The sequence below is a fragment of the Osmerus eperlanus genome, chromosome 21, assembly GCF_963692335.1.
Source record: "Osmerus eperlanus chromosome 21, fOsmEpe2.1, whole genome shotgun sequence".
NCBI classification, from domain to species: domain Eukaryota; kingdom Metazoa; phylum Chordata; class Actinopteri; order Osmeriformes; family Osmeridae; genus Osmerus; species Osmerus eperlanus.
The window spans coordinates 3,671,197-3,741,694 of NC_085038.1; the positions used below are offsets into that span (position 1 = coordinate 3,671,197).

Sequence of the window (70,498 nt, forward strand, 5' to 3'; positions counted from 1 at the left end):
TAGCCAGCGGAGCTTCAGAAGGCCACGCAGAACAAAGACCAGTCCTTTGTCCCTCTCCGTCCCATTCAGTGGTCTCAGGGCCGCGCCCAGAAATCTGTACCCCAACACTGTAACCCCAAATCTGTCTGTGCCCCAATGCTGTCTGTAACCCGGATACAGGAAGCCAAACCATGTCTGTAACCTCAACACTGTAATTCAAACATCTTCTGTACCCCAACACTTTATGCCCAACATGGTAAAAAAAAATACAAATGCATCACTGTGCCATCTAATTGTGGACATAAACCTCTTTTTGAATAGATCTCATCAGTCAGTATTGTGTGTGTGTGTGCTTGAACTGGCTGTATTTGTTATTTAAATATCATGCTGAGCACTGGTGTGGTCATGCTGGGTGTGGTGCAGCATTCACCACAGAGGAAGTCCTTCAAACATCCCCTGCATCACCGCCAGTCCTCTGAGCTGCCGGGAACCAAACTCTCCCGGTGGCTGTGTTTGTTCATGCTCTTATTAAGCACGCACAGCTTTTCTGCTCTGGTGTTCATTTGGCTGCAGGTGTCCAAGAAGAGATGGGGCGAGAGAGATTGAGAGAGAGAGAGAGAGAGAGAGAGAGAGAGAGAGAGAGAGAGAGAGAGAGAGAGAGAGAGAGAGAGAGAAAGAGAGAGAGAGAGAGAGAGAGAGAGAGAGAGAGAGAGAGAGAGAGAGAGAAAGAAAGAAAGAGAGAGAGAGAGACAGACCAGCACATCCAGTGTGGATGAGTCTTAAACACAGATTGATGGAGCAATATCACAGCAGCCTGAGGTCTAGGTTTGTCAAGGCCGGCAGCGAATAAGGCAGCCAGGCTGTGTGTCTCAGCCATCCCTCCAGCATTCACTCAGGAGAGAGGAGAGGAAGGAGGAGAAGGTTGATGAGGATCCAGGGGAAGATGGGGGGGCGAGGGAGGGGGGGGGGGTGACTGCCCCTGTTTCACTCAGCCATCTTGATATCCGACGTCTGAAAGTTCACTTTGGAGGAGTGTTGATGTGAGACGGGTGCGGTGGGGGGGGGGGGGGGGTCGTCCACGCATTGACACGAAAGTGATCAAGAACCAGCTGTTAGAGTCAGGTTGCCATGTCCACAAACATCTGTGACTCATCTCAGCCCGTTTGAAGGAAATATAAGATTTTACCCCTCTGTTTTTCTTCTGTTTTTCCTTACGTCCTCAGACGTTTATTTTGCTCACAGCTCCTCTGCCCATCTGTTCTTTGTAACACGTCGAAACTACATAGAAACTGCAGACGGGTAACAGATAGGGGAATATCCCAACAACTGTGTACTGATGTGCAAAATAATGGCCCCTTTGTTGCATGATATCCAGGAAACACCAGCTGTATATCTAAATAGATCTGATCATTAAACAAGTATTAAATCATAAATAAAAGACATAGGGTATGCAGGATTAAGAACCGGATCTACACGTTGCTTGGGATGAAAACGTCTGTTAAAATAATAAATTCATTGTGTCAAATATCTTTGTGCATTTATTGGGCGCGCCGTGTTATGAAAACTTATATTAGTTAATATTCCAAGCATTGAAACCCACATTGTTATAATGGGTAGCGTTGTGTTTGTCAGTGCACAGTACCAACTACTGTGAGGGGAGATTTCCATTCTGTTTTTGGATAAGTCTTGACAAAGAAGCCCATCGTCCAGTTTCACACATTTTGTCTGTGACCGCGTTGCGCAGGAGACCATCCAGCTGCAGTGTGCTTCCCTCAACGAGTTTATTCAAAACTGAGATGGCACTCTTTTCACGGTCCACGCTTGAGCTCCCCCTTGCTTGAGCGTTCACAAGCCTGGCTGACCAGGTGTCCCTGCCTGGCACACCTGTCTCGCTGGGGCAGAGAGGCATGGTCGCCCCTCACCCCGCTCCCACATTCCTACAGAAATAACACGCTACGTATTTACCATCAGAACCTTTTGAATAACATTATGCTTTCTAAACCAGATCCCTACAGCGACTCTGAAGGCGTGCCGAACTGAACGCGGACACACACACACACTCGCGCACACACACTCACACGCATACAGATACACACACACAGAGGGGCTTTCAGATGGCATTCCACAGACCACACATTGAGAAGGGTGTGTGTTAAAACAGTTATTCACGGTCTACATGGTCCTCAATTCCAGAGATGTCTCCCAGTTGTAACTTGAACTTTTGGCCAGTGTATCTGGGATGAGTGCTGTTTGCACACTTGAATCAGTTAGTGTGTTCAACCTGCTGTTCCACTGCATTTGAGTTTTGTATGGGTGCCCCGCCTAAAGGTTCTGTCTAGAAAAATAACTTTAATAAAAATATCAACAGAGTCCTCTTCTAATTTAGTGTGTCCACAGTGCCTTGAATTTTATGAAATTAACTTTGATTCCCTGTTGTCAATCTGTTGTCTTATTTTGTGATACACTTTCTGATGCACTTGTCTGTTTAAACGTCACAGCGTGAATTGAATTGAACGTAATTTAATTTGATTCAAGAAGCACATCATTTAATCATGCCGTTCAGCATTTTTTCACGTCAAAATACTGATTGTTCATTGGCCAGCTTACTTAAATTCGCAAATGAGTAACAGATCATACAAAAAACAACATAAACAACACAAAAAGAAAAAAAGAATCCGACCAATCAGAGGTCCACCTCTCCCTGAAGCTTCTTTCTACTACTACTACTTGACTTATGTACCGAAGCAAGGTGAAAAAGAGACTGCAGGCTCCTGACCCTTCTCCCAGTTCAGAGCCAGATTTGAGGTACTGTTTCCATGGGTGAGAGCTAAACCAGAGACCACCCCTTCAGTCCAGTACTCCATCTAGCTCTGGTACATATTAATGTTATTTTCGGGTCATTTAACTTCCCTAGGCGCGAGGCTACGGATGACACATGGCAGTAAATCACAGGCCAGCAGAATGGATTGGTGCCGAGACAGATTATTATGGGGGTTTTAGCCCAGCTATGAAGGGAGAGGCTGCTTCCTCTGACCTGCAGACACACAACACACACACACACACAGAAACAGACACATATACAAATGCGTACACATGCAAACAAATAGACAGAAACACACAAACACAAGTACAAACACACACAAACACACACATACACACGTAAACACACAAACACACACGAATACTACGCCAAAAGCTATGTTGGGAAACACCCTCTTCCTGCATGTAGATGCAAACACAGATTCCAACTGTCTATGGCTGGTCCAGATCCAGGATGTTACTCACCTACTGGCCTCTGCCTCAGTCTCTCCTCGGGCATGCCTCTGTGTCAGTGTTCATGGCTTCATACGTTCTTATTCATCTATTCAAATGCTTTTAATACATTTGAATAGATGAATTCCCAGATGTGCAGGGAGGTGAGCCAGAGGTGAGGCAAATGTTTTTAATACATTCGAACAATTACGAATTATGTATCTCATGTATTTTATGCATGTATTTTTGGTAAGTTTTTTGTATAAAGAGAACTGTACATAACAAACCACTTGTTTCATTCATTACTTCAGTCTTCCTCCCAGGCTGCTACTCTTGACCCAGGGACACCCAGCTTCCAGACCCCAGGGCTGTTTCTCCAACATGGAGAGAACACAGATCAGAGGCAGGTTCTCTGAACGAGCCCTCCAGAACTCTCTCACACGCCCCGGCCGCAAAGGGACGATTCTAAGATGACATCACTGCTCAGCGAAGGGGATCCCGTGACAGGCGTATGTAAATTGAATATGACTAATCGCTCTCTGGCTCACCTCCCTGCACCTCTGGGCTGAGGCGATGAGCGAAGGAGAAGGAGAGAGAGGGAGGAGGGAGGAAAGGGTGGATTTACCCAGCAGCTCATGGCTTTTGAAGTGAGAGGCATGGTTAGAAAGGTAGTCATTCGCCCACGCCTCCAGTCTCCATGAAGAGCCTCACTATCTCACACACGGCGAAGCCTTGCTGTTCTGGGAGGGTAAAGTGAATCCACATGTGAAGAGGTTGAAGAGAGAGGTGCATGTGACCACCCATAGTATACGATGATCCCAGGTGTCTTCTCTTTGTTCTCTCTGTCTGTGTGTGTGTGTGTGTGTGTGTGTGTGTGTGTGTGCGTGTGTGTGCGTGTGCGTGTGTGCGTGTGTGTGTGTGTGTGCGTGCGTGTGTGCGTGTGTGCTGTGCCTTCATTAAACAGCCTCGACTAGGATGAGCCTGGAAAATGTGCACCACAGATGTCATTGTGAAAGCACCCAGAGTGTTCTGACAGCATGTGACGCATGTGATCTTATTTTCGATCAGGATTATTGTATTATTGTTACCTCCGTCTAAGCGACAGATGCCTCCATTTTAGAGTATCAGAGAAAGACGCAATGATTGGTATGTTAGAAATGCCATCCCTGTCTTTTCTTTGGTAGAGGATACTGAACAGGAACTAAATTCGGGTTAGTGCATATTATTGTGTGGTGTAACTACTGAATAAGTTTGTGGTTTTGTTAACAAACTTTATAGGTTGTGCTGTCTCATAAAAATATAATCTGGAAGTCTACAATTATTGTATTATATATGAGGAATATTTTGTTACAGTGTATGCCATTTTATTTATACTCATTAATCATTTAAAACAAAGATCAAATTAAACGTTTTTAAATGTACAATTTTCATTATCTGTGTTATTATTTTTCTTCTTTTTATTCTTCAACATTTATGATTTGTCAATCATCACCCAACCAATTGGCAATTACTGTAAAATTGTACACAGTATAGAGTATTTTGTTCTGTACCGATGCAATAATGTGGAGCACTCGTTGAAATGTGATGGATTTTAAAAGAATAGATACACTTTTGTGAAAACTATCTGAGGAACCAGATCAAGCAAAAAATGTCTCTTTAGATTTTAATGTAGTCTCGCCTTTAAAAAAGAAGGCAAAATGCATTTCACATAGCTGTGGCCAGACACGCTGTAATTTCAAGTTGCTTGCTTATTAATTAAATCTGAAACAGTACATAGCCTACTGTCTCGAAAGTACATAGTCTTCCAAGTAGGAAATGATATCCTTTGCCTTGAATTCCTTTCGTTTTAAAATAAACTGCATCCAGCTATAGTTTACAGAGAGAACACTTGTACACAGTCCCTCCAAGCTAAGTCATGTTCTGAGACCTACTTGACAACACTGGTGACACAGGCAGTGACTCAACAAATCAAGGTAACTTGATCGCATGATAAATGATCACTTATTTTATTTACTCGACATAAATATATTTTTGTACACATTGATCAATTATATCACTACAAAAAATTTTTTTTGCAAGAAATGTGACAAAAGACAGAAAGATGACGTGAATCAGAATACCTCTATAGAAACTATAACTGTCCTTCAGAACACACAGCAACACCCCCTCTCTCTCTCTCTGTCTCTCCCCTTCCCTCTCTCTCTCTACCTGTCTCTCCCTCTCTCTCTTCCTCTCTCTCCGAGAGTGGGACTTGCTTTTCTCTGACCCTGATCCCACCATGAACACAACTGCACTTCCCTGGCTGCGCTGACATGTCTGTGTGTCTGGTGGCACAGTCTAGGGTCTGACTAGCAGAGCACACAAGAGGCGGCTGCATATATCCGCCATGTAATCTGTGCTTATCTGTGTGATGCTGCGGCTGTTCGGCCAGACCCCCAGACCTCCCTGGAACCCCTGGACCCCCCTGGACCCCCCTGGACCCTCCCAGACCCTCAGCTGTGCAGTGGGAGGTTCCTGCTCAATGCCACCTCTGTTATGTTGCCCCTTTCGAATAGAGCAGTGCAGTTGACAGGCCATAAAATGATATGAGTCATCTTCCCCTGTTCTTACATGGAGATCATGGCACATGCATGCTCCTGTGAGCCTGGTCGCTCACACCCGCACTCGCCCAACCAAACGCACTCACACACAGATGCACACACACACAGATGCAGACACACACAGATGCACACACACACAGATGCAGACACACACTGATGCACACACACACAGATGCACACACACACAGATGCACACACACACAGATGCACACACACACACCGATGCACACACACACTGTGCCACTATGTGGTTTTATGTTGTTGCAGGCACACATGAACAGACATGAATTTACATGCACGCACAAACTATTTTCTCTTTACCTACCTATCTCTCTCTCCCTCTCTCCCTCTGCCTCTCTCTCCCTGTTTTTATCTTTCACTCCCTATATCTCTCTCTCTCTCGCTCTCTCTTTCTGACAGAAACCCTTTCCCTGAGGGAATGCAGCTAAGTAGCAAAGCCCCTCAGATAGTTAGGTAGCCTGCAATCCATCCTGATCTGCTCTGGAATAAGTGAAGGTCAACCCCCCCCCCTCCCCCCCTCCAACACCACCAGCACACACAAACACACTTACACGCATACATTTCCAAACCTTGCACCCCAAAGCTTGATATGTAAAACAAACAAAAAACACTGCAAAAAAGTACATTTATGAATTTGAGGGAATTTCAGGCAGGTTTGAATTTGATATTGGATCATTGCTGGGCCAAAGCGATTTGTTCAAATTTCAAATACGAATATTGTAAACAGGACACGTAGAGACGTTTACTTTGAAATTAATCAGGAACTGTCTGAGGAGGGTATAGTGCTACTGTGGGTTGGGAGAGAGAGGATGTTCAGAATGCTTCCTGTGTTTCTCCAAGCAACCCAGTCCCTCTCCCCATAGAAAGAGAATCAGACATAATTCAGACAGCAGCTGGGAAGGGATTAGCCTAAAGTTCTGTACTTAGCAGTGGGATGGTCACACAGTAGTGATCTAAGCGCCTCTTTTAAACTGTCTCTGTGTGTGTCTTGTGTGTGTGTGTGTGTGTGTGTTTGTGTGTGTGTGTTTGTGTCAGTGTGTGTGTGGCTGTCTGTGTGCACCATTGTATCAGCCATATCTCTGCCTGGCAATTTGTACATGTTCTAAGCAACACACTTTCATCATGGTCTGGCATAGAGAATGTCTTTATCTGACTGTGAATTACAAAAAAATTGTGATAAATGTGTGTTGTTTTTCGCTCTTGTCACCGCCTGGTTGTGGAGGATGAGAAGAGCTCAAGTCAACTGGGAATATGGGAGAAAACAAGACCATGGCGTCCTTAGCTTCCATTCACCTTGTATTCTAACGGGATTAAACCTCCGTTAGCTCCGGTATTTGCATACTTTTGTTCTATTTGGGGTCACTTGACGTTTTAGCCTCTCTTTGATCAACCTAGCGTGATCGTGCTGGTCAGTGAGAACACAAAGCAACGGGGCGCCATGCGAAACTGTGAAAATTATACTGGTGACGCTGCACCCCCTGACTCCCTCTTTGCCACTGAAGCTATGCTTTTCGCTAAATATAAATGCTTTAATCTGCTCTTTATGGTAGGCCTAAATGACGGATAACACGTTTCATTGTATTTTCACATTCAGTGTGAGAGCTCTTCTACCTGCAGAAACATCTCGTGCAGCACCAGCTTCGAAAACCGAACGATTTCCAGGGTGTCTTCTTTTATTGCTCTCATTTGCATATAAATTAAAGTCATATTGTAGCTGTAAGGCAGACTATGCTAAGTGTGCACAGAAGCCCACGATTCCTTTGTTTTAGATAAACCCCTCTGTATCCGCTAAATGACTGAGGTGGGAAACGGCCTCTTGTTCTTCGGTAATTGTCGGAATTAGTTACAAATATTTTATGATTCTGTATGATGAGACGTCATTGAATTTATAGGGTCCACAAAGTCCACACATCTTTAGATTTGACAAGTTTCAAACACTTTTTGGGACGCTGTTTGTAGGCTTCCAGACTGAATGAATGCCAAATTTCTACTAAAAACTGTTGTTGATACATGTCTAAATAATCTAAAAGCTTTATTTTTGTATCTTGGGTGAAATACATTTGGATTGTTTTTACATTCTTAAAAGTAAACTATTTAATTATTTCTCGAACAATCATTTTTATCTTAGAAAAAGCATATTAACCAGGATTTACAATGGCCATTCACCGCAGGCCATTCTCCTCTCGCATAGAAATAAAATAATTCACAAAAGTGCAAAAACATATTTTATCATAATTTAACAATCTAGGAAATTGTTTACTTTCTTGAAACATTTGCGATGGTTTTATATAGGCTATTTAATCCCATCCTATAGGAGTGTAACACGTCGATGAAGAGTGAATAGTGTATCTTTCACAACTAACCCGCCAATTTGATATCACTGGACTATAGCCTATGTTTAATATAGCCTATACCCTACTGTATGTCGTGCAGATTGCTACTGTTGCTGATATGTGTATAACTACCCACGCTGTTCAAATACATTATTTATAGATGTGTTTATTAAATCTCGTGGAGGTAATTGAACATTGCAACCAAGAGCAATTCGAACAACATAGAAAATAATTAAAAGCAATTATGAGGTGGCCACGGGCGCTTAAATTGTTGTTTTGTCCTCTCGAGAGAAGTGGGCAATTGTTGATTAAATCCAAACTAATCATTAGATACAGAACAGACAGAGTAGATTATGACCACTGACAGAAAAACGTAGGCTACATGGCGTTCATTTCAATTGCAATAACCTAAGCGTGTGAATTCAGGATCTCCCCATAGCCTGTTAGTGAGAAATGCATGGCTCTTGTCAATAAGCCTTTAGCTTAATTATGTGTGAGAGGAGAGAATAATGATCATGTTGACAAAAATGCCTGTACTCTGTTCATTATTTGAAGGTCAGGGGTTAGCATGCAGCTCCGCATTACATATACCTATTTAGCCTATCATTAATAAATCTAATAATAATGATTAAACGCAGGTAGATTGCAGCGCATTTTACATATATAAAGATTAAAAGAAAATCTTTCTCTCGGGACAGGAGTTCCTGCTGTTGCACGAACTAATTTAAATATAATTAAAAAAATAATTGTATTTAAAAGTTTAAAATGATAGTGAATAATTTGGCATGTTTGGAATGATATTGCTTCCACGGAATAGCCTAGTTGAGAAACTCTAGGTCTAAGATTTGAAAATAGCAGGTGTGCTCAAAGTCTTGCTCTCAAAAAGTCAAAAAGCCATAATTACTTCACAAAAATGTACAGGTGTTTTGTGTACACGACTGCATCAATACCTGCCTTTCTGGTGGGGCGTAGTATAACCTACTTTAAATTACTTTTTGAAAATGTTACAAAACCAGGCCTTATGTCATTGGTATGTTAAATTGGCTCAATAAAAATCATACAACATAATGAAAAATATAATTTTGATTACGATGTTTTTTTTGGTGCGTTGCTTAGAACCATCTATCTAACTCACACTTTGATAGGTCCTACTTCTGTTTACAATTGTTGAGACGTTGGTCGCGCGAGGGTCAGACCAAGACCCCGAACGACCGGCTTTCTGCACCGTGAAGAAGGATGGAGAAACTTCACATACGCCATCAAAATATAATATTTTTTAAGGAGATGTCAACGATGTGGTAAAATATTTCATATATGCTTTGTCATTCAGTAGCCTAGTAGATATCATACAATAGCCAGTAGACAGTTGATAGCCCTTACTTTTGCATGTGACGAATGAGTAGGCTACCTGAACACTTTACTTTCCAACCTGACTGTTGTGGTTATTAGTTTGGTGAACCAAGCATTTAAATTAAACATTCATTTTTGAATATCTTTCCATTTTGAATATATTTTAGACGTAATGAATAAGATAATGGAGAAGTTCAGCTCTCTGTCAATTTGTAAATACATTCAACTTAAAAAGCCCATTTCCCCCAGAGGTGTGTTTAAGGACATTTCAGTATTAATGGCGCATTTTCTATTTGAATTTTCTTCAGCCGTGTTGTATCCAGAATTAAGAGTTAATTTAATAATGTAGGCTATATGCTATTACAATTTAAAACTTAAAATGGCTATTTTAAGTTTTGTTAAGTATTGAGGTTTGGTGCAAACATAAATGCTTTAAAGCGCAATCAACTGTTTCTACTATGTTGGCTATGCCTAGCTCCATCTTTGTGAGAAAGACTTTGAATTTCCAACTTTAATCTCTATGGTGTGATTTAACTTTGTTTTCACAGCATGGAAAGCAAAAATATAAAGACAGATGTGCGAGTACTAATCGCTAATCTTTTACTTATTTTGAACATAAACTCTATTCAGTTTGGAAACATGATGACATATAACCTATATGATCTGTCAGTGCCAGAATTATCTTTCAGTTAACTTTGAATCTTTACTCTATATTCAGATTGCTATAAATAGGTGTGGTTTGTTTTGACTGTTCTGGCTGACCTGTGATTGGGCAGTGGTAGGCCAATACGCGCTTTGATTCCGACAGACACAAAGGCTCGTGCTGTGGGCATTACCCAGAAGAGCGGGCATTGAGGGCAGCGCGTGTCAAGTCACAGAGTTCACGGGGAGGCTTATTAAGCATAGCTAAAGGTCACGTAGGCCGAACTCGCTAAATGACTAAAGTTTTGGTAAACCACGGTAGTAAAGCATAGGGTAAAATGACTGTTCATCTAGCTCAATGCAACCTTTTGACGCGGTTGAGTTTGATCTAGCCTACTGGTTGGTTCCCTTAGACATCATTTTTTTCCGGTAGGCCTACTAATCTGCTCCAACATCTCCTCGTTCTTTCGGCGTTCCTCCATACCAACTACATGTAACCAAATCTTGTAAATGCTGAAAATAGTTGAATACGCTTAATAATATGTATTACGGTATGCTGTTTGTCTGACCAGGCCTACTCATTATAAGTTCTCCAAAGGATATACATGCAGCAAATATATTGAAAATCCTTAACCCTTAAAAATATGCTGTGTGTGTGTTTTTGTATGAGAGAGAGAGAGAGAGGGATATAGAGAGAAAGAAAGAGAGAGAGAGAGGCGCCACAACCGACTTTTCCCTCGTGGGATCATATAATTTGACTTGACTTTGATCATGTAGAGGCTTTATGTATATCGCATAGGTACAGAGTTGTGCATCTTGAACTAACACATTGACAAATATTGACCGATGTGACTCTAGGAAAACTTGATATAGCCTATTCAACATGTACGTTTACCTCTAAATTGTTTAATATACTTGCAGTCAACCCCATAATAGTGTCTGTCGATTTTATTATCCTTGTATATTTCAAGAGGACGTTGAAAGTGCTATTTAAAGCACAACATAGACTTATCACACAGATGACGATGTTCAGAAAGCGGACACGGGTTATGTCGACTTGAAGAAGGTTACAAGCCGGCCTTTCACCATGAGATATTGGCCTAGCACTGCTTTGCAAACGTGATTTGTAAATTATTAAATAACTGTAATTAAAAGAAGAACCAAAATAATTAAAAGATGAATACTAAGAGATAAACTTGTAGGCAATAGTCTTGTGGTTACTATTTTGTTGTTATTATATGTAGATAGGCTATCATTCTCATTGTTGTACTGCAAGTATAATAATAATATCCGTAGCCCAATTGTTATACAAAGGTAAAAGTAAATATATGGCCTACTAAATCTAAGAATTAAAGGCCTACCTATGAAAGCTTGTTTTTACGATAGAACACTATGTGCTTTCTATGCCTTTTAATAACTACAATATAGCCTACTACAAAGACGGCAGAGAATCTAAAGCACATTCTACATCTTTTTTTATTTCAGACTACATTCTCTGAACATAATAAAATCTTTGGCTTGAAGCGTCGATTCAGTAACGCAGTCTGTAGAATAGTTTTTAGGGACAGGATAGACAGAAATCACAAAATTCTAGTGAGTCAGACACTTACTAAAACAATGAGCAAACAACATTATAAAGAAAAGATATAAATCTCCAGCAAGAAGGGACTGATAGAGATATACCCCTTACCTGAAATTAAATATATACAACGTCATATTGTTTGGCTATATATAAACTTTAATAATGCTCGTATTTTTATAGAATTATGTCCATATACTGTACCATAAACAGAAATCTGTTTTAAATAGCATCTGTCGCTGTCCAGTCGTATTTACCTCTTAATTCTTTAGTTCTTAAGAAAGAGTTCAATTCTTCAATAGGCTACGCGGTCTTTCTGTGGCCCGGGGAAATAGGAGTCTACTCGCTTTCTTCTTTATCTTCCTGTATGGTGGTAGTGGAATGGTTGTACAGTCCTTGAGCCATGAGTTGGAGAGCCAGGCCATTTTTGTACCCATTGGCCTTTTTAATTTTAGCCCTCTTATTCTGAAACCAGATTTTGATTTGGGATTCATTGAGGTTCAGTTCTTGGGCTAGTGACTGTCTCCGTTGTTCCGTTATGTACCGATTAGCCTGGAACTCGGTTTTGAGTCTCTGCAGCTGTTCAGCTGTGAACGCGGTTCTGGGTCGCTTGTCCTCTTTTTCGTTTTTCTTCTTTTTCAATTTCCGTGTCCTTGGGCCTGATGTAGAAACAACAATGAAACGAACACATAAATATCAGTAAGTCCTGTGGTGGGCAAAATGGGTTTTTAAACCAACATATTGTCATTCCAGGCTATAGACAACGTGTAGTTTTGCCATTTGTTTGACCTGTAAAATACTCAAGTTTCGTTTATTGCCTAACTTTCTTGTTTGTTTTGCATTCAGTTAAGTAGGATACAATCTTAATTACACCAACAGGACAAATAGGCCAATTTGATTTCATGTAGCCTATTATTGCCTACGTTTAGGCTGAGTAGGACTGTGGCAGTATTTAAATCAAACTATTTACTAACGTGAATAAGCATGAACTCGTGTGCTTTCAAATATGAGTTCAGCAATGTTTTTATAACGCCTACGTAAAAAAATATAGCATTTTAAGTGGGCCTAACTTAACCTATAACCGTATAAATATTGCATTTAAATTTTGCACACGTTTACGTCATCATGCAAGGTGCATGCGTCACTTATAGCTCAAGCAGGCCTCAGTCCTATTTTGACAGTTTAACTGTGTATTTTTACATTTTTATGAAATGTAGCAATGTATGGGAAGAAAGAACATAGGCTATACGTCATGGTGAAAGAAAGACAGATATTTACATCTTATTTGGGATTGTAATATGAAAAACAATGGACATATTATCAGGATTCAAGCGTCACTAGTCTATCACGGTCCGGTGAATGTTTTAGTACAAAGGGTTGTGGCTTTGTTTGATTCCAACTCACGAAACACATCTGACTCCATTTCTACGTAGGCTAAACTGTCTTCAAAGTGGCCTGGTTTGAGCGGGGTACAACCCATAGCCATAGCATTCAGAGAAACCGGCACAATCAGGACAAAATGCACAGTTCCTCGATTATCATGGCACCGGAGTTATTCTTAGTCAATTCTTTAAAAACATGACATCGCACTAAACAATAACATCTCGAAGCTAAGAAGTGTTGTTTGGTTAATTGTCGATCAAAAGTCTACGTTTGAAAACATTGAGTAGGCTAGTCTGTGTGTGCGTGTTATAGACGTGTTATTATCATTCTGTGATCTTCTTTATGCTGCCCTTTAAAAAACTAAAGTTATAAAGACTCCACGCATAAACAGACAATAAGACCTACATTCATGGTTAACGTAACAAAAGGTCAACTGGTGTCAATACATTTGCAGTAGCTATTGCTCCTTTCAAAAATAGATTCAGTCGATGCATTGACGAATTATATCACATGTTTTGTTAAAATCCTTATTCTGATAGCTCAATCACACAACCAATCGTCCTTGTCAATCAATAAATATTTCCTTAGACGATATACTGTCAAGTTCAAGGGGATCGAGGAAAAGTAGCACACTGTCAACCGAACCCGTCTCTATCATATATTCGTCCAGGCTGTTAACTGTAACCAGATTTGTCTGTAATTTATTTTTGTTGAATACTAACACATGAATTAATGCATATATGAAACTGATTTGTTAAGACCCTATACGCTTAGTAGCCTTGAGGTTCACATGCCTAGGCCTTAGGCATGTGACGGGCTACGATTATTCTTTAAACAGAAATACAGTATGCAGGCCTACTATTATGTAGCTTGATGTTATTGGGTGATTTTGGTTTGTTAAATCTACTGTTGAATTTAAAGGATGAGATTATATGCGACCTTGGTCTGTTTAAAATCTATAAAATTGTCCACGTCCAAGTTTACTTTGTCACTAGGCAAAACGTTTAGGATATGTAATTTTGATACACGACGACCATAACGTCTGTTTACAGGTATAGACTGGCTACCCTTGAATGTGTCCAAACATAAGCTATAGTAGGCCTATCGCTAACATGATAACATTAGATCTGTCATGATAATAAGTGTGTGTGTGTGTGTGTGTGTGTGTGTGTGTGTGTGTGTGTGTGTGTGTGTGTGTGTGTGTGTGTGTGTGTGTGTGTGTGTGTGTGTGTGTGTGTGTGTGTGCGAGCGAGCGAGCGAGTGTGTGCCCGCGTCAATGCAAACAGACAATGGCTTTTAAAATACAAAATGTGTTATTTTTTGTTCTTGTTTGATTTGTTCTTATTTCGGCTTATGTAATACTGTAGATTTGTATACATTAATTTGTTTATGTGTCTATGAGACACAGAGAGAGAGAGAGAGAAAGAGAGAGAGAGAGAGATAAAGAGAGAGAAAGAGAGAAAAAGAGAGAGAAAGAGAGAAATTGTATAGGTGGGGGGAGTAAGGAGTTTCTACATCGGCAAACAGCCTAAATATATAACCAAGATAACTAAGTATCACTCGAATAGTGATAAACAGAAAAACAGAACATTCAGAGACTGTAGCGCCTTACCAGATGAAGGCCGGTCCGAGTATCTCGTGCAGTAAACCCACGCAGGCCATAACATGGGCTGGGATTCTTTAGCTGGTGGAGATCCTCCATTACTGGCACTCACAACCATAATTGACGTGGTGTTGTCTCCAAACCTCGTTGTAGTCCCATTGCCTTCGCCTTGTTTGGATGGGCTCTGCTTAGAAGACGGGGAGGAGGACGAGGACGACGATGAAATGCTGTCACTGCTGCAGTTGGAATCCTGGGAAAGGCTGCTGGCGTGAGATGGCCTTATTATCAACGGGTTGACGTTTTCTCTGCCCGATGTCTGTGCCCGCTCCCGCTCTCGCTCTCGCTCCCGACCCCCCTGCTCCTTCTTGCAGCCGAAGTCTGGCCGTAGAATATTGTCAATAAAAAAGTTTGTTGTCCTGTGGACTTGCTGAGCTGCCTGGTGGGGCAGAATCGCAGGGGACGGTAGATTCGGGGAGAGGGACACGCTTTCTCCCTCTGTCGAATCACGGCTGTTTTGATCCTTTTGCTCTTCCATAGCTGGAATAATTTTCGGCTGGAGCGCAAACTCTCCACGCCAAACTCCACTTGTTGCTCAATACCGTATCCAAATTGAACAAATTAAAGAGCAGTGCTGTTTGATATTGTAGGATGTGTATACCTTTGCTTGAATCTAAACCATCTACAGCGTTAACATGTTGGTTCTTACAGCAGTCCAAGTGCAATCATAGTCTTGCCATAGCCTACACCGCAACCCAGCCTATCCGCATTACGCGCAGCAACGATATGCCCGCCGTCTCCTTATGTACGTCAACGCGATCTTTCTAAACTCTCCTAAAACCGTTATCCCCCTCACATACTTTTGTTACACCAACCGGAAGCACGTGAGTGCATACACACGTGCAATAGACCAATCAGTTGTGGAGATCCTCGCTGTCACTACTGACGACGTCCAATCACATTTAATGTTTCTCAGAAGAGAAGTAATAGATGGATTCAGGACTCCAAACAAGGGATCTTAATAGTGCACTGTACCCTCTTGCTACGGTAGAATGTTTCTCTCCAATAGATTATGAAACAACAACTAGAGATATCTATAAGTAGGGTCACGTGGGCACTGAAAAAAGTATATCGATTTTATTTTCAATCAAATTTTGTTTGGCAGACCTTCATTTTATATTTCCTTACTCTAGATTATCTCCATGATCACCTATCGAGTGAAGTCCCAACATTTCAGAAATAAAGCAAGGAAAAATTGAAAGACCCATTTTTCCCCCCAAATGCATCATTTATCATGTCAATAAGAACATTATTACTATGAACAGTTATAACATCTTCAAACACATATAGATTCACTGATTACCTCCAAACACTTTATGAACCCTGCCTATGTCGCTACGGTAACTGTGAGGTTGACTATGGGAAATTAGGAACATGAGCGGTGACAAACAATGAGATTTTTGACTTTGTCAAAAACATAAAACATTTTTTGATTAATTTTATTTTACCCTCCCATCAAGTTGAGAATCAGTGAATAGATTCGTTAATACCCTACTATTTCCGGCTATTCTGTAGGCCTCTGTGAAAATTACAGTTGTCTCTCTAAATGCAAAACAATTTCATTTTACATTACAGAAACAGTAATGATGAATAATGCTCACAAACAGGTAGGCTATAGACCATATTTGCATTGCATTATCTGTTAGAAATTTAAAATGCACAAAGAGATTAATGTAAACCGACTTTAAGAGATTAAACGAAAACGCTGCTGCGCAGAGAAGATTTTATACATTTTCAAATGTTGCTACATGCACCTTTTGCCATTTCGATCCTGGTTGAAGACTTAAATGACCACGCTCCGATCAGGCGACTGCCCTCTCCAGTTTTGTCTCATTAAATGAAAGCAGACAAGCCTAACCTTAATTGGTCTAGTAATAAAGAAAGTTCTCTTGAAATCATAGAATGGATTCATACTCAACATGCTTGCATTGAAATCTTTATCCCAATGCTAGTGTGGGTACTTAATTAAATTCTAATTAGGACACTATCAATATGCTATTTAGCCAAGTGGCCATTGTGAAACGCAGTCCTTTTCAGACGGTAAATGAGGACCCATGCTCTTATCTTGCCTGCAAGAGACGCCTTGAGAGGGACTGCAAAAGATAATTTATAGGTTTTAATTACCCCTCATTCCGCCTGATCAGCTTGGCGTTCATCACAAGAGGTTGAATAAAACCCGGTCAAAAGCGTTGTCACTATGCCTTGGCAGAACGCTTAATCAAAGTAAGCAGAGCCGTAGTGCACTCTGCGGGGATGGCCACGTAATTTCCAAGGTGCTGATAAAGCCAGTTGAATAATGCGTAAGTCTTCGGAGACACCATTTACAGAAATGACTTTATTGACGGCTTAACGTTGGTAATTCATTTTACCTTTCATGTACTGGGCCTGGATTTGTTACAGTAATAGGATGATAAATGTACTGACGGATTGCAGCTCGTTTTATTGAACACACACTCCCAAACACACACACACACACACACACACACAGAGATAGGCTACACACACAATTTCTGTCTCTCTTTCTTTCTTTCTTTCATTCATATACACACATGCACACACAAACACATACACACTTCACAAAACTGATGAATGCACTTTTACTTTTAGATTTTCTACTTTATTAAAATCGACTCCCGAACATTCGGGTTTCCTCTGGTGAGCAGAAAATATTACCAAAAATTGGACTGTTCTACATCGGCGTGTTCAAGGTAGTCCTAAGTCTAAATTCTAGCCTGTTTTTTGGATGAGAATATATGGGTCAAACTGTCCATTTGGACACATTCGTGGAGGCTATATGGAGTTCAGTTATTGCAGATGTAGCAGATCAGTATCGGCTATTTTAGTTTTGCGTGAACATGAAGAATTATGGGCCCACCCCTGCAGTTTTGCTGGAACTATACAGTAGTACTAATACAGTAGGCCTATAGTTCCTCAATTTGATATAATATTTGAGACGAGCTTAAATCTGAACTGCTATATAGCCTGTAGGTAGGCAGAATAATGAATTCAATAGGCCTATCCTTGAATAGGCCTAGAATCAGAAAATCTGGTTGATTCTGTGAGATTGTGAATATGGATAAAGTAGTACTTTTTTCAGATTTGCCTACTCGATGCACATGAATTGAATATGAAGTTTTTTCTGGGCTTTTTAAACATGTAGCCTAACCTAACCCTTTCTTTTGAACGAAAGTACTATAGATTTTCGACAGAAAGATCAGATTATGGTAGTTCACAAGATATAAAAGGTAAGTGAAATGTTTAGGCAAGATCACTGACAGTGAGACATCTAGACCTATAGCACAGGTAAACTAAATAGATAATAGGCTAAATAAACGAAGATTTTTTTTCTAAAAATATATATGTAGTTGTCACAGAAGACGTATTGACTAATAGGCTGCATGTAGGTCTTACAATGCCTAGTAATATCCTGTATGCTATGTCTGTCTTTTAATTTATGCCACTTGTAGGCCTAGTCTTAGTAAGGGTTTGTTTACACGGTCTTGAAATAGAATTAGAGTACATCAAGACATGGGGAGAAGTCTAGGTTACGACAACACAATTTAATCAGTCGATCAGTAGACCAGTGGTAGCCTATTTCAAACAATGAAAATACATTTACATCCTACATGTCAAAACAAAACGTCACAGTTCCTTGAAGACAGGCATGTTGGTGCAGGTTAACGTAGTATTCTGGAGTGTTCTGGATACCCCTTGACCTCGGCAGCACTGCGTGTAGAAATGATGAGTTTTCATGTGCGATACAAGGGATATGCGACACTATGCTGTCCCCCAGCGGTAACACGATTACATTGTGTTTCACCGCCTCAAAGCAGTGGAAACGACTCACAAATTTTAGAATGCTGTTCGCAATTCGTAACAAAATAAAGGGCTCGGGTGACATCTGGTGGTAACGATTGCAGATGCGCCTTTTCTTTTCTCCATTTACGCGTTTGCACACATTTTTGGTGTCCCTTTGCAATGCCACCATGACTGTCTCTTTTTCTTTTTCAATAAAATTAAACAAAGGAACAAGTCTATTGATTTGGACAATGTACTTAAGCGGGCTTTTGAGAACAAGTAGGCCTATAAATAGTATAATCAAATTCACAATGACCAAGAATATTTTATGACGTTTACGCTACCTTACATAACGTGCATCAATCACATCTATGTTAGGCGAAATACAAGTTGCTTCTCTGCCGACGAGGAAAGTCTCAACAGTTGTCCAGTAGATGGCAGAAGAAACCAAATGAAACCCCTGTCTAGATGTCTCATAGTTGACCTCTCCTCAGTCCACAGCGCTGCAAATTCTACGTTGCAGATGCAACATCCCAACAATAGTAATCAAGGACCAAAAACATTAAATAAATTGTATATGTCCAATATCTGTTTTCTACTGCCTCTACAACTATGGGAACGCCCACAGACAGTGTTCACAACCACAAAACATTGAACTCGTTTACTGAATGGTTCCATTAGTGTGACAACTGAATGGTAATAGTGTTATGACTAATGTTTGGTGAACAGCTAAGGAACAAATTCCAAGCAAGCAAGTAATGAAGGGAATTCATGAGAAGACGATGTATGATTTAAACTGAGCCATTTTGAAGCAGTGATCCCAGGTGGAATATTTTCCTCAAACAAAACAGATTGATTTCAACCCTCTCTCACAATGCCCATAGTCTTAATATGTCATCTCGCCAGGGAATGTCCTTGATGTATGTTTAATTAAAGGGCAGTGTTGTGTAAATAAGAGACGAGTGGAAATGTATTCCTGAATGAGACACTAAATGGTACCAGGACATCACTCTGATATGAATGCATCATCCAAATGACTTCATTATCTCAAAAGGGTATCGTGCAATGGCGTTCCGTATCACCCAAACAGCATGCAGAGGTGGGATGTTACATTTAAACATACACACTGCTTCCTGTTCTCTGTCACCACACACCGTTGCATTAATGTGTCACCATTTCTGTGTGAAATCGCTCACTTTGAATGGAGCTATACAGTCAGTTCTGCAGCTCGGGTCTCAAATACCTTCTTTGTGCCGTGGAGGTGGAGAGGATGTTTGCATACTAAACTGTAATTATCATTCAGCTCTCCCTCTCTCTCTCTCTCTCTCTCTCTCTCTCTGTCTCTCTCTCTCTCTCTCTCTCTCTCTCTCTCTCTCTCTCTCTCTCTCTCTCTCTCTCTCTCTCTCCCAAGACCCCTTTTCCAGTCCTCTCCACTAATAAAACATGAGGGCCCCCTTCTCCCCTCATTTATTAGTCAGAGGAAACTGGGGTCAGACCCAGTTGATCTTTGGCCTACACCTATCATGTATAATTGAGGAGTTAATGCAGATAAATAATTAAGCTATTGAGAGTCAAGATGACTGGTCAGGGATGGCTCCTTCCACTCATTATCTCTCGGTGACATCGTCAGGGCAGGGAGACAGGCGTTGGCATGGATAATTTACAACGATGGAAAGGATTTGGAAAGATCAGCTAGAACGAAATGGCTAGTTTTGGAGACTTGTGATCCCCCTATTTTTCAGTTTCTTTTATTTCACATTTTGTTCATGGGTGTTCCCGTAGTGTATCCCAGAGTATATCACACACATTCTGGCGCTCAATTGTTTAGACTCATAGAGGGTCCTTATCTATTTTCATGGAGGATAATAGTTCCTGCTTTCCTCCCAAAGCTAACAATATCCAGAGTTAGAGGATCGGACAACCTACAAGTCACTGTGAGTTTCGATTCTGAAGACAAGGTCATGGTTGGTTGTTGTGGTACACTAACTCATCCATTGCTGTAGGGTCTGACCTTGTTTACAGTCGGCCCCTGTTCAAACCCACCACAGCGCTTGTCACTGTGCCCTCCGTGACATTGGGCACCAGTTCTCATCAAAAATGTAAAATGATCGGGTGAGCTTGATATGAGTCTCCCACTACAATGGAGCCAATAGCCTCAGTCCTGTGAATAACAACTGCGAAGCAAACACACATCATTTACTTTCAAAGAAAGTTACAGTAATTATATTAATCTACAGTTACCTTCTAAGAGATACCAGAGTATCTTTCAGAGTGACATTTCCACTAAATATGTGAAGTTACAAGTTACACAACAAAAACAGCTGAGTTTTCCTCCTCGTTGTCCATTCTGTTCTCTCTGACAGACACTAAACTGTGGTCACAAGTCATCCTGATGAGGAGTGAGAGGACGCCAGGTTGTGTTGTTCCAAACAGGAAACTTGTTCTTGCGCGTTTGACGTGATGACAACCATGGGGGATCTTGACATGTTTTGACTGCTGACAATGAAAGGTCAAAATATATTTGCCTCATCCGCAGTTGTGCTCAGGCTTGAAGTTGAGAACTGTGTCCTACTTAAATACAACGCTTCACTTTGACCACACTGACAACAATTCAATTTTCAAATTGTATTGACATTGTTGTCGTTGGGGGGGAAATAACTCACGTCCTGGTGTTGCTGGGTCATGTCTTCCTTTCATCATGAGACTTCACATGTTTCTGAAGTTGGGGTCCACATGGACAAATCAGAGAAATCAATGTTTGATTAGCTTTCTTTCGAATCTAAAGATTTTTTTTGTCATTCAACGCTAGCCTCATTAGCAGCCTGGGGAGAAGGACCCTCATCTACGATGCTGGCAGGAGCCACTAACCTTTCCATGGGCCCCTCGAGGAGCTGTCAGCTCATTTATATACAAGTCGTGTCAATTTCATTGCTAAAGGGCGGCTAAATACAATTTGTGTTGAGGTAAGTTTAAAACACAAGGAGTGGTCATTGGGAAAGGTTGCTGATCAGTGTTTTGGCTTGTTTCACTGCAGACAATCGAACATTTCTTTCATCTGTCTCTCTCTCTCTCTCTCTCTCTCTCTCTCTCTCTCTCTCTCTCTCTCTCTCTCTCTCTCTCACTCTCTCTCTCTCTCTCTCTCTCTCTCTCTTCCTTTCTTTCTTTTAATGGTTTAATAATTTACTTTATTCTTTAATGGGTCAAGGAAATAATAGTCACCCCCTAACCCTGATGTTCCTTGCTAGAACTAAATTATCTAATGGCCTGAATCCTTTTTATGTCTTACCTTTGCAACTAATCTTTTGATGCATTTCATTCAAACAGACAATTCAATTAGAGGAAGGCAGGTTTCGGCATGATTGACCTGCAGTATAAATCGCACCACAGTGAGAAAACTGAAAGATGAATGTGAGACAGAAGAGGAATCACTGGAAAAGCTTGAAAACTCAGAGTGTCATGCAGAGTTTAAGACTCTTGCGGCATGTGAACGATTATGTGTCATACGCAAAAGATGACAATCAGAGAGCCAGAAGAACAGGGGGAGGGCGAGGCGGGAGGGAGGGCGAGGGAGGTGACAAATGGGACATAGGGGAAATGATAGGAACTTCTACCCTCATCGAAGGGCTCGGTTTGAAAGAGTGTCATGATCCATTGTGTGTGCGTATGTTTCTGTGTGCCTGTGTGTGTGTGTGTGCGCGCGCGCGTATGTGTCTGTGTGCGTGCGCACGTGTGTGTGCCTGTAGTTTATGTGCGTGAGTGTTTGTGTGTGTGAGAGCGTCGGGTCATGATGGATCGCTTCGTCCCTCCGAGCCCCTTATTATGCAAAGCAGCCCAGAACATAGATGTGTCTTTGACAGCCATACACTCCGGTACGGCCATTTCCCCAGCTGTGAATCATCTTCTCCTTAGCGAGCCATCGGAGGAATGTAGATTGAGAGACATTACTCAGCTCTGGGCTCCAGAGTCTGTATTCGGACACTACGGAAGAATTACACACGGATGAAGTGTCATAGTGGAGCTTGATAAGTGTCTCCTGTTTCCGAATGCAAATGCCAGCACAGAAACACCCAAGGGCATTACCAGGATGGAGGTTTTTGACCTTGGGAAGGAAAAAAACGTCCAGCGTTTCTGATCCCCAGTTTGTTGGGTTGAAGAGTCGGCCCTGGCAGTTGATGCTGACCTCACAACCAACACGTCACAATAATCACGTCACAATCGTCATGCCACAATGTCACAATCGAAATCCATTCCACTGAGGCGTCAGTTTTTCGTTAAAACCACCGACAGAGTTGGCATTCTGGTGGTGATTGGCCACCGGTAGCTCAGTCTTTGGGGCTTTGTTCTTTAAAGTATCTCAAACAGCAACAAGAGCATGAGAGGAAGGTGTGGAGGCCCCCAAGCAAGGCAACTGTGCATTTTAATGACGGTGAATGGAAATGATCCTGTCTGTTCCTGAAAGATGACACGACCCAGGAAGTCTCAGGGGCACCAGTAAAGGTGACACAGTACAACAAGGCTTCAGGAGTGTCACCTTTTCAGGCTTTTAATCTTTTGATTTTTTAAAGAGGAAAACCACATCAAAGGCACGGTTTAATGTTAAGAATTGTTGGAAGTCTAGAAGTTTAGCAGAGTAATTCCTTTCCACCCAATCTACTGGTGGCAATGATGTTCCTCACACCTTAATGAGCAGAGGCCTAGGGGAATTCTTCACCTCACTGTCTGAATCCCACCAGTCCCTTATCCATTCTCACCGACAGCACCCCCCCCCAACCCCCCCTCACACACACACACATACACACAAGCCTCAGTTTGACCGGTTAGGTCAACCCTTGCATCCATGCAGTCCATGCTAATTAGAGACAAGCAGGGAGAGGTGCAGACTCGCAGACACATCCTCGTCTGAATAACGATCGAACAAAACAGAGCCCCCTCAGTGTACGAGCGCCATAACAGTCAAACTCTCCACACCGCTGGACACCAACACACTCCAAAAGAACCCCACGCACCACACACTGGCACGACGATAAACTCTACAATCCTTCCCCTTTCGTGTTTTTACGCATAATCTTTTCAAGGGGAATATGTTCCTTGGCTGGTGTGATGGAGGGTCTGGGAGGTCCAGACAGTGGGGATGGGGACCATCATTACTCCAATATGAGGGCTGCTTCTCAGCTGTCACACCACATCACATCTGAGCAGCCAGCCAGACTTGTCCCCCCATCTATCAGGGAGCTTACCATCCTGCCTGTCACTCGCCAATCGCTCTCTCTCTCATTCGGGAGGGCTCAGTCTGGCCATCCATCTTGTCGCGAGTGACACCTGCTATTGTTGATATCTCAGTTGCATGGGAAGCTTGCTTTCTTACCCTGATGTTGTGATTGTGGCAGCACTCTGGTGATCTGGAGGCGGGATAGGTTATCATAAAAGTTTTGTCAAAGAAATTAGCTGTGGCAACGACAAGCACACACATGCAAGCACGCACACACACACACAAACTCGCAGTGCCCTAAAATAAAGTGGATTTCAAAAGTATAACATCAGAAAGATAAGTTCTCCTACAATATGCATGATTATAACATGCAAAGATATAATATAATAATGATGATATGAAAAAAAATCCCATTAATAATCTGAGAGCCTAAATGGTGGACTGGTACCAGCCGTTGTTCTTGAATCAAAGGCTTTGTTACTTTCACTGCCACAACTAAATGCGGTTTGGCCTGAAACGAACATACTGACGTGCTGACCAGGTGTACATCTGGCGACATCCTGACAGTGTAAAACCCAAAACCAGTCATCTGAGCATCTCTGCTTCCTGGAAGGGCTGCTGTGCCTGTACTGTGACACAGTGTGGTGTCGTGTCAAAAGCTGAAACACCCCCCAACCCTCTAGCACTGCAGCCGTCAACAGGAAGCCATGAGACTTCCAGAATAGACCAGCCTCTGGACTCAGGGATATCATCACTTCTTTTTCACCTTGTTAGCTTCTTCCTTCCCCAAGGGTGTGAACACAGACAAGCAACTGCTAATGATCTGGTTCATAAGATAAGATCAGATAAGATAAGTAACTCTGATATTAAACCTTCCCAGATGTCTGTTCTGCGTTGAGCTCATCTTGGCTACTCTGCTACCCTTCTCTGATGGGTGATCTAATATTTTTATCCCAAAAGAAATGTGAGTAAGAGGTGGGTGAGGTATTTAACACTTTCTTAATGATCCCAGATGAGGTGTGATTCTTGAGTGACAAGGTGATGTCACAACCCATAACATCTCGTCTCTTTGTAACGCATGCTCACAAGTTTTGAAAAAACTAGCTCCCTCTTGTGACATTGATCTAAACTGTGTTTTCACAATTCTGCAATACAGTCATGACTGTTTAGTCTTAGTGGGAGTTTTTATGTTAATCTAAACCCTTTAAATGATAAATCAGTGCGCTGGCAAGATGTTAGATGACGATGACAGATGGTTGACATTTTATAGGTATATTGAAAAAATACACCTTTTTTGTGATTATAGCAAAGTTGATCAAATCAGCAAATTGGAGAGGGAAACAAAAAAACAACATGGCTGAATGTTGTTCATCTATGCTTGCTAATATTTGTTCTGCATGATTGCTGTTTAATTGATGGTAATGTGTAAACAGCTGTTCATCCCTACTCCAGGTGGAGACACACTCACACACACACACACAACACCATCCTCCTTAGAATTAGACATGTGGATTTAACAGTGTGCTATAAAGATTCTCAATTACATCAATTCCCCTTCATATCAAGGTCTGCTATCAAATACCCCGTGTTTGTTGAAGTGCTTATTCATGACGGTTGCTGACCAATTACATTCATGAATAGGCATGCCTCCACAATGGCCATTTCTCTCCATTGGTAACCAACTAACATCTTCCTGAAGGCACTTTGATCCACAGGTTTGTTTTGTCCTCTCTCCCCCTGAACTGCTAATGACACTGTGTCGTGAGTCTGCATTGATCAGTGTCTGGGGAGAAGGATCCTCCTGGACTCTTTCAGCTCTCTCATCCATCCCCCCAGGGCTGCAGGAGGAGACAGCCCCGGCCGTTAGACCGCTGGATGAGGAAGGGACAGGTGAGTCAGCTTTGCAGAATACAGATGAAAACGCACAGGTGAGCTAGTGGAGGAAACGGTATGGACAGCAGCCTTCCCCCCCAAAAAAAACATATGTAGGTTCAAAACACTTGCCCGATTTTAAAAGCATTGCCGTGGTTCTGCTAGCAAGAGGTTTTTGTGGACAGCGAAGTGATTCTGTTGACCTAATATGTGCATACATGAATCATCAGTCTATGTTCAATTAGTGACAGACAACATACTGTAAAACAAGATTTATTGGTGTACACCAGGACAAAATCCGATACAATGAAAGCCTTTACACAGTGATGAAAGCTGAAGCACAAGACCCATGGCCCTGAAAGTTTGCGTTCATCTCTGTGCTGTTGCTTTTTAGATACACATACTGTAAGTGCTACTTCTGAACACAATGTATTCTGTTCAAGGTTATCACATTCAAACGAATCACCCTAATTTACTTTGTAAATCTCTTTACCCATAAGTAAAGAGCCTGATGATTTTATGAACTTTCCCAACAGAGAATAAACTTAAATAAAACACCAACAACGAACTTTACTGCGCACTGTACCTCAAAGAAAAGGGAAAGGAAACAGTCTTTATACCCGAGGGGAACTTTAGTCAGGATACAACATGAAACCAGAGAAGGTGCTGTACTTGTTGTTATTGCCTCCGTGAGCCTTGCCTCCGTCCAGTTTAATGTAAATCTCGTCCCCAGACTCGAGGTGTAGGACGACGCTGTTGCTCGCATAATCATAGTTTTGATCCGCATCCTGAGCGATTGCACTTGCCCGAACCTGTGAAGTCAGACACACATTTTAACTTTCAACGAGTTATTAGATGGAACTTCTGATCTACAACTGTGAGATTGTACTGTACTACATCTACTGGTCTGGAGCGGAACCACGTGCGTAATTTGCGCACTGGACATAAAAATACATTTGCATTCCGCGCTTAAATGAATGCGAACGTTTTTGTATTGTTCATGCTTAGATGTCTAATTAGGCTAAAGATATATATATATATACATTGCGGTATCTCTTTTGCAACATTTATTGAATGATTACCTGTCCGTTTTTGCACAAGTCAGCCCACATGCTGGTTCCATCTCCGCCCCTCATTAGCACATGATAAGTGAAAAAATAGATTCCGGACACTAGACAGGTAAACTTTCCGGTAGATGGATCGTACTGATTTCCCAAGTTTGTAACAACATCGTCAAACTTGAGAACCTCGTATCCTTCATGGGGATTCTTCAGACCTACATAGAATGCTATCTTAGCGCCATCGGCTGAAGTGTTAACTTCATCTGTTTCGGTCTTTGCGGTCCCTGACGTTACCGCCGGATAAACAGCCTTTCCGGAATCACCCCTGTCACCAGGTGGTCCTTTTGGACCGGGTGGTCCTGGTTCACCCGGGGGGCCTCTGGGTCCCGGTTTTCCCGGCCTGCCCGGTTCCCCTTTAGTTCCTTGAGCCAACGGCGGCGGAGGGATGGCGTTAAGGTCCTGCATCACCTCCATTGCCGTAGCGCTCGGTTTTGAAGTGTACGGATCGCAGATCATTCGACAGGTGCCCATCATCTCATAATGAGCCGACGTCTTGGAACTTTGCACAAGCAGCGGTATTGCTATGAGTAGGGCCAACACCATGACGATGCCAACCACTGCCGCCACAAGTCGCTTCCTCTGCACTATCCGAGGAACAAGCGATGAAAAGTCAGATGATCTTGGAGAAGTAATTGTGAAAGATCAAAAGATAAACCGTATTGAGTCGCAAAAATGTTGGCAATCGCTCTCTTTATTCAGTACAGCTAAATCTATTTCGTTGGGAACCAGAAGCCTTCGGCGGTCCTGCCACTATCACAGTGCGTCAGAGAGCTCACACACTGAGGCGACGCGTCTTGACATAACTGGGCTCGCGCTGGTTCTCCGCGCCTGGGTTAGGAGCGCCTTGAGCAATTCTAGTCCATCTGGATGCAGGAGGGGTTGCGCTGACGTAACAAAACACAGAATAAAGCCTGTTGCCGTTAGGATTATGATCAAGACATTAATATAGCAATCTTTATGTATGAAATACAAATCCTTAAGTTTCGGTTGATGAGGAATTGGAAAGGTAAAGCTTGATGCGAGCTAGTTTATTGTAGAATGTTAAACATGAATCGGTAGGCTATTCGTTATCCGTTACAAAAGAAACAATGGGTAGGCTATAAACTACGCCATTGGATTTTATTTTGTGAGTTTTTCTCCTCTCAGGAGTTGCTGTCTGTCAGCACCACGCTTGTTGCTACTTTGACTTAAAAATCGAGAACAAAAAAAACACTTATTAGTATTTACTGATAGGGCCGTAATTATAATCTCTAATCAATAATTATGGCAAGGATGAATGATACTTTGGAACGTGCCATACTGTCTAAACAGAACACACAGCTTAGGTTTTTTCAATTAGTTTCAAATCTCCAGGGAAGTGATGGTTTCCCGTCTGAAACAAATATGTTAATCCGCATGTTCCAGGGCTGGTATTTAGCATTTCACACCCCGTCTCAGCAAATAAGATTGCAGCTTAGAGTTGCATCAACTCATTTCTCACGTGTTGAATATATGGTTGGCTATCACATTCAAATCCAATGTATTTTGGTCTTTATTCAAATGATTCACAGTCTATAACGGACGCTTCGTTATGAAACAATTAGCATAATGTGCTAACAGACTTTTGACTGAAATAGGCTTTGCCAAGGTCGTTGGACGCTGCAGAGGCAGCTTGGTGATCTGAGGTCATGTTAACGTAAGCCTATAGCCAGCTGGGAGGTTTGCTCAACCTTGTTTATCTCGTCACGAACATATAAAACCTTCCAAATAAGGCGCCTGAAACAAATGTTGTGACAGCTACATTTCACACAGTTATTTGATTGTGATGCCACAGTGGCATGTCTACAATCATGTGATTGTTTTCATCGATGAATAAGATAATCCAGTCATCATGTTGATAGTCTTACATGGGTGAACAATGCTTGCAGCTGAGCCAACAGACTGTCATGTCCAAGCATATAGCTTTGGGCTGTGTGTGTATGTGTGTGTGATGGGGCGAGGGGGGGGGGTAGTTGAACATGGGGCTTACTGTCATCTTTATCCCAGGAAATGACACCTCTGAGACTGATTCCATCTCTGATTTGGCTTTTCAGCTACTGGGCGATATGAGTGCAAAGGAAAAGCACTGGATCGCATGGCCATTGCAAACACGCACAGCACAAGACTGCATCAAAAACCCGGGAAGGTTAGTCTCTGCGTGAGTCATCTCCACATCCAGCTGAAGTCCTGCCTCTGAGGAAAAACAAAGGGATGGAAAGGAGGATTGGGAGTGTGCTGCACAGACTACGGTGTCACATCAGAGGCGGCTTGACTGGAGGCAGTGTGGAGAGTTCTTGAGTGGCTAGACGGAGACATGTCATGTGTGGGAAAAACTCACCACCACAGAGACAGAAACAAGCTTGGGGCAGTTGCTTCTTTTAAAGGCCTCACCAGTGAGACATGATCTGGACCTGTGTGCTGGGTGAGGAACCTGTGTGCCCGGTGAGGAACCTGTGTGCTGGGTGAGAGGTGGAGGAGGAACCCCAGCGTGGGCCATTCGGGTGCATGTGATGGAGGTGGGTGCATCTTAGTGGCAGAGCATTTAACTGCAGATCAAGGTTGCAGGTTTGAATCCCTCTCCTCTCTCCTGAATGTCGCTGTGGATGAAAGCACCTGCTAAAATAATTATTTCTGTAATGCATTCATATTGCCAGTGCTTTTATCCAGGCGACAAGAAGAGAGGATTTGAAACTGCAACCTTTTGGTCTGCCGTCAAACGATCTACCCCTGAGCTGTACCCATCTCCTTTGCATGTGGCAGTCTGTCAGCCATCCAGTAGCAGCAGAAGGCACTGTTTGTGGGGCTAGTACCAAGAGAAACATAGAACTTCAATCTGCCTCACATGGCTTTGACCTTTCCTTCGGGACAAGCATGCTTCACCTTTAGGCTATGGCAGAACAAGTCAGACACGCACCACTGTCCCACTTACAGTCTTCAGGCCAGAGTGCTCCAGTCCAACACACAGGCCCTGCGTGTCAAAGTATCTCTGCAGTCATTCTGCTTGTTAGCAGGATACTGAGAGGCCCAACACAGGCCTGGAGAGCCTAACAAAGATCTGTTGCATCTTAGCTTGGTTCAGAGTATAATTATGAAACTTGACACTGGAGAGTCCATATTGGATCTGGGAGTGTATACAGCCAAATTAACACCTGACTTGAAACAGAAATAACTTCCTGTCCGTTGCGTGGGAAGGACACCGGTTTTGAGTCGGGTTTCAGAGAAGACGTTGGGTTTTGAAATGGTACTAATGCCACGAGAAACACGAGTCAACACAGCGGGAGTCCCTAGACAAACTGTTAATCTCCAACACACAGTTTCACAAACCTTCATGGGGACACTAATGCAGTTTTTCAACTGAGCTGCAATTCGGTGGCGATGATGAGCTTCCTCCTCTGGAAGATTATAGCAGATCGCGGCTAAACCCACTGGTTGACATTGGCCAGAGCCGCTCAGCGGTCTCATTTTAGTGTTCCGCAGTCACCCTGTTGGACGTTCACATCCACTGGCTAAATGTCCGGGGCTTCCAGTCCCTCCTGACCCACTTCCCTCAGCCTGGCACGTGGCCCTGTGAAAACTGCTATGATGCGTGGAGACTGACTCATATGGCCCTCGCGGCAGCACTAGTGCCCATCTCCTAGCGCCTCGTCCTCGGCCAGGCAGACAGATCTGGGCTTCAGCTCGCCAGTGGATGACTTGGCAGAGGTTCCTACAACTGGCTGGATGTTTCCTGTATTCCCACCCTGGCATTCAAGTAGCTTTACGTGACATCTCATCCCGACAGGCAAAAGATAGATGGGTGTTGTCAAGATGTGGATTAGAATGAGATTCTCTCGGCTAGTCCTCGTTCTTCTTTTTCAAAAACCCCTGTACATTCAAAACAACAGTAGAACAATGAAAATAGGTTGTCTTAATAATGCACAATTTCAATGCATTGCAAGTTGGTGACAGGATGTGACTCATCACATTACATCCTATATCGCATAAACTGGGATTAATGTAGTAAAAATAATAGAATGTGGATAGGTGTGACACTGGCCTCCTTGATAGAAGTAGAGTGAAGAGGGTGCCTGGGGGATGTGTTTCTGATCGAAGACAGAGCCCACAGAAGGAATCCCACACCCCCTCTCCCCCTTCATCTTGACAGACGCGCGGCAGCAAGGTTACTGTAATACTGAGGAGCAGGCTGGCTTTCGAGGAAGGCGGGCAGGGGAATGGATTTGGACGTGGTTGGCATTCGACGTGTGTCCGGATAGACCTGTCGCACCAGATGAAAGCTAGCTACTAAAACACATTGCATGACTGGGGTGCATCTACCACACAAACAGATGACAAACAACTGCTCTTAAACTGTGGAAATACAGAAGGCTAGATCAACGATGACAGGAAAACAACACATACTTGCTCAGAATCAAAATCCTCCTTATCACATTTAATCAACCAATTGAGACTGGAACTAGCCATGACCTCTACCCAGTGGTTGGCCTCTTGAAACCATCATCGCCTACAAATGAATACGTCAAATAGACAAGTAAACACATGCACTATAGAGTGGCACAGATGTAAGCCTAGGGGATATAACCTTTAGCAAGTGGCAAAGGCACAATGATGAACTAGAGCTGACAGCCTCTGACCTGCAGTCAACCCTCACTTTTGCTTCATTGTGTTTTTCATTCATACCCCCAGGTTGGGACTCTAAATGACTTTTAGCAACAGTCTGACAAACAAGCTAAAAAGAAAGTCTTGTCAAAACAGAACCTGTAAACGTATAAAAATGTGTAACCTATTGTAAATGTTTTTGGTGTGCTTTTTCAAATAACGCATGACCTTTCAAATCCTCTTTCTCAAATCTCACTCATAAAAGTGTCACGACTTTTCCGTTTTATTTTGAGCGAAATGTTCCTTTTGGAAAAGTTATCTCACGTACACACAGGGACGGCAGTTTAGGCGGGGACTCGGTACTGGGCGGGGACTTGGTACAGGGCGGGGACTCGGTGCTGTGTCATAGGAGTAGTAGGAACAAACGGCTAAGCAAGAGAGAACCGACGGGTGAGTAGATATAAAACTATTGGCCTGTAAACACCATGCGTATCGTCAATTTACGTTACGCTGCTATACAATTATGATATTGACACACAGAAAACAACATGAATTAATTTACACAACCAATCATCTGTCAATCTAACCTTCTGTCAAAGTTGGTTGCAAGTTCAACCAAGGACAGCCGAGTTTTTGACTGTATAACAGTAGAATCAGAATCTGATTCAGAATAGTGTTTAATCGCCAAGTAAGTGGTCACAAACAAGGAATTTACTTTGGTGGGCAGGTAGCACACTAGGAAAAGGGACTCAAGCCAGACTTGACTTAGCTAGCTAGCTAACGGCTAATAAAAGCGTCTTGCTAAGGAATATGTAGAAGGTGAGATGACGCATATCTCTTTATATCGACTGTCCCAATTTCCGGTTAAGTCACATGAGCAGTCCTCCGTACTAGCCTGCAAGAACGTGAATTTGTAGTGTGACCTAAGTAAAAAAAAAAAAGTGAAATTCTAGTTTGGTAGAGCTGAACTCAAACATGAAGTATGCAACGAGGTATGAACCAATGTTTTATTAATTTTACCCACTCCTAGCATATGATGCCAAAGGAGGAGATTAGGAAGCCGTTGTTGCGGGCCACTCAGCACCCAGATGCCTCCATGTCTGATCCAGGAAGCCCAGTAGTTGGCATTTTGGGCACGGGAGACTTTTCCCGTTCTCTGGCCCGCAGGCTCGTGACCTCGGGGTTCCCGGTGGTTGTGGGGAGTCGTAACCCCAAACGTTGCTCCTCGCTGTTCCCGGAGGACGTGGAGGTGACCAGCCAGCATCAGGCCGCGTCACAGGCTGACCTGGTGTTCGTTGCCATCCACCCCGAGCACTACTCTACCCTGGGTAGCCTGCGGGAGGCGCTAGCGGGTAAGGCCGTTGTGGATGTTAGCAACAGCACCTGTCTGAACAGGGACGGCCCTTCTCAGGCCGAGCAGCTAGCCGCCATGTTCCCAGAATGCAGTGTGGTGAAGGGCTTCAACGTGATCTCGGCCTGGACCCTGCAGACAGGCCCGCGCGACGGGAGCAGACAGGTAAGACGGTGAGGAGGGGGGAGTGTGTCGGAGAACAAACGACACACACACACACACACTACGACTGCTCCAGAACGCGTGTGTGTGTTGGATCGATGATAAAAGTGGGAGCGACAGCAGTACTGCTCTGACGGAATCCTCGCTCCCTCCCCCCCTCCAGGTGCTGATATGTGGAGACAGCAGCCAGGCTAAGAACTCCGTGTTCCACATCTGTCGCAGCACAGGCTTCCACCCCGTAGACATGGGCACCCTCTCGGCCGCCCGTGACATCGAAAACACGCCCCTGCTCCTCTTTCCCTCCTGGTGCCTCCCCGCCCTCGCCACCCTCCTCCTCTTCCTCTTCTTCTACCTCTACAACTTCCTGCGGGACATCCTCCACCCCTACCTCTTCGCTGGGAAGTACGTGTTCTACAAACTTCCCGTGGAGACGGTGAATGTCACCTTCCCGTGTGTTGCCCTGGTGTTGCTGGCGCTGGTCTACGCTCCGGGCGTCCTGGCCGCCTTCCTGCAGCTGTCCCGGGGCACCAAGTACCGCCTCTTTCCTGCCTGGCTGGACGTCTGGCTGCGGAGCCGCAAGCAGCTGGGTCTGTGCAGCTTCCTGTGTGCCACCCTGCACGCCGTCTACAGCCTGTGTCTGCCCATGAGGAAGTCGGCCCGCTACAAGCTGCTCAACGCTGCCTTCAAACAGGTACGGACCACCAGGACGCAGAAGGGTATAGGTTCTCTGTTTTTTTTTTTGGCGTGTGTGTTTCTGTTTGTGTGGTGGATGTGTGTTTTATTGGTGTGGGTGTATGTTCTGTGTGTGTGTGGTCAGGTGAAGGCAGGCCAGGAGGACTCTTGGGTGGAGCAGGAGGTCTGGAGGATGGAGCTCTACCTGTCTGTAGGCATCCTGGCTCTGGGTCTCCTCTCTCTGCTGGCCGCCACATCCCTGCCCACCGTGGCCAACTCCCTGAACTGGAGGGAATTCAGCTTTATACAGGTGACGTGCTGCTCTGCCCATACACACACACACACACACACACACACGCACTCCCATACATACACACACTCACTCACGCACACAGTCTGAGTAGAACAGTTTCACACCTGCTTGAGTTACAGCTTTTAAGGAAGCCAGTCAGCCCATGAGAGTTGTGTATTCCAAACAGCATAAACATCTGAGCTTAGAGACTCTGGCATCCATGTGTGTCTGTTCCAGGCCCTCCTCCAGCACGCAGAGCGGGCCCAGACTTGCTATTATGCCTCCATTTTCCAGGGATTTGTCGATCTTTGTCGCTTTTGAACTTCCCTGACGTATTTATGCTAAGCTGATCCAGTTGGCTTGAGATCAGTCACATGCTGCTAGTCCCCCGTGATGAAAGCCCAGGGCTCAGCCCCGCCTGTCAGGCACCCCACACCCAGCAGCCTCGGCCCCGGCCCCGCTACCCATCAAGATCACTGTCCCGACCCAACTCCCGCCCACCAGACGGGCCTGGAGCTGTCCGGCTGATGGCCGGGCTGGTCTGTAAAAGGCTTGAAGTTAGTGGGCTGGTGTTGCTGTAGGACAGAGGTCCCTCACTCTGTCAGCAGAGATCCACACAAGGGTGGCGCTGGGTCTGTACTGTCTACTGTACGATCCAGGGTTTTCCTGTGTGAGAGAGCTGTCGACATGTTGTTGAAGGATCCGGGGTTGTACTGTAGATGTGTGTTGATGAAGAGTCTGGGGTTGTACAGAGAGCTGTAGATGCTGTGTGAAAGAGGCGAGTGGAACAGCCCCCCCCCCCCCCCCCCCCGGACTTAAAGAGGCTCGTTATCTGTCTTCCTGTTCTTCTTAATGTCATGGGCAGTGCAATAATGAGTGGAGCCACAGGTACACGTCCACACACACACTCACTCTCTCACACACGCACACACAAACACTCCCACCCCCTCTCTCTCACACACGCACAGTTGCAGGGGCTCATTAAGGACATGTGAGTTGCGTAGGTCAGTGCTCCCCTAGGGTGTGTGAGAGCTGTGCAGCCGTCATGGAGAGCTGATGAGCTGCAGTGAGGAGACTGCTCCAAGTCCTGCAGCTCTGTCTGCTCTGCCCTGGCCAGCCCTCCCCCTGCACAGCACGCAGACACACACAGCTGAAACTCCTGTTTATCTGTGTACACACAAAAAACATAATATGGCTAGTTACTCACTAAGGACAGAGATGGATTTATTAACTTAACCTACATGTGAAACCTTCCGTCTAAAGCAGTGGTCTTCAACCCTGGTCCTCAGGGCCCACTGTCCTGTGTGTTTTAGATGTTTCCCTGCTCCAAACACATGATTCAGATGAATGGATAAAGTTACTGTTATTATTTTTTATAATGATCTTCCCTTCCCCCCTCCTCCAGTCCAGACTGGGCTACGCTGCCTTAGTCATGGCCACCCTCCACACTCTGATCTACGGTTGGGACCGGGGTTTGGACCCGGAGCAGTACCGCTTCTACCTACCCCCGCCCTTCCTGCTGGTGGCGGTGGTTCCCTGTGGGGTGCTGCTGGCCCGGCTGGGTCTGGCCCTGCCCTGCGTGGCCCGCAGGCTGGGGAGGATCCGCCGGGGCTGGGAGGAGAAGCGCCACATCCGCTTCACCCTGCCGGAGGATGCCGGGAGAAGCTCCATGGACGACGTCAGCGGAGTCTAAGACGGATGGATGATTTATATGTAGACACACACACACACACAGGCACGCAAACACACATGCTGGACCGTAGACACACGCTGTTATGTTGACCACACACACACACACATGCTGCTTTGTAGACACACACATGCTGGCTGTAGGTACACGCACACGCACACACTCACACGTAGTTAAACAAAGATATACGCAGACACGTGCACAGGCAGACACACACACCCAAGCAGAAGTCAGGCGTGTAGATGTAAGAGATTCACTGTGTGAATCAGAGGCATCTCTGTATCAGAGAGGACATGAACATCCCACCAGCAGCTCTCTAGGATCACACTGACTTCCATGCCGCCTGCTGTCTCAACAGATGATTGTCATTTTCAGCACTTATTTACAGTCAGCCTTCCATCATGTGGGTCACCTACTGATGCTCAGCAGGAAACATCCTGGTAACAATATCATTTAGGAACATTGTTTGTGTTTCTTAGTGTTTGCTTCTGTTTTCCTGTTAGCTGCAGTCCATGACATCTCTGGTTAACAGGGTCTAAACAATGCATCCTACTGATCAAATTCTTTTTTGTCTTGTGTTATATCATAATTACGTATTTTCTTAAATCAGCGGAAAGCCTACGGATAAATCATAATTATAGACCGGGGTGTAGATTTGTCGAAGTTTGAGCTTGTTCTTTAGTGGTTGTAATTAATGCTTTGGCTCCAAGGTCTGCTTGTAATGAGTCTAAATCTCAGCTGGCTTCCTGGTTACCATTGTCCGTTGCTAGGGGTGGGACAGGTCAACCTCGGAGACAAAATTGTAGAATGAATGCGTTCTCTAACCTAAGCTGGTAATTTGAAAATATGTTATTTGTTTTAAAACAGCTGAAGACTCATTTTAGTCTATTCATGCACTAGTTCTTTTTTAGGATGTTATTTTTGCCAAATATAACGTCAGGTCCAGTCTTTGCTGGCCTGCTTGCCTTCAGTAGCTGCATACGTGTCTGTCTGATCTGTAAAGTATGTTATTTAAAGAGTATTTTATAAGATGAAGACATTTTACCAAACTGTGATGCAACGATACATGTAAGAAAACGCTAATTATTTTAAATTCATTGACTGTTACTTCCTTGTGTGTTGTATGTGTTTCCACCTGGCTTGTTATCAAGTCTTTCCCAAAGAAATCCAGAAAATTTCTTAAAATGCCATCAGATAATTTACATTATGCTTGAAGAATAAACACTGTTTTTCACAACTTACCCCGCTGTTGAGTTTTGCTGTCTAGATCAACAGGTATTTCACAAGACTGTTGAATAAAGCAGGTTATTACTGCGTTTTGACACCCTCCATGTCCTCTGATTGTGAGGACAATGGGTGCATTCTTGCAGCGATGAGGCAAATGTCTGTGGGTAGTTGTGAGCAGATGCTGCCCTCTTGTGGAGCTACAGGTCTGGCCTGTTCGACCTGTCAAACTTGTCTTTTTCATGGCTGGGAAAACTCCTCCCATTTCACCCTGCCCCACCTAAAGAAAATGCCAATGAGTATGCGGGACCATCCTCCCACAAGCCGTCAAGTGCAGGACAACACCTGGTAAATAAAAGAGAGTAGTATTCTACTTGTGAGGGGCGTCAGAGCACTGCTTCACTCTTCACAACCATGTCTCAGGTAAGCTGAACCTCCACACTCTGACTCCCCAAAACACAGACAAGGACGAGGTCTGTTTAGTGACGGGTGTGTGTTCTGAATGCCTTTTAGGATATCACTTGTGTTTTCTCAAGGGTTCATAGAAAGTGCAGTACAGTTGGGTATCACATGGGTGTTGTCTCTGGCTTCTGTAGCTTCCTATGTCCCTGAGAGAAACTACCTCCATTTTCATAATACAGTGTGTGTTTTGTGCTTTTCAAGGCTGACTTTGAGAAAGCTGTGGATGAAGTAAAAATACTGAAGGTCCGACCATGTAGGAGTGAGCTGAATCACGTTTACGCTTTATACAAGCAATCAACTGTGGGGGATGTCCCCTTCGGTGAGTGTTCTGTCTCGATCGCTGCCGAACCAGTCGGATCTCATTCCTAAATCCTGTGCACCTCCTAACTTCCAATAGCAGTCTTTTTAATATGATATAGTGTCGTGGCAGTCTTGTTGAGTCATTCTGGTTTGATGATCTGAGTAACTCAGACAGGTTTTTGTGTCTATAGAGCGGCCTGGGATATTTGACTTTGCTGGGAGAGTTAAATGGGATGCATGGATCGTAAAGAAAGGTAAGATTGGCAACATGACTATTTGCGTTAACAACCTGTATCACAAGAGTATTGGTTCATGTCAGAGACTACATTGTTTGGTGTCTGTGTGCTTTTGAGTCTAGGAATGACCAAAGAAGAAGCCACACAAGCTTACATTGACCTCGTGGAGGAGCTGAAAGAAAAGTATGGCCTGGATGAAGTAGAATAAGACGGAAATTCATTTCTCAGAGAAAACATTTTCTTTTAATCCTCAGGGACATCCTTTCAATATTTGTGTAAAAAATAACAACCATAGAATCTGTAATCAAAGCCATAGTTTAATCAAATGTCATCTATTGTACACGTTATACCCACAAGTAATCAATATCACAAAGAAAATGTGTAGTGCATCTGTGCATAGTAGCAGTGTATGAATATATTATTTTTTGTGGACTATGGTCATTTTGATAAAAAAAAAAGATGAAGAAACAAAATGTCAAGATTATTTGTACATTGTGACATGCTTCTGGATCTCTCTCCAGGATATGGATCTGGTTTCTATTTAGACCATTTCATGTCCTACACTTTCCATAACAATGCCCTGGAACAGCCCAAACAATCCCCAACAATTCTCCTCCAAGCCAACCCCCTAACTTGGTCACATTCTTTAGGGAGTGGTGCTGGCATTCGTGAGGCAAAGACAGAGCATCACAATGAGGTCCCAGAGAACCATGGCATACGCATGTCACATGCAGTCCAGGAGGTCAGAATGAAAATGGAAGGTCCTCTGTTTTCAAAAGTTCTGGCATTATATTTTTGGCATTCCGTCCTGAGCACTGTTTCTGGGGGGTTATTAGCTAGTACCAGACAATAACTACTTGTAAAGGGGAAAGTGCAAGGAGTCTAGATAGGAGGAGCAAGCGTTGTGCTTCAGGGTACTTTGGGGTAATTGGGTTTCTGCATAGGGGGTCACACCACCTGGGTGGGGCCACAGGCCAGCAAGGAGACTTGGGTGCAGGCAGAGCCGCTCTGGCTGAGAGACCCATGGTACTGTCTGGACTCCCCGTGCAGATGCTGTCTCATTCTCCACCTGCGCCATCTCCTCTGGATCTCAAACTGAACCTGGAGAGGAGATACAACAAGTGACAGGCAGAGGAATGCAACATTTACATTTAATTCATTTTTATCCAAAGCGATATCCAAAAAGTGCATAGAAAGTACAGCAAGTCAATGATGATTCATCAGTGATATATAGTATTGTGTGTTAATAGCACTTGACTCTAGTCTGAAATGCAAACCACCTACCTCCCCATTCAGAAAACAGTAGAGGACAGCAACAACAAACCCCTACAGAAAGGGGGACAGGAGTTTAAACATCATTTGATATTCCAAACTTGAAGCACTGAAGGAATGTACATTTTCCACACATTGGCATTCATGAATTCAAGTGTTTTATAAACATTATATATATATATATATATATATCTGTGTTTACCTGCGTGGAGGCAAGAGTGAGCTCAGCGAAGTTCCATATTTTGAACATTCCGTTGCTGACACGGACTGGTACGAAGACGAAGAGGACATATTGCAAGCCAAAAAGAGCCACCAGGAAAAACGTTGACTTAATGAGTCTCCTGAAATGACAAGGGTATGAAGATGTTGTTGAACTATTACAGTGGGTATACACAATAAAAACAAATCAAGACTGATTCCCACGCCACTAGACACCATTGTTGGTGCAGTATTACATGTTTGACAGGGTGTCATTACTTGGCTTAAACAGACCCACTGAAGCTAGCTAGGGCACAAAAGACCGTTGTGCTCATCCCAGCACATATCTAATACATATTTAAAAGTTGCAACATACTTGCATTGGTTAATTTCTTTTCCATGAACATCTGACATCTTCAATTTCCCCACCAGAACACCAATGATACTCAGGAAAAAGAGCACATTTGTCTGAGATGAAGAAAAAAAGGTATTGAGGAATTCAATTAATCACAATGTTTGATCTATAATGCCATGTATAAAAAGTAGTGTGTATACTAGCCAGTGCCCAACAGTACTTCTAATTGAGTAGGGTTTGTCAGTACTCTTTATAGCCCTGCTTACAACTATGAAGAGCAGGATTGGGACTTTCAGGATCCACCAGATCCAGTCATGGCCACGAGTCTCCCAGCAGCTGAGAAAACAACAGACCTGAGTAAACAGTTGTGTCTCTTATGACACGTGATGCATCATGATTCAGAAAGTCAACAGGTATAATACCCCTCATCCTCGTAGAAGTATTTGGCTAAGCCCCAGGACGAAATGACAACCATGGGCAGCCCTGAAACATAAAAACAAATAAACAAAAAAAAGCTTTACTAACCACTTGTCTCTCATTTCAAGGTGGCTGATGAGAAACCAATGGAACATCTCTATCACATGGCTCATGGGTTGACCTCTGACCTCACTATCTGATTGGTTAAGAGCTGTGACACAAACATTCGATGCCCCCGTCCCCTTTCTGAATGTATTGCTTCCACTCACCCCAGCCAAGGACAGTGTGCCACCACAGATGTTTGCTCTTGGAGAACAGAGAGTTGCTGACCAAGGTGTAGAGATAGTGCCCCTCGACCAGGAGCCAGCTGTAGTTGGCTAGGATGCAGTAGTTAGAAAACATCATCACGGCCTTGCAGACCACCTGGGAACACAAAGCGCTCATGGTTAGGGATAGCAAAGCACTTAATATATGCATCAATACTAACGCAAACGCACCGTCCGAACCATGAAAAGAAGTGTTAGGGTGATTGATCATGAGATTTGGAAAACACAGAACACTGCTTTTTTTTTTGGGGGGGGGGGGGGGGGGGCTTCTTGTTTGTTTCATCCCTTTATGTGCAGATCTGGAAACATACTGGGTAGTAGTCACAGTGGTAGAGGTCCTCATTGGTGAAGAGCTGAGCATCTCTAATGAAGATGAAGGCCGCTCGTAGGATAAAGGAGAAGAAGAGCTGGATGTGGATGTAGTTCCTGGTGCAGTGCAGCTTCCTGGATGGACAGGAAGTAGACAGGGAGTATGTATTAGATCTTGACATGTGGAAGTTGATGGAGATACAATGTCATTGGTTTCGTGATTTACACATTGTAAACAAATTGTGCCAGTGTATTTTTCACAAAGATCGTAGTTCAGTTACCTAAACAAACAGAGGATGCTGATGGCGATGGTGAGGGAAATAAGGGAGAGAGAATAGCCAATCGTGTACATGGTCTTGACATAGAAGAAATATCGGTAGGTGCCTGTGGACTGAAGTAGGAAAAAAACAATCAATTACCAAATACTTTGGAGAAAACCTTTTAAATAGCATCCCACATGGCACAAACAGTTAGCTTATTCCTCTTCAGAAAGGGCTGATTTGGAAGATACACTCTGAATGTATGGAAGCAATACACCCACCTCTTCAAAGAAATGGAGTGTGTCGTTGAACGAGTAATCACACGTTTCCTCGAGGGGAGAGAAAGGGTCAGTCCAGCCGTGGTCAGTGCAGTTGCGATAGACATTACCTGGCAAAACCACCATCACAGACACAGAGTTATTTAGTTAGTTCACCTACTACCATGCTCAGCCATCAACAATGAACCGTTGGCAACTGTATGATAAATTATTAATATTGTTACTTAATGCGATATGACTCCATGTTGTTGTACATATAATATATTATATAGGTCTATAGTACAAACAATATATTATTTATCGTACTTTATCGTACTATATTTTTATCCTTTTTATAATAATGTAATAATTAGAATTTTGATATATGTAGGCCTATATAATTTTATTTTTGCAAGCCTTCAGATTCAGATTTGTGGTTTTGTGTATAGAGCATTTTTTCCCCTTCCAGATCTCGCCTTTTCTACATAGGCCTACTCTAAAAGATTAACAACTCCTCCTTTCCACAACACGTCGCCCTACACAAACACTTTATTACTGAAAGACAAATATTTTACTGTAGCTGCGGAAACCAATGTGTGGGGTCGACCGATCATTAGCCTAACCAGTTGTAGGCCTGCGCCTGTGAACATTCACAAACGGGTGCGGGATCGCCTTACCTTTAACTGCGGATTTTAAAAAGCTCGGGCATGGCTGAGACACTGTTTCTCCTACAGATGCGTCAGGCCAACAATTCACATGGTCCCACATGCCTACGCAGTCTACAAAGAGAGCGCATACGCTTGGTTATAGCCTACATCAATTAGACCATATTGTAATCGCATTACAATTCAAATTTGAATGCCTATAGCTAATATTAATATTGTAGAGGAGTCTGCTTTGCTTTAACTCACCTTGTGCTTTGGATGTAAGGTTCAGATGCAGTTTATTCATACATAATTCCTCCTCCCTAACAAAAACTAAGTACGGCTCACAGGCAGGGAGAACTCCTTTAATCTGAGGCAGGCAAAGAAAAAAGAAAAAACGTTAATGTAGCCAACATTGTGTGATAAAAGAACCCATAAAGAACCCATTAACATATACCTATCCAGCTTCATGCTCACCTGCGCGTAAATAACAACGAGAAGTATGTCAAACATTAAAACGTGTTGCATTTTGTCAGTCGTTACTCAAACAATCTTGACAGATATAGTATTTCTGTAGATGACAATTCAGATAAACAATCCATTCTATTAGGACGCTGGATGCTGAATTTACCCACTAACGGGAAAAGAAGGTATTCCCTGATTGAGTCGAAGTTATACAGGACGGCAAAATGAATTATCCATGGTATAGAACTATAATTTGTAAACACTGAAAGTCACAACGAGGAATGTGAGTGGCCTTTTAGTACTGACACGCGGAGGATATCTCCTTCTCCATCTCCGCCCCCCTGATCTTCTCCCGCCCCCTTGCTTGTCCCGCTCTGGTCCCGCGGAAGCGTCACTGTGGCAACGAGAATGTTTGAAAATGAATGAAACTACAGGTACGTGCTAGCCTAGACTGAAAGCCCACTTCGACTTACTAGTACTTAAAGTGATACAAATTTGCATTTTATGTGTACTATCAAATGTGTATATAACAAATTCGTGGTTGTCAAGTTAAAAAAGACCATGCCATGCTAATGTTATAGTTAGACTAGCTATTTAGTTATAGCTATGTTTTTATGTAGCTACCAAGCCAACTACTACTGTAGCTAGAGGTACTGTAGGTTAGCTAATACAAATGAAAAACGTTATGTCACGGCATTGTACTTTAATATTTAGTCTAGATAACACTGTGTACACACCCAGAACAGACTAGATAAAAACATTCCGGTTTAAACATCCAATATTGATTGGGAAATGCATTTTCATAATTTTGGCAGTTAAGATAACTACAGTAGCGAGATAATAAGACACTCGTAGCGATAATAGGTGGAAGCCTAACTATTTATAAATCGTATTCCTAATTCAGGCTCATAGTACTTTCGGAGGTATGTTAGCTAGCACGTGACATTGTTATTCATCTGTCTACCTAATGACAATTCGTTTATTTTAAACTCCACAGCCCTGTTTTTCATCATAATAAAGGCAGTAATGTAGGCTCGTTTCAAGATGGCACAATCGGCACCAGAGACCTTTACAGAAACATACAGCAAGAAGATCCTTCTCCCACTGGGACAACTAGTGGAAGAGACCAGAAAAAGAGCTGATGTTCCCAATCACCTTCTAGAAACCAGTAGGACCAATACAAAATATCTTTTTGCCCAACCCACAATAGCCTCATCAATACACTGAACAACTATTGACCTCTATGGCAGACTTTGTACAAGCATTTTCTCTTGTGTCATGTCAAACAGAACTAATCACATACCTAGGCTTACATGTGAAATTCCTTTAATCATTTCTTCTGATATTTCAGAAATCTGCACCAAGTTAAAGAGTAACAGTGTAATCCATGCAGAGCCCTCAGAGCTGCACTTCAGCGGTTTTGAATTGGGGAAGGATTACTGCAAGATCTTGGTTAGTGAAACAATGAGATTTATCCGACCATCCACTGAATGGCAGAAGGGGAGATAAGGACATGCTACGGATTGAAGATTGATTACTTGCAAATGGATGCCTGCATGTTTCTGCAATTGCTTTGGATGTTTTTCCCCAACTGTATAAGCTATGGTTATGAAATTGTCTCTCTCTGTCTCCCCCTCTCCCTCAGAAATTAATCAACATCTCCTCTGAAGTGATAAATATTCATATTCTTTCTACACAAACCAAGTACTTTCAAACAACATATTCCAAAAAGGTATTTTTGGCTGATTGCTGTCATGAATTTCACATTTTCTCTTGATTAGTGTGGATTTCGATGTTGATGAATCCCCTTCTTTCTAATTTTGCCTAGTACCGACTAGTCCCAGGACTCTCCTACACTTTGAAAGTGCAATTTTGTCCTGACGAATGGCGGTATTTTTATGACTGCATTCAAGTTCACTGTAAGGTAGGGATCCATCTCTTTTACCAATGCTTGCCTAACACTGGTGCATACCGTCTTGTCAGCTAGTTCATGTTATCTTCCCAGCTGCAGTTTTCAAGAGGGATATCCTGTGTTTATCCTATACGTTACGTTTCTCTCCATGGTGGCTCGGAAGATTGACTGTTCACGCCATGATCCTACTGAGTGATAGACACAGGAAGCTTTATCTCATTCTATGTATCTCTCCTTGTAGGAAGAAGACAATCTTGTCATTCCAGTTCATGCTTACCCCGTAATTGATGACCTACATATACCCCCCCACATCAGCCTCCCTGCTGTTCCCCTGGGAGAGAGGTGACGTAACTGAACATGTTGGACCTGTTCGATACATGCACTCACACTCGGAAGTCTGGACTGCTTCCTTAGTGTGAGGGTCGGCGGGGATTCCATTCCATTCTGTCTGTTAAGGACGCTAAAAACGAAAACTCCTCTGACGCAACCAGACTTTTTCAATAAATTAATCGATTCGAAAGCCTTTTTTATTCAAGCCTTTGCCCTGCGTCAATAATCAAAATTTAATTTCAGTTTAAATATCAACTGAACTCAGTTCATACCATATTAACCCCGACACGCAGTACATTCTAGTATTGATCATGTTGAGTGATTAACTGTATTCGTATAGTACAGTAGAGAGCTTTTGAGCCAATCTCTCATCTTGGCTCAGTCATTCTAATCTCTAGAGATCACGTCTCTGCTCTCGAGTCTGTCGCCCTGGCAGGCCTGCTTGCAGTGTGTCATCTAGGCTCAACACCGTAGCTCCCTGGCTCTGTGTCACCGCCGTACTATCTGGTTAGACCTGGGGGAGCAAACAGAAGACGTGATAACGACAGGGATTGTTGTGAAGAGTAAATACTGATCTTATCATCACGCTCATGTAATAACGCGTCATCAATGTGTGTTTGGTTTTGATTTATGCAGTCGATGCTGATTGAGGGCATACTTACTTTAGAGACTGTTGGACTCGGATCACCTCATGTGTGGTCAGCTTTGTGGTGCGTTGTGTACAGGGCACTGGGGTGCACCATCGTGGCCGTGCTGCTGGTCTTGTGTTGTTCCCCCATGTCGTTTGTGTTTGATTTCACTTTTCAGAATCTGTCACGTCATTCCGCTGAGCTGCAGCTGCCCTGTAGACTTTGAATTCCAGGTGTTCGTCCTCCAGTCGCACAAGGCCTTCTCTGTCGACCCTCTCACAGGTAACTCCTACTCCCTCCCACACACACACACACACACACACACAGTTTTTATTAAGAAAATGATATTTGACGGCCTCATCCTCAGTTATAAAACCCCCCCAGCTGTACCACCCACATTTGTAAGCAAACCTGCTGTCCCTGCCTCAGTCTGAACCTATAACCAGCCCATTACCTGATATACCCTCCCACCCCCTCTTCATCGTCCTTGCTTGTGTTTGGACAGAGTTTTTCCACTGAGGACATGCTCAGATTGTGTAGCTGCCAAGACGACAGGAAGCAGGCAAGGACACAGAGCGTTCTGCAACAGAACTGCCCTATTTCGTGTCTGGCATCGACTGTGACGCTTGCCAGGCAGAGATACTAGACTCCCGGACATACTCAAAGTGTTTCTCTGAATGACAACACTAGCGCAGTCAATTTTTCCACTGGGTGATTAGCGTCTCCATTAGACCTGACATTGCTGCATCATCAATGACCTCTTCATCATCATCATCATCATCATCCTCTTTAACAATATCATCATCATTATAATCATCAATATCCTTCTCATCATAATTGGCATGGTCATTTATCCTCGTCATCAATCCTGCAGAAATAATTAACCTACATTAAATCAAATATAAATAAATTTATTTATCAAAAGCATCCCGTTCGGACGAGGCCTTAAACGCGAGCGCTGTCTGATTCCAGGGGTGATTCCTGCCAATGGGAAGGTGGACCTGACTGTGGTGTTCAGTCCGTATCAGTACGGTACCTCTCAGCTCACCTTCCAGGTAGTGCTCTCCCAGTTCAACTCCAAGCCGTGCGTGTGCACCGTCAGTGGAGGCTCCTCACCGCGCCTGGCCATCAGGTGAACAGCTAGCTCCACCAACCAACACCCCACTTCCTTTTCAACAGCCCCAATGCGCGTAAACGATTATAACTTAAAAGTATCCTCACAAAGTAGAAGTTCAACTTACATACCGTATATTAAAGTTTTCAACAATAAGTACGTGAATATACAAAATCCGTAAATTTTAAGTACATTTTCAGCTGTGTAAAACCATGATATATACAATGAAAATGTATTCAGCTTATTTTATTGTATTTAACTACTGTTTTTACGCTTGGGGCTACGAGGCACATTCCCCAAAACGTATCAGAGGTGAGACACGTCTAGAACAAAGACACAGGCGTACTTGGGTTTTTAAATCCGAGACTAGGTCAATCAAACCCTCTCCCTGGTCGGCGCTCCTACTTGATACTCTGTATTACCATCACACTTCTATAAACTGCTGATAAGAAGATTGTTCTTGTTTTTTTTTGTTTTCTTTTGAGTGTTTTATGTGGTTCCCATGAGAAAGCAGGTGTAATCCATCAGAGAGAGTGGAGGTGTCTGGCTGTGCTGCGCTATCTCCCTGGGAAGTTAATCATCCATGAGGCTAACGGGCTGAGGCCAAATCTGATACTGAGACTGATAATCATTCAATGGATGCGTATCGGACCCAATAATTCCATGTTTGATTTCCCCAGACTCAAATTAAAACAGTCATTGATACATGCTGTTTCTCCGCTTCAGTGTCAAAATATGATGTGATAAAAGCAACTTGAGCCTCTTAGTACAGTGCTGTTGTGTGTAGAGGAAGAGCTTTGAAACCAAGCCCCAGCAAGTTATTAATGTACTTAAGTTACATATTGATGAGCTAGTGTGGGTAGTACGAATGTGCATTGAGCTGTTTGTGTGCATGTTTTGTGCTGCAGTCACAAGGAGGGAGGTGAGGGACAGGGGGAGTCAGCTGACAGAGGGAGGCATCCTCCTAGCCCTCCCAAAAGACCTCCGACCACAACCCAGGTCAAGCTCAGGTCAATACGCACTCCTGAAAAGCCAAAGGTATGCAACGTTTTCTTTTTCTTTTTTTTTCGGGGAACTTTCTGGAACCTGTCGATGAGATAAATATATTATTTAAGAAATACCTGACCAAGATATCAACAGCGGGTATAAATGTATAAATATTAAACAGTACAGCATTAAAACATTCAAAAGCCAACAGATGCAGTCCTCCTCCAAGTAGACTGCCACTTGCTGTATTCACTCAATTCAAGAAAAGCAATGATAGTGATAGATAATGATAGTGATACTCACATAATGATAGAAAACTGTCTTAGGTTAGGGGTTCACAAACAGCATAAAGCACACACCCATGAAATACTTGCAAAAATTATTTATAAATACCTCAAGGGCACACAGATCATACTTCATTATTTTTGAGCTTGGCTGCAGTGTGTGTGTTCTCTGTGTTGGTTGGCTACAGAGAGATGCTCAGCTGTGCCTGGAGAAGATGCCAGACCTGTCCACTCACACAGGAGTGTCTAAACTGCTTCAGAAAAAAATGGACAAAATGAGCATTAAAGACCTGAGAGATGGTATGGGGGCTGTTAAGGCCAGTTCACACTGCCCCAACATTGTCCAGCAAACACCAAACATTCCACCGCTGGCGGTTGGGTTTAGAATGTTTTGACATGTAACTGTCATTTTCACACTGCCCAAACAAATGCCAAAAATAATACTACAGTGCTACATCCCAGTTGGTCACTATGGTGATTATTGTTAAGTACTCCTGTTTATCATGTCCATGTTCATGTTTGTAAGTGTTATGTCTGTTGTTGAAACTGGAATTGGGTTTTGTTTTGTTGTTAAGCCATGTCCCAGAACAAACTGAGCGTCCTGACCAGACAGATGAAGGCGGTCTTCTTTAAGAACAAGATTCAACAAGACATCCAGGAAGAGAGGTCTAATCACCTCAGATGGTGTGTGTGTATGAATCTGCTTGCCTGCCTGCCTGCCTGCCTGCCTGCCTGCCTGCCTGCCTGCCTGCCTGCCTGCCTGCCTGCCTGCCTGCCTGCCTATGTGTGTGTGTGTTCCTGCGAGCTTGAGTTTGACGTGTTCAGATAGCATGTTATATGTCAATCAAAGTTTAGTGTTGTCAAACAGTGTACTGTGTAAAAGTTACAGTACATGATGTCTGTTTTTGATAAAGGCAAGTTCACCTTGGGAAGGAGCCCGTAACGGCTAAGAGCAGGATGCAGATTCTGGAGGAGAGGGAAATGGCAGGTGATGAATATATGGTAAGATGAAGATGATGATGAAGATAACCATTGAGATTTACATTTCTACCACTTCAATTATATTTAATATAGAAAGCTTTGGTGGTATTTGTGCTAAAATGACATGTTTAAAAACAGTCTCATGGTTGAAGTTTGGTAGAAGAAGGATATGTTCAAATTCAGCGGTGGCCCTTTTTAGAAAATATGTCCGAGCTCTGTCTGTGTTTGTCTCTGGCCTTCTTAAAAAGCAGAACAGTTGGCAGGACTTTCATGGGCACTTAACAGCACTTCCTCTCCCCCTCTCTTCTCCTCCTTGTGTTTACAAGGCTATATTTACCTACTTTATACTTTATGGGAATTTTTTGTTTTCATGAGAGGAGAAGCACTTGGTTATTTATTTATGACATAAACTCCTTTCATGCATCCCGTCTTGGAATTTTCTGGCCTGAGCCTGGGCAACTGCACGCGTTGCTGTCTCGGGAATGTCGAACGAGTGAAAACTTTAAATCGTAGAGTAGATACAAAACTTCCTACCTAGTAACCAGTGTAGCAACCATGACAGTTTCCGGCTAGCACGCGTAGATATCTCAGGAATTTAAGGTCGGCATAGCGACAGACGCGTCCTTGCATCGGAACGGCATTGTGACGTCAGGTAGGACAGTATTTGGCCCTAGGACACTATTTGGCCTGACACAACCACTCTCTCAGACTCTCCTCGTGACCCTAATGTGCTTTAAATCCCTCTGCTTTCTGCCCATGTCCTAGTTCCATGTCTGCTTGTGTCTGTTTCAGGCCAGTAAGAGAGTGGGGAGGAGTGAGTGGGACTGTGCCCGGGGCCCGCTCAAGCTCTCAGTGAGGAGGGTTGTACGCAACGCAGGACAGGTGTGCTTCCAAAAGCTTCACACATAAACTGCTGGTACTATCTGAAATGCGTTTGTAAATTGTGCCCTGGTCATCTTTGCCTGTAGATCTATCTAGTTTCTATATTTTGACAGTCAGTTGTTTCGTGTGTGTTTTGTGTGTGTGTGTGTGTTATGTGTGTGTAGATTCCACAGGCACCAGCCAGCTTGCTAAACGTGGGAGTCGACTCTGGCGCTCCGCTGGAGGTCAGACTTAAGGCTCTGCGTCTCTTCCAGCAGGTGGCCCGGAAGGTACCCCACCCTCATACTCCATTGGCTGGCTTCTCTCACTCCTGTCCCTCCATTGGCTGGCTTCTCTCAGTCCTATTGAACATACAGGTTTCCCTTGTAAACCACAGTTCACAGCACACATCTAAGTTGTTTTAGTGTCGGCGTTCCACAGCAAAACACAAACAGTCAAGTCAACATGTCTGTTTACCTTCACTGGTTATCTATTTGTTACAGACTTTCTTCCCGGTTTACTGTTTGCACATTCTTCCCAGTTTACACAATGCACAATACAATAATAGATGTGTCAATACGTCAATACAATATTGTGAAAGAATATGTGTGCGATTGTTTTCTCATGAACCCCTTACGCAACAATTCATCTTCCAATTCTGATTATCTTGAAACATATTATTCAGATGTTTGACACAGATTTCTGGATTGTTTGTCTGTTTTTTTTTCCGTTCGAGATAATCTCCTTCTTAATTTAACTGCTTAGTGAGACAGACAGATGGAAAAATAAAAAAGACAAAAAAGATCAATAATCGATTGGAAACAGAAAGACATCAGAGGATCAAACAAGAAAGCTAAAACATAAGACATCACTTTCCTTGTGGAAACACAAAGCAGGAGGAACACCTGAGGTCTGTCTTAAACATGATGCTGATCAGGTGTTCATGTGTTTCTGAACATCAATTGTGTGCGTGTGTGTGCATGCGTGTGTGTGCATGCGTGTGTGTGTGTGTGTGATTCAATGGTTTCTAGGTTGTGATTGGATGCCGTATGAACAGCAGGTTAGCTTGTCTGAGGAGGCTGACCCTCAGCATGAAGACACAGTCCACAGCAGAGAGAGGTACAACCACCAAACCCTAACATGACACCTCTAACACCACACCTCTAACACCACACCTCTAACACCACACCTCTAACATGACACCTCTAACACCACACCTCTAACATGACACCTCTAACACCACACCTCTAACATGACACCTCTAACACCACACCTCTAACATGACACCTCTAACACCACACCTCTAACACCACACCTCTAACATGACACCTCTAACACCACACCTCTAACATGACACCTCTAACACCACACCTCTAACATGACACCTCTAACACCACACCTCTAACACCACACCTCTAACACCACACTTCTAACACCACACCTCTAACACCACACCTCTAACATGACACCTCTAACACCACACCTCTAACACCACACCTCTAACACCACACCTCTAACACCCCACCTCTAACATGACACCTCTAACATGACACCTCTAACACCACACCTCTAACATGACACCTCTAACACCACACCTCTAACACCACACCTCTAACACCCCACCTCTTAACACCACACCTCCAACACCCCACTTCTAACACCCCACCTCTTAACACCACACCTCTAACACCACACCTCCAACACCGCACCTCTAACATGACACCTCGAACATCCCAATTCTAACACCCCACCTCTTAACACCACACCTCTAACACCACACCTCTAACACCCCACCTCTTAACACCACACCTCTAACACCACACCTCCAACACCACACCTCTAACACCCCACCTCTTAACACCACACCTCTTAACACCACACCTCTAACACCCCACCTCTTAACACCACACCTCTAACACCACACCTCTAACACCCCACCTCTTAACACCACACCTCTAACACCACACCTCTAACACCCCACCTCTTAACACCACACCTCTAACACCCCACTTCTAACACCCCACCTCTTAACACCACACCTCTAACACCACACCTCTAACACCACACCTCTAACACCACACCTCTAACACCACACCTCTAACACCCCACCTCTTAACACCACACCTCTAACACCACACCTCCAACACCGCACCTCTAACATGACACCTCGAACATCCCAATTCTAACACCCCACCTCTTAACACCACACCTCTAACACCACACCTCTAACACCCCACCTCTTAACACCACACCTCTAACACCACACCTCCAACACCACACCTCTAACACCCCACCTCTTAACACCACACCTCTTAACACCACACCTCTAACACCACACCTCTAACACCCCACTTCTAACACCCCACCTCTTAACACCACACCTCTAACACCACACCTCTAACACCCCACCTCTTAACACCACACCTCTAACACCACACCTCTAACACCCCACTTCTAACACCCCACCTCTTAACACCACACCTCTAACACCACACCTCTAACACCCCACCTCTTAACACCACACCTCTAACACCACACCTCCAACACCACACCTCTAACACCCCACCTCTTAACACCACACCTCTAACACCACACCTCTAACACCCCACCTCTTAACACCACACCTCTAACACCACACCTCTAACACCCCACCTCCAACACCGCACCTCTAACACCACACCTCTAACACCCCACTTCTAACACCCCACCTCTTAACACCACACCTCTAACACCACACCTCTAACACCACACCTCCAACACCGCACCTCTAACATGACACCTCTAACACCCCACTTCTAACACCCCACCTCTTAACACCACACCTCTAACACCACACCTCTAACACCACACCTCTAACACCACACCTCCAACACCGCACCTCTAACATGACACCTCGAACATCCCAATTCTAACACCCCACCTCTTAACACCACACCTCTAACACCCCACCTCTAACACCACACCTCCAACACCGCACCTCTAACATGACACCTCGAACATCCCAATTCTAACACCCCACCTCTTAACACCACACCTTAACACCCCACCTCTAACACCCCACCTCTAACTCCCCACCATGTGTTCCAGCAGAGGAGGAGAGTCTTGGTCCTCTGTGTGCTCCAGGCAGTGTGCGTCCCTTCTCCTTCCCCATCTTCCACCCTCCACACCTGGCACGTGAGCTTGTGAGTGGGCTCTCTGCTTCATTGTTGCCCTGCTCCGTGTCTCATTATAACTGAGATATTATTACTGTTCACTGTGCCTGGTGGCTGAGATGTGGTAACTTTGCACTTCCCTGCTCCTGTCTTCAGGCTCCTAGCGCTCTGGGCGTAGTTCCTGTGACGCCCATCGACGTGACGATCCAGGCTCATGCTCCGTTCTTCAGCCTCAAGGTAGACCACCATAAGGTAGACGTCTAGATAGACTCCATGTCCCCTCTAGGTAGACCACCATGTCTGCTCTAGGTTGCCCCCGAGATACACCCCCTTATTTATCTTACATGACAGGAATTGGGTTGATAACATTGTTCAATGTGTAAATGTGTTTTGTTTTGTTTCTGTATTGAATGTGTTTTGATCGATATCTTATTATTTTCCTTGGCCATTTCTGTGAGAGTTTTAGCATTAGCAGTATGGAACGTGCTCCTGATCTGCAGGTGACCCAGGTTAACCGTGTCGCTCTCCTAGGTTCCCCAACACTACAAACTCATGGGCTACCAGCCAGTGTGTCCTTTTGAGGCAGCAGCCAATCACATGCCCCCAGGCTTACCCAGGACGCTACGCACCGGAGCTGAGGTGAGGAACAGCCCTCCGAGGCCTGGTTACTAGAAAGAGGAAACAAGAGGTAACCACGGCGACCTGTAGCAACATAAGAATCCAGAGGGATGTCCTTGGTGTTTATGGGATGGATCTGACTTTATGATTTTCCCACGGTCGTCGTCTATTACATCACTCAGCACTCTTCAGAGGTCAACGCCCGCCAGTTAGATCCCATTAGATAAACACATCTCAGGCAGGGCGGTCTCACGTCTCCCCTCATCTCTCCACAGTCTCTGCCTGTCTCCCAGCAGCAGACTAGGAGCAGTTATGTAACCAGGTCATTATTCAGAACCCTCTGGGTGGCCAGAGGGTCCCAGCAGTTACTGTGGGGTGGCACGTTTAACAACATCGTTTTTTTTTTAACCACACACAGTCGGTTCAACTGCTGACTAGGAATGTGCGATATGGCAGTCTGCTCTCAGAGGCTCCAGTTGCTGCTCTGTGTTGGTCGCCTGCGTCCACGCTGACGTTCCTGTCTCCTCTGCAGGACGAGCTGCTTCCCGCCGTGTTGCCCCCCTCCGCAGAGCTGGACGAGACAGCGGCGTGTCAGGATGCCCACGGCCTGACCTTCACAGCCCCCCAGGCCCTCGTCGACCCCTCCTACTCACACCCCCTACGGATCTTTGTAAGCCTGCCAACACACCCGTCAGCTTGTAGGGGTTTTCCAGGACACAGTGCTCTCCTACTGCCTGGATTCACTGGTTTTAACCATGAATAATGTAGTAGCCCTATGCTGGATCATAACAGCTAATAATCAATGCCGTGAGTGATCGGTTCTTCCCGTGGCACACTTCTCCCTGGCCGGGCTCTTGAGATGTTGTGGGTTCTGTTGTGCAGAACCCAGCTCCTGGACTGCACGCCTTCAAGATGACCCCTCGCTACCTGGAGTGTGACCCGGAGTTCCACCTGTGCCCGCTGCCCAGATACACCGTGCGGAAGAGCGAGGTGGCGGGCGTACACACCCCCAAGACCCAGAAGAAGTTCCTAGACAGAACGGTGAGGCCCATTCTGGAAAACGCCTGCAGAAACATAATAGTCTTTGTTTTGTAGACTAACAGGCTTCTCCTGTGATCCTAAGCTCGTTGCGATGCTTGTGTTCACACACAGGATGTGATCCCTGGGGTCATGACCTGGAAGGAGTTCCCCTCAGCTGCCCTGGCCTCTTTCAACCACCCTACTCTCACCAGCTACTGGGTCCCGCGCAGGTATAACATTACACTGTACACGGCTACACACACACCCTCTGATACACACACCAGGCTCACACACACACAACACACACCAGACACACACACCCAGCAGACTTCCTCCATGGTACATAGAGCTGTATGATACAGCCCCCAGTGCCAGTGTCTCTCTCTCCAATGGAAACTCAAAGATGGATGTTCCGTCTCTGGAGGAGCGGCTCTGTTCCCTGTACCTCGGCCTACAGCTGTGCGAGCCAGGGTCAGCACGCGTTCACACAGCCCATCTCTGTTGAACCAGTGTCCAAACAAGCCCTGAGTGAAATGCAGTGTGTATAGTGAAGATATACTGCCCGGCTATAGCCTCCCAGGTCCTGCGATCCACACTCTGGGAAGAAGGGCTGTGTTCATACGCTAGATGAATGGTAGCCAGGAGCCAGACACTCTCTCAAATCATACCTTCTCGTCTGCTGCTGGTATTTTGATCATGCCTGCCAAAGGTGATCACTCCTCTTATGTAAGATCCTCGCTTGGGTTTTTTCACCAGATAAGATGTTACATGACTATGAGGAGTCAGGTGGCTGAGCGGTTAGGGAATCGGGCTAGTAATCTGAAGGTTGCCAGTTCGATTCCCGGCCGTGCAAAATGACGTTGTGTCCTTGGGCAAGGCACTTCACCCCTACTTGCCTCGGGGGAATGTCCCTGTACTTACTGTAAGTCGCTCTGGATAAGAGCGTCTGCTAAATGACTAAATGTAAATGTAAATGTGTGCATACCGTATTTATGCTGTGTAAAACATGACATATAAAGTATAGATGACCTTGCTTGTGGTACCCATGGTGTGTGTGATGGTCCAGGTGTGACCCCTTCAGCAGCGAGCTCCTCCCTGCCGAGGCCCCGGGCCCGCCCCTCAGGGGCCTCCCTGACCACGTCAGGCTGGACCTGCTGGATGGACCGTAAGCACCTTCACACACACACACACGCTCACACACACATCCCCGCAGACAAGAAACCGTTTGAGCACGAGAGCCCACATGTCCACCTGGAGAGGCAGGAGAACAGCCCTCCGCCCCCCCCCTAGCCAAACTGCCAGTCAGTAACCAAAGCCCCCCCCCTAGCCAAACTGCCAGTCAGTAACCAAAGCCCCCCCCCTAGCCAAACTGCCAGTCAGTAACCAAAGCCCTGTGGTCATCCTGCCCGGCCCTGTGGGGCATGCCCCCCAGGTGTGAGGGCCCAGCAGGGATCTCTCTGACCCCGGAGATGGTCCGAGCAGCCTTCCCCATGACTGAGAGCCCTCCCTCCAAACACACCAAGAAGGACAGCCACCAGGAGGACACCAGGTGGGTCTGGGTGTCTGTGTGGGTTTGGGTGGTCTGGCTGGGTCTTGGGTGTCGGTTTGGGTGGTCTGGCTGGGTCTTGGGTGTCGGTTTGGGTGTCTGGCTGGGTCTGGGTGGGTCTGGCTGGGTGTCTGTCTGGGTGGGTCTGGGTGTCTGTGTGGGTTTGGGTGGTCTGGCTGGGTCTGGGGTGTCGGTTTGGGTGTCTGGCTGGGTCTGGGTGGGTCTGGCTGGGTCTGGCTGGGTCTGTGTGTCTGGCTGGGTCTGGGTGTCTGGCTGGGTGTCTGTCTGGGTGGGTCTGGGTGTCTTGGTGGGTCTGTCTGGGTCTGGGTGTCTGGCTGGGTCTGGGTGTCTGGGTGGGTCTGCTTATTACTTTGGTGTAATGCCTGTGTGTGTGTCTAAGTGTGTATGTGTGTGTATGTGTGCGTGTCTATGTGTCTCTGTGTGTGTGTCTATGTGTGCGTGTGTATGTGTGCGTGTCTCTGTGTGTGTGTCTATGTGTGCGTGTGTATGTGTGCGTGTCTGTGTGTCTCTGTGTGTGTGTCTATGTGCGTGTGTTTGATGTTCCCCTCCACAGAGAATTCCGAGAGCGGCAGCTGGAGGTATCTCTGAGGTGTCAGACCAACAGGCTGGGCTCCAGGGTGACGGCTCGACTCCACACGCTCTGGGCCGTGGCCGGGGCCAGCCCCTCAACTGCACCAAGCAAGAAATAGCTCTCCATCATGAAACACTGTCTGAATTAAACTTTTATGACGTTTGACAGTTGATTCTAATTTATTTACCCACGATACAGTACACACTGGAAGTCATGCTGCTATAAAACAGCTCCATCTCTGTTTCGTTTTGTTCAGATTTGATTGGATATTTCTGTTTCCGTGTAGGATATGAAGAAGGATTGTTCCTACCATGGTTTCTGTCCTTGTGGCCCTACAACTGTTCATTTGGGTGGAGCTTAGTGGTTAGAGCATTTGACTGCAGTGGTCACAGGTTCAAATCCCCCTCTTTATGTAGCTTTGGGTTAAAGTGGCTGCTAAGTGGACACATTGTTATACAACGCATGTCTCGTCTCATCTTTTAGTCTCTGCTGCTGCTTAGGGAGTCTAAGCAGGCTAGATTATAAGCCCCCCAAAACACTTTCCCACAATGCAATAGAAATACTACCATCAGAGACATCTGAAAATGTACAGTACATTTACTTTTTGATTAGACTGTTATGACGAAATGAACTGCATTTCCTCAGATTGCATTGTTTATCTTCTTATCAGAATTTAATAACACATTGGATGTGACAGTAGACCATGACCAGGCCAGGTTTTGGTTCGAACTGGGTTTACTTACTCATGTTAGATGTTGATGGATGGTCATTCTTAAGCGTAATATATGACACAGTTCAACTCTCACAGTAATTGCTTGCACCACCAGCCTTTTCCTTTTGTGACATTGTTGAACCTGTTTATGACTTTATGAGTCATCATAGTCACTCATCTTGGGAGAAGGGCAAAACCGATAACGATTTAATCTGTGCCTTATATCATCTCACATGTCTGATGAAGATGATGATTACTTTACAGGCATCCTTTGTGAATCATCTCTGTCCATCAAAGTTTATAGATAGGTAAGTATACGGTATACACTTTCAAAGGTTGTCACCTTGGGTGAGGCTGTAAACATTTCCAAGAAATGTCAATATTATTTCTAATGCTTTTTTTGTGTTTATGTGAACTAGCACAGGTTTGTGTGCCCAAGTCTGTACATATATTTTTTATTTCTTATAGAAAAAATAAAAATACTAAATATTTGACCAGATGTGCAATATGATCAATTTTGTTTTTTTTGCAATGGAAAATTGCAATGACGTCAGTTAGCTAGTTGAACAGGGATATTCACTCTCTTAAATGTCAGGATTACAGTTTGGTTTAATCCCTAAACTTCCCATTTTAAACCCTCTGCATTGTTCTCTGCCCTCTGTGTCTCACATTGTAGTGACAGTGAATTGGGCTGTTGCCTAAAAGTATTAAAAATACAACAGTTCTGTATTTCCTGTATATGCTATCAACTCACTTTGGTCGAATTCTGGAATAGGCTATATTTAGAAAGGTGTATAGAAAACTATAATGATAATAGCATGAACTATAGTTTATTTTTATATATATTATTAGTTTAAAATACGACCAGCAATAGTCGTGTAGGAAAATGTCGCTTTTGATTTTAGGGTATTTCTCGTCTCCTCAGTGATGAAGCAGTGATGGATTTACGCCAGAAAAAGGTGTAGAGGGGCGAACCATCGTATTTTATCTTTGAGCACAAGAACTTGGGTGGCTATATCTACATAGACTGAACTGACTGGTAAAATGAACTAATTTCGTGGAATCAGAGTTTATCATGCTGGTAGTGATACGTGGAGAAGCTCGGTGCTGTTACAATAATATGCTTTTATCAACTATTCGGACCGGTGCATGGAGTCTGAGCAAATTGCCCTTTGAAAACATTGGAATAAGGCGGGTCTTTAAAAAGAGAGGCTTCCCCCAGTCTTCTGACGCAGGCAGTTGAAGAGACAGCCGGGATTAAGGGCACTTCCGGAAATATACTTGATTGAATAGACTGAAGTGGAAACCAATATTCACATCTGATTTGCGCTTTCTGTACAAATGTTATCTGCTGATTGTTCCCTCCTAATGACCACCAGATGGCGGTAGAGCCATCAGCATGTTGCCTAACATGGATGCAAACTGATTTACTGTACATGTAATAATGGCTTAATGTGCATGGGAAACCACCTCAAAGAACAAGAAACATGTTCTAATTGGAGATCATTCATCAGTCATTCTTTTCATGGATTTAATCCAAAATATCATTTTTTTTTCAGAACAGCTGTGGATTTAAAGAAAAATACTGACATGCAAAAATATGACCATTTTTTATCTGGTTTTCTTAACATTTGCTTAGCATCAGTAATTTGACATGTGTGTTTTCAGGCATAATGACAAGGTTTTCTCAGTGTAGCACAGCTATAGAAAGCTTTCAATTAAAACAGGCATTGGGATATGGGATTTAGCTGTGGTTTATAGTCTGCTTGGGTTTCATCAGAGTAGGCTTGGGGATTAAGCACATAGGACCTGCTTAATCTCAACCCCAGATTACAGTGTTCTCCGAAGGCCCGTGTCTCTAAGGCTACCTCGTGGAGAGATAGCGAGGCGTTAGCGGGCGTTAGCGTTTGGCAGTGCACATCCCCTACCTCGTCTCACACAACACAAAAATCTGCTGTCAGGTAGCTTATGTGAGTACACGCGCCAGTCAAATGTGGATGGATGGTAAATCTGAGAGGAGTCGAAAAAGGAAGTAATTAGTAGGACAACATTGGCACACCCTGCTGTACAGTAGAGTACAGTGCAGTCCAGTTCACTCGCCATGAACTCACTGCTGAGAGATTTGTCGGGTTGAGGGCAAGAGCTTTTAATAATGGCCCGCTGGCTGTGTTGCTTGCAGGGTTTATCTGGCAGTGTTGGGCCATGACTCCGTTTACATGACAACGCCTTACTGACACACACACACACATCTCCCACACACATAGGCCTACACATCCACCACCACACGCACATCCACCACACAGACACATACCCTGCACACACACACCTCTGCACCACACACACACCTATAAGACACACACGTATACACATATTGTCTTGCTTGCGAGGCCGCACGAGCGACGCAGATCAGGTCACTGATTCAAATACAATCTTATCAAGGTTTTTGTTTCCTCTCTATATCTCTGTCTCTCTATTTTACCTCTCTCTCTGTACCCCTTCTCACTTTATATGTCTCTCCACCATCTTTTCCCCTCTCTCTGTCAACCACTCCCATCCTCCTCTCCCTCGGTTCACCCTTCTCTCGCTCTCTTTGTTTCTCGCTCTGTTTCTCGCTCTCTGTTTCTCGCTCTCTCTCTGTCTCCCTCTCTGTCTCCCTCTCTTCCGTCGTGGATATTAATCGCGAGTTCAGACATGCACGATGCACCAATGGAAATAATCTGCCCAAATGACGGAGGCACAGCTGGTGGAGAATCCTCCGAGGGTCACCTTCATCCTCATCATCAGGGTCCGTCTCCGGCCGGGGGCGGGGCGGGGGGGGGCGGGCAGGGGCGGGCAGGGGCGGGGGGGTCATCGGAGTGTCACCCGTGGCTTTTTGGAACAGTAAATTATGTGTGTGACTAAGGAAAGGGAGGGAGAGATAGTGAAAGAGAGATCTGATGAGAGAGAGAGAGGAACGAGACAATAGCAGTGTGCGTCAGTGTTTGTGTAGGCCTGAAGTAACCTACAGGAATGAATCATGGCATTGCAAAAGTGATGGATCCAATTAACTTCACCATTACATGGCAAGAAGAAATTGAAAATGAATACATCTTGCATTTGAGGGACCTGAATGAGTAAATGTTGACCTTTTATTTAATGCAGATTCAACCATTAAAATGATGATTGTAGTAGCCTATGATAATAGCCTATGACGGCACAGTATTATAGCCTGTATAAATGTGTGTGTGGTGGGGATACTCTGCTGGGAATGGAAGTTGTTCAGGCTTATTCTCAGGTTCTCTGAAGAAAGTAGGTCGGTGTAGGCAGGGGGAAACTATCCATCGGAGCACAGCTGGGTCAGTCCCAGAAGACCCTGTCCTGGAAGTCTTTACAGCCACACTGCCGCGTGGGCCGACTTCGGGTTACGGTCATCGTCATGTGATGAAAATGTTTGAAACCTTAACCAGATGATCGTTTTTAGGTTATATATGGCAAGGACAAATTAGTCACCTGAGATGGTTTGGTTGGTGTGTCAGACATGTTCAGCCATGTAATAGGGAGGTTACATATTCTGAGGACAGCTAGGTCCAGATGTGAAAAAGGTTTTGAGGAAATAAATGCGAAACGTTGTTTAAAAAATATTTGTAAATCTTTTGAAACTGTTTTTTGGGACTGACCAAGCTGTGAGGAAAATTTGTGAAACTTCTTTTCGAAAATATTTTACAACCTTTTGTGACTTCTTGTGCCAAGACACAGCAAGCTAGTGGCTGGCGCGGATGGCCAGGTCTATCAGGTCAATCAAAATATGTGACCTCTTGTACAGACATCCCCGGTCTCGGCCAGACTGGCGTAGCGGCCAACTCTCGCACTCTCCAGATCAACATCTGATTTATCTATGCATTATTGATTGCCCGGCTGCCTCCCGGTAACCCTGCCTAATAAAACTTGCCGCTTAACAGCCCCCGTCGTTGCTTTCCTGCTCTGAAGTGAAATGTGATTAATGAGAGATGCTGACTCGGTCCGCCAGGTTTATTCCGTTGAGATATGTTTGGGGTTAGGATGTCACATGGACGACTCTGAGGGAGTGGGGTGGAGCACGGTTAAGACAATTATGCGCGTGCGTGTGTTTGCGTGTGTGTGTGTGAGAGAGAGAGAGAGAGAGAGAGAGAGAGAGAGAGATACAGATAGATAGATAGATAGAGTAAAAAGTATGACAATATATAGGCCTAGTATATAATTTCTTTTGTGTCTGCAACTGAACTTCAAGATTTCACTTGAGACATGTTATACCTATTTCCTTACAGGCCTCAGCAATGCCTCAAGGGAACCTTTAATAATTCAACAGGAGAACTTTTAAAATCTCTGGATGAACCTTTACATAACTTACAATTCCACTTTGCCATGGGAAAGCAGGGTAATTCAGTACAGCTGACATCTACCAGATGTACAGATCTACATTCTGACCAGAGATGGCAAAAGTACATACATCCTTCACTCAAGTATAAATACAAGTACAGATACTCATGTTTAAAAAGACTGGTAAAATTTGAAGTACTGACTGCACTTTTTCAGTGTTCAAGTTAAAGTAAATGTGTGGGCTCTGACATATAAAAAAGTAGTCATTACTACTACCTGTTTTAATGTTTTAGTAAAAGGTTGTCAGAAAAATTGTGAAGTACTGATACCAGAAAAATCAACTTAAGTACAGTAACAACATATTTGTATTTTTTCTTCCCATCTCTGCCAAACAAGAATTGTTTTTGTGTGCACACTCATTGTTTTCTCACCTAGCTGTGTCATAGAAGGAGTGATGGTGTTCTGGCCTTCGCAGTCATACCCTGGGCACTGCCAGAGAGCTTCATAGGTGAATCAGACAAGCGCTCACGCGATTTGATGCATTCCCTGCTCAAGCTAGGTAACCATGCCAACACTGCCTTTTATTTCCTTCATTCCAAACGTTCTATGGCCCCGTGGCTGTAACTCAGCCACGTTTTGGCTTTGTCTGCCTGTCTGTGATTATTCTGGCTTTGTCTGCCTGTCTGTGATCATTCTGGCTTTGTCTGCCTGTCTGTGATCATTCTGGCTTTGTCTTCCTGTCTATGATCATTCTAGCTTTGTCTGCCTGTCTGTGATCATTCTGGCTTTGTCTGCCTGTCTGTGATCATTCTATCTTTGTCTGCCTGTCTGTGATCATTCTGGCTTTGTCTGCCTGTCTGTGATCATTCTAGCTTTGTCTGCCTGTCTGTGATCATTCTGGCTTTGTCTGCCTGTCTGTGATCATTCTGGCTTTGTCTGCCTGTCTGTGATCATTCTGGCTTTGTCTGCCTGTCTGTGATCATTCTAGCTTTGTCTGCCTGTCTGTGATCATTCTGGCTTTGTCTGCCTGTCTGTGATCATTCTGGATGTGTACATTTTTCTGTCCTCAGCCTCCTGTCAGTGTGTCTGTGGAAGAGGACCTGGTCGCTGGTCTTTGGCAGGAAGTAGAGGAGGTGTTTCCTGGGGGTGAAGTACCTGGTTCCCCTCCAACACTGCCCTGGATAATCACTTCAAAGCAGGCAATTAACACAGCCCTCCTCATCCTCTCATTACCTCAAGGATTATTTTATTCCATTTGCCAAAGATAGAGATACGCACCCACCTATTATCTCAATGTACAATTTCCAGTCACTCCTTGGAGAAAGGATTTTACTGTTGTTTCTCCCAGAAGGCTTTGCATATGGATGTGTTTTTGTACCCAGGCTGTGAAGCCTTCTCAAGGCAAATCTAGCTGAGTTGTCATGGTATACATTCATAGTTTGTACCCCCAAAGATGAAAAAAATCCTCACTGTACCAAGCATATCCAACAATATAAAGAACAGTATTTTACCTGTGTGAATTTGAACACTTTCCACCAAGCGTCTGTTTAATATGGTTGCTTGTTAATCAGATAAGTGGTAGTCAATTAAGGCTTTATTTTCACAGTTCTAATGCTTGAGGTATTAGATTTAAAGGAACAGAATTTAGCAGTGTTATAATTTCAAAATTAGTATTCCATGTAGCCCACACACAAATAGAAGAACGACAAGTGTAATACTGTTGTCAGGTAAATTGGGATTTTCAAAAGCTTGTAATTATTCATAAATTGTTTTTTAACAATTACTGATTCAGTGGCAGCCATTCAATTAACCTACACATATATGAGAAGGGCAATTAAAACAGTATAATCTTCACTGTACCATAAAGATTCTCTACAGCAAATCTAGTTTTAGCCAAATAACTATTGTGTGATTTAAATATGGACATTCATGAATGAAAAAGTGTATTTGTGATACACTCCGCTCCCCTGGAAGGGTAAACAAGGGGATATTGGAAGAGAAGTTACGTCCATTTCCCTGATGGGATGCAACTGCAGTAAAGTTTGCTCCAAACATACAAATGTCGAGAGCGACCCGCGGGCCTTCCAGAACCAAGCCTTTCAGGAGGAGCATCACTTATTTAGGATGCAGGGCAGCCCAGTCACATGAGGGACCACTGTCGGGTTTGGCTCTGGGAGTCTTGGTGCTTGTTCAGGCAAAGTCTCTGCTTGGATCTTCCAGCTCTACACCCAAGCATGCTATATTGCACTTTCATGTAAGGAGCAGGGGTTACAAGGACCAGTATTAACGGCAGGCTGTCTATGAGTTTTTATATTTTTGCGTGATTGCTCATTAGCACCACTAATGAGAACCACTCCAGAACCAAAACTCGTATTCTAGAACAATTTATTTCAGAAGAACTCTGTTGATATTATATTCATCATGCTCTGACGTGTGTCTAAATTCCACATAAATCAAAAGTTGTTATTTTTGTACCTAGATTGCTGATATATTTTTTTATATAAAAAAATGCATGTAGAGCTGAACATAAAGTAGATATACGGTATATACACTATGTGTACAGTATATATAGCCGCGGCCAAAAGTATTGGGAGCAACATACATTTTGTGTTTGCTAAGCTTGATGGGCCTTGGCATAAAATGACTGCTAACATAATTTCAGTAAGTCATATCATCAGCACAGGGAAAGTGTGAACTAGTTCTATCCAGGTGAAATCACTCTATCATTCTGATTGGATTTTAAGAGCAGATTTACTGCTATAAAAGAGGGGACTATTTGCATATATTGAACATTTTCGACCCCAAAAATATGAAATGTGCATTATTGTATTCCAGTATTATATAGAAACATGTGAAAACGTTTTCCTCAAATACTGGACCAGCAAACTTTGCAAAACACAACATTTGTCATTGCCAAATTTTTATGGCCACGACTGTACACATATAGAAATAGAGATAGAGAGAGACAGACAGAGAGGGCTGTCACATTCCAGCATTCTGTGAAAACAACTACAAAGTTGCCCCCAGTTCTGTTTGCTGGTTTCTGTTTTGTTTTGTTCTCTGATAATTCTTCTCTCCCCGGCTCTCAGCTGAGACGTGTGACTCCCTGAGTGTATCTGCCAGCAAGCAAGTGACTCTCTCAAGCCCTCGGCCAAACTGACAGTCCTCACGTGTCACCACAGGAGCTGTCTTCAGCAAACCAACTCCAGCTCCCGGCGCTCAAGCACCCTCCAGGAAACAAGGACTCCCTAAGACATGGTTGTGGATGTGGGGAACAGTTTTGATTAGTGTGTTACCTAAACAGAAAAAGCCAACAGTTTATCTTGTTACATACATCAGTGTTTATGTTTTGCTCTGTAAAACTGTGAACACCAGATCTGTTAACCCATCAAACCCATTTTGTGCATTTTCTTCATTTTTTGTCATTTATTGCGTTCTTATAACAAATCCATCTCTGATGTCTTTCGGCAGTTGGGCCAGTTCAAAGAAGACGTCTCTGATTCACGTTTCGAGTTGTCATAGTGACCTGATCCTGCTTCCTGTCTCATTCCGCCCGTCGTAGCGAACGTTGTGGCCGAGGACGTCCCTGGTGTCTCAGCACACGGCTCGGTTTGAACCCCAGGAAGACACAGTCATACTTCATGCTTCTCCCCGTAATGCATTTTTCATTCGTTATTAAAATTCATCATTCGCAGCTAAACAGGAACAGGAAACTCATCCTCTTCCTCTTCAACGCCTCAGGCTCTGTGGTGCTTCTCTGACAGCGAGGAGGAAGGACGTGTCTGGGGGTTCGCAGAGGAATCCATCACTAAGCAGGTGATGCATCAGGGACTGTTTCATAGCTGTGTTTGCGTCACGGAAATAAGATGAATTCGTTTGAGAGGAGGTGACATGGGAAGTTATGCTATTGTGAGTTCCAATTGCGGACGACCACAACCAGAGATCCATCATACCTGCTGTCCTTGCTCTTTCTTTCTAACTATCTAAATATGAAAGAGTCTCGGGCTAGCCTGCGTTACACGTTAGATTAGACCAGGGCCGTTTTGGGAGCGGGCTAAATTGTCTGGTTGATTTGAGTGTGTTGGTCTGTGATGATTGACTGCTGTTCCGAGGTACAGGCAGACAGCGTGAGGCTATTTGGTGGCTAGTTCCCCCGCTTGTCACCCTTTCATTTCCAAAGTAATTTCCTATTCTCTGATTTATATCATAGCTAACTACAAGCAGCCCCAAGTCCCAGCTTTACGATTCTCTGTCCCTGTCAAACCGTCGGGACTTATGATGCACTTTGTAAACAGCGGGCTGTCTCTCTATTTCCGATATCTGAGGTGTTATTTAAGAGTTTGGTTTTCAGCTGAGGTGAGCCTGTGGAGACGCTGTGTTGTTGTCTGAGAAAAGGTTCAGGGACCTGGAAGTGTCCTAGCAAAGGCCCTTCAAAACCCACCTTTCTCTTTAGACGCAGTCTGTGTTCAATATACACTGTACTGTATACTTCATATTAACAGGGCTCCCCAGAGAAAAGGTCAAGTACCAGGAAGTATTTCACCTCTCTTGTATTTTGTGAGGGTTTATGCAGGTTGTCAGGTGTCATGGGGACAGTTGGGGAACCTGTAGAGCCCTTTGGGACTGTACACACGTCATAAAGGGTCTATGCAAAAAAGCTGTCATTATGTTCTCAAAGGTTTTGCTCACAGTCAGATGATGGCTTCTGTGCCATCAGCCTCTTGATTTGACCAACCCTGGTGAAGACGGAGCCATTAGCCCAGTCATTTATGACTGTAATGGCCGGGTGCTGATGTATGGCACAGTGGCATACCCTATGAGGCAATTTGCCTGTCTGCTTTCGCTACTCAATTTGCTCTGAAGCCCTCAACTCTGCTGAAAGGAAATGTCAGGTTGAGATTGTTTATCTCTCATCAAGATGATCAATAGTCCGCTATTCCCTGTACCATGCTATTGGGAGATTGCCACCACAAATCACACAAGCGGTAGCTGAAAACTCAGCATAACATACTATTTCCCCTCCTGAAGGCATCGATAAAATACAACAAATTACCTGAGTGTACTGTCTGGGTCAGTCGCTGTTCTTTCGACACCCTGTAGCTGTGCAGGTCTCATATCTCTCCCAGCTCTGACCAGGATTCCCTCGGCAGGTGACCCTGAGTCGGACTGCACCCCTGCTCGTCTGCTCCAGCTGTTTTACAGCATGTTGTTATCGTGTCACTCTCCTCCAGTGTGTGCTCATGGATTGGCTCTCCAGAACAGGACGGTAGATCTCAAGGATGAGGGCTAGAGTATAAACTTACAGGATGGTAAATCTCCAGTACCAAGGTTGGAGTGTAAACCTACAGGAAGGTATCTCTCCATAAGCAGGGTTGTAGTGTAAACCTACAGGAAGGTATCTCTCCAGGAGCAGGGTTGGAGTGTAAACCTACAGGAAGGTATCTCTCCAGGAGCAGGGTTGGAGTGTAAACCTACAGGAAGGTATCTCTCCAGGAGCAGGGTTGGAGTGTAAACCTACAGGAAGGTATCTCTCCAGGAGCAGGGTTGGAGTGTAAACCTACAGGAAGGTATCTCTCCAGGAGCAGGGTTGGAGTGTAAACCTACAGGAAGGTATCTCTCCAGGAGCAGGGTTGGAGTGTAAACCTACAGGAGTACATCTCTTCAGGAACAGGGTTGGACCGCCCTACCATGAACTGTGAGAGAAAGCGCACAAAATCAAACATTTTTGACATCATCACACAGGTGTCGCTCATCGCATCTAGATTTGAGAACTTTGAGGACTAATAGAGAGGCATCACTCCACAGGGCCCCATGACAAGCAGACATGTTGATCCTTTATTATAATTAAACATCTATTTCTGGGCTCATTCTCTTTAGAGGCCACCACCTGCTGCTGTTGTGATCAGGCTGGCGTCAGATGTCGTCCTCTGGAGGTGCTGGGGCCTTGCTATCACCAGCAGCAGCTTGGAAATATAAGGAAATGGTGTGAATACTCAGCTGATTGGGTCATAAATAGTCTCGGCGGGGGTCTTAGCCACACAAAGTGCTTTTGCTTCGAATCAGAGAGAGAGAGAGAAAAACTGGGAATCAGAGAGAGAGACAAAGAGAGAGAGAGAGCGAGAGAGCGAGAGAGAGAGAGAGAGAGAGAGAGAGAGAGAGAGAGAGAGAGAGAGAGAGAGAGAGAGAGAGAGAGAGAGAGAGAGAAACTGCCTGAGCGACCTATCAGAATACTGTTCGGTCGAGTCTTCAGATATAGATTTTGTCGAGTTTTTTCCTCTCTTTCTTTCCTTCGTTTCAATAAGATCCATTCTATATGATTGAGTGTGATGTACTATTACATGATGAATGTGAATGTTTTCCTGAAAAACCTTATATGGAAGTCAGAAGGATGGATAAAGGATGAGGGGCTTGTCATTGTCCCCCAGCACATTTAATGATTCGCCGTTCAGGACCACATCACTGTGCCTTTGCATGATCCATTCCTTCTGTTACCCTTTCGCGTTCCAGCTTGGTTCGACTGATGTATAAGGCTGTTGGTTGGTGTGTGTTTATGTCTCGTGTCTATTTGACATGGGAGGAGACATGAACCCACTTCTAGCAGTGCCTAAAGCTGCTCTCTGAAGCCAGGGAGATGCTGGTGGTTCGGGAACAGCTGGTTGGTGTGATGACAGGGCCCCGGGTGTCTCCACAGAGTCCAGAGAGCTAACAAGGAGGTAGCAGATGCTAGGCTAATTGTTCCTCTTCCACCATCCCTCTCCCTAATGCGAGTATATGAAACTTGCTCAGATGAACCTTTACGGGAAGCTACAGTTATCAGACTACCTGGCCTGCAGGCAAAAGACCTACCCGCTCCTTGATTGATTGCTGTTGTAAAACTCGCAGGACCGGAAAGGCCAGGTCAACGTGTTGTCATGACGTTTTGAAGTCTGCCTTGGCTGAGCTGTGGATGAGCTGTTTTTCTGTTAGCCTTAGGTGACAAGAAGTTCCAATGCTGGGTCCATAAAGCCATGGTGTTTCTATTTTTTTGTATTATTCATAGAGGAGGCAGCTGTTTCAAGTGCAGCCAGTGTATGAGCTTTTACACGCTAAGAAAGCTACAGAATTTTCTAGGGATCTGCTATTATTAAGGATTGATTTGAAGTGCTGAACGTTAGCTTGGTGATACACACCATTTATGCTCATCAAGCCATGATATAAAGGACCCAGACACAAAACGGAACAGTTCCACCTGCATTAACCCGTTAAGGAATAGCGTCACACATATGTGATTCTGAACATTCCAACCGACTATTTTCCGATAGACAAAAACTATATGACAAACGCTATAGTATGGCTTCAAAATTTACAATTAGGAGGCTAACAAGTAACACTAGCAGGTAGTAGCATTGCTACGAGTATTATGCTAGGTTGCTAGGTAACGGAAGCTAACTAAAACTAGCTAGCTTCCGTTTTGGAAAAATAACTCACTCCACTCTGCTGTACACAGCATGAAGTATAGGTCACGCAAACCACACAGCCTTGGCAGCATCACACGTGTGTGCAGCGATTGTGTTGTTCTACATTGTGTACATGATGAACCCGTAGGTCCAAGTGGGTGTGTGTGCTTGCTTCAGTTCAAACCCAGTAGCATGTCATCTGGGCCAGAGACATCAAAGCAGTCTCTCTTTCTCTCTCTCTCCACCGTCGAACAATGTCACCGTTTTGTGACAAGCGTGTGGGCAGAGGAAGGAGCTCACCAGTGGGCACGTTCTTCCTTTGACGAAACCCAACAAGCAATCACAACCGAAAATGTTTGATTATTGTGCACATGCAAATGGACTACATTGTAGGATATACTTTCAATTAAGTAAAGGCAAGGTCTTCATTCAGCATATCTTCAAAGCAGTTGAACAATGAAAGAAAATACACCATGATACTAATGGAGAATGCGGATTATGATTCTGGATGTTTAGCACTTATTTGCATGGGGGCTTGGTTGAACCAATCAGAACCCATCATGTTTTTCTTATTTGCAATGGGGCTTGGTTGTGGTCTGTGCATACACCCACACACACACACACACACACACGCATGCATGCTCACACACATATAGACGTACACACACATGTACACATCACGCCACACTACATCGCACACAGCCACTGTACACATACGGTATCTTACAATTCAATTCACTCGACAGTACATAACTGATTTTCTGCTCACATTGGTTGCAGCGGCATGCAATCCTCCACTGAGTTGGCAGCAGTTTCCTCCGACTCTTTCTTTGAGTGAGTTCCACCCGGCATCACATCATTTGCAGTGACTCTTTGAAACCGTTCCACCAATTTCCTTCCTTTGTTTCTGTGTTTTGTCTCAATCTGGGTCAGTAAACTTAAGCTATACAGCAGCCTGACAGCTGTCACCTGTGCTGAGCCGTACATTGCAACGCACGGCACCTCTCCATCAATCAGCTTTCATCCATTTTTTCTGCATGTCTTTTGTCATGTTTCGACTTTGTTATTTCATGCCTTTACTTAAGGTTTTGGCGTGTTGTTGATGAAGTTGTCAACCGACTTTTGTGTAAGGCGTGGCGATAGTTGATTAATGCGTTTTTATTGACTTCTTAAAAACAACAGGATGCCCAGTTGGAGGTTGAAGAGGCGCTTCGATAATGAAAGTGACTCATCTATTCTGACATTTGTAGTAAAGCATGATGCTCGTGGCTGACAAGATTAATCAGATCTTCATTTAACAACACAATCCTTGTATCCACCAAATGAAATGACCAAAGACTGTTTTTATTCATGTAAATAATAATAAAATAAAAAAGTCAAAGTATACTACACAAATATTGTCTAATATCCGCTGTAGCAAAATGATGAGTTTTGGAAAACATACAAAATAGTGTTTGATTTATTGTAAATATATCAGACTATGACACTTATAAAGTGCAATATTACTATTGGTATACAGAGGTGAAAATATGTTTTATTCTGTTGGTCTAACATACAGGATACATTCACCTAATAGCTTTATGAAAATATATATGTAGGGTGAATCCCACAAGCACTTTCTCTGAACATACAATACTGGGCACTCAGGCTCTAAGCCAAATGACTGCAGAAACACTCATTTTAC

The 70,498-nt window shown here is 44.1% G+C and overlaps 7 protein-coding genes across 8 annotated transcripts in view; 3 read left to right on the top strand and 4 right to left on the bottom strand.

Moving 5' to 3' along the window:
• Positions 1-11,085: 11,085 nt before the first annotated feature.
• LOC134007810 (homeobox protein engrailed-1-B-like) lies at positions 11,086-15,568 on the bottom strand. Its single transcript, XM_062447499.1, has 2 exons — positions 14,752-15,568; positions 11,086-12,415 (listed from the first exon to the last, which is right to left on the bottom strand). The coding sequence occupies exons 1-2, from the start codon at positions 15,275-15,277 to the stop codon at positions 12,096-12,098; spliced, it is 846 nt and encodes a 281-aa protein (XP_062303483.1). The 5' UTR covers positions 15,278-15,568; the 3' UTR covers positions 11,086-12,095.
• A 10,393-nt stretch (positions 15,569-25,961) lies between these two features.
• On the bottom strand, positions 25,962-27,593 carry c1ql2 (complement component 1, q subcomponent-like 2). Its single transcript, XM_062446881.1, has 2 exons — positions 26,761-27,593; positions 25,962-26,490 (listed from the first exon to the last, which is right to left on the bottom strand). Exons 1-2 carry the CDS (start codon positions 27,340-27,342, stop codon positions 26,311-26,313), a joined length of 762 nt encoding a protein of 253 aa, XP_062302865.1. The 5' UTR covers positions 27,343-27,593; the 3' UTR covers positions 25,962-26,310.
• Positions 27,594-31,776: 4,183 nt separating this feature from the next.
• Positions 31,777-36,907, top strand: steap3 (STEAP family member 3, metalloreductase). The gene is made up of 5 exons (XM_062446408.1): positions 31,777-31,863; positions 32,444-32,929; positions 33,090-33,617; positions 33,744-33,908; positions 35,296-36,907. Exons 2-5 carry the CDS (start codon positions 32,447-32,449, stop codon positions 35,581-35,583), a joined length of 1,464 nt encoding a protein of 487 aa, XP_062302392.1. The 5' UTR covers positions 31,777-31,863; positions 32,444-32,446; the 3' UTR covers positions 35,584-36,907.
• A 162-nt stretch (positions 36,908-37,069) lies between these two features.
• LOC134007183 (acyl-CoA-binding protein-like) lies at positions 37,070-38,275 on the top strand. The gene is made up of 4 exons (XM_062446411.1): positions 37,070-37,227; positions 37,468-37,585; positions 37,758-37,820; positions 37,925-38,275. The coding sequence occupies exons 1-4, from the start codon at positions 37,219-37,221 to the stop codon at positions 38,008-38,010; spliced, it is 276 nt and encodes a 91-aa protein (XP_062302395.1). The 5' UTR covers positions 37,070-37,218; the 3' UTR covers positions 38,011-38,275.
• A 305-nt stretch (positions 38,276-38,580) lies between these two features.
• sctr (secretin receptor) lies at positions 38,581-42,584 on the bottom strand. The gene is made up of 13 exons (XM_062446410.1): positions 42,318-42,584; positions 42,108-42,210; positions 41,874-41,975; positions 41,221-41,327; positions 40,961-41,070; positions 40,682-40,814; positions 40,314-40,467; positions 40,050-40,110; positions 39,894-39,963; positions 39,649-39,740; positions 39,277-39,415; positions 39,087-39,128; positions 38,581-38,903 (listed from the first exon to the last, which is right to left on the bottom strand). The coding sequence occupies exons 1-13, from the start codon at positions 42,366-42,368 to the stop codon at positions 38,751-38,753; spliced, it is 1,317 nt and encodes a 438-aa protein (XP_062302394.1). The 5' UTR covers positions 42,369-42,584; the 3' UTR covers positions 38,581-38,750.
• Positions 41,868-56,510, top strand: cfap221 (cilia and flagella associated protein 221). Its single transcript, XM_062447567.1, has 24 exons — positions 41,868-42,739; positions 43,303-43,473; positions 43,657-43,757; positions 43,951-44,037; positions 44,134-44,229; positions 44,459-44,559; positions 45,355-45,458; positions 46,149-46,308; positions 47,199-47,328; positions 47,750-47,861; positions 48,137-48,245; positions 48,476-48,563; positions 49,335-49,424; positions 49,589-49,693; positions 50,435-50,522; positions 52,491-52,585; positions 52,712-52,792; positions 53,087-53,194; positions 53,706-53,843; positions 54,056-54,214; positions 54,326-54,423; positions 55,260-55,358; positions 55,626-55,742; positions 56,314-56,510. The coding sequence occupies exons 2-24, from the start codon at positions 43,350-43,352 to the stop codon at positions 56,447-56,449; spliced, it is 2,526 nt and encodes an 841-aa protein (XP_062303551.1). The 5' UTR covers positions 41,868-42,739; positions 43,303-43,349; the 3' UTR covers positions 56,450-56,510.
• A 13,614-nt stretch (positions 56,511-70,124) lies between these two features.
• LOC134007509 (gamma-aminobutyric acid receptor subunit gamma-3-like) overlaps positions 70,125-70,498 on the bottom strand; it is a 26,180-nt gene continuing 25,806 nt past the window's right edge. Inside the window, exon 9 of one of the 2 annotated variants that reach the window (XM_062447001.1) lies at positions 70,125-70,498. This exon is cut by the window's right edge and continues 1,244 nt beyond it. The gene's annotated coding sequence lies outside the window, so the exon portion shown is untranslated. The other variant, XM_062447000.1, reaches the window with a different exon arrangement.

Bases quoted from the DNA above. Each gene is read 5' to 3' on its own strand.
- steap3 (XM_062446408.1), top strand. From the start codon at position 32,447: ATGATGCCAAAGGAGGAGATTAGGAAGCCGTTGTTGCGGGCCACTCAG. The intron at 33,618-33,743 runs GTACGGACCACC...GTGTGTGGTCAG, and splicing joins TCAACGCTGCCTTCAAACAG to GTGAAGGCAGGCCAGGAGGA. The intron at 33,909-35,295 runs GTGACGTGCTGC...CCCCTCCTCCAG, and splicing joins GGGAATTCAGCTTTATACAG to TCCAGACTGGGCTACGCTGC.
- cfap221 (XM_062447567.1), top strand. From the start codon at position 43,350: ATGGCACAATCGGCACCAGAGACCTTTACAGAAACATACAGCAAGAAG. The intron at 52,793-53,086 runs GTAGACCACCAT...TCGCTCTCCTAG, and splicing joins CTCCGTTCTTCAGCCTCAAG to GTTCCCCAACACTACAAACT. The intron at 55,743-56,313 runs GTGGGTCTGGGT...TCCCCTCCACAG, and splicing joins AGCCACCAGGAGGACACCAG to AGAATTCCGAGAGCGGCAGC.
- sctr (XM_062446410.1), bottom strand. From the start codon at position 42,368: ATGCAACACGTTTTAATGTTTGACATACTTCTCGTTGTTATTTACGCG. The intron at 41,071-41,220 runs GTGGGTGTATTG...TTCCTACTTCAG, and splicing joins CACTCCATTTCTTTGAAGAG to TCCACAGGCACCTACCGATA. The intron at 39,964-40,049 runs GTATTATACCTG...TTGTTTTCTCAG, and splicing joins TACTTCTACGAGGATGAGGG to CTGCTGGGAGACTCGTGGCC.
- c1ql2 (XM_062446881.1), bottom strand. From the start codon at position 27,342: ATGGTGTTGGCCCTACTCATAGCAATACCGCTGCTTGTGCAAAGTTCC. The intron at 26,491-26,760 runs GTAATCATTCAA...CTGACTTCACAG, and splicing joins ACTTGTGCAAAAACGGACAG to GTTCGGGCAAGTGCAATCGC.
- LOC134007810 (XM_062447499.1), bottom strand. From the start codon at position 15,277: ATGGAAGAGCAAAAGGATCAAAACAGCCGTGATTCGACAGAGGGAGAA. The intron at 12,416-14,751 runs GTAAGGCGCTAC...TTTCTACATCAG, and splicing joins CTCGGACCGGCCTTCATCTG to GCCCAAGGACACGGAAATTG.
- LOC134007183 (XM_062446411.1), top strand. The intron at 37,586-37,757 runs GTGAGTGTTCTG...TTGTGTCTATAG, and splicing joins TGTGGGGGATGTCCCCTTCG to AGCGGCCTGGGATATTTGAC. The intron at 37,821-37,924 runs GTAAGATTGGCA...TTTTGAGTCTAG, and splicing joins TGCATGGATCGTAAAGAAAG to GAATGACCAAAGAAGAAGCC.